Here is a 72,089-nt window from a genome sequence, read left to right on the forward strand (position 1 = left end):
GAAAAGGAGGGGGCGCCCCCCCCCAAATCCCAATCCGAATTAGGAAGGGGGCCGCCCCCCCCCCTTTCCTTCCTCCTTCCTCCCCCTTCCTTCCACTCCTAGTCCAACTAGGGAAGGGGCGGAATCCTACTCCCGGTGGGAGTAGGACTCCCCATGGGGCGCGCCATATAGGAGGGCCGGCCCTCCCCCTCCTCCACTCCTTTATATACGGGGGAGGGGGGCACCCCATAGACACACAAGTTGATCATTGATCTCTTAGCCGTGTGCGGTGTCCCCTCCACCATAATCCACCTCGGTCATATCGTCGTAGTGCTTAGGCGAAGCCCTGCGCCGGTAGCTTCATCATCACCGTCATCATGCCGTCGTGCTGACGAAGCTCTCCCTCGACACTCTACTAGATCGTGAGTTCGTGGGACGTCACTGAGCTGAAAGTGTGCAGATCATGGAGGTGTCATACGTTCGGTACTAGGATCAGTCGATCGTGAAGACGTACGACTACATCAACCACGTTGTCATGACGCTTCCGCTTACGGTCTACGAGGGTACATGGACAATACTCTCCCCTCTCGTTGCTATGCATCACCATGATCTTGCATGTGCGTAGGAATTTTTTTGAAATTACTACGTTCCCCAATAGTGGCATCTGAGCCAGGTTTATGCGTAGATGTTATATGCACGAGTAGCACACAAGTGAGTTGTGGGCGATACTAGTCATACTGCTTACCAGCATGTCATACTTTGATTCGGCGGTATTGTTGGATGAAGCGGCCCGGACCGACATTACGCGTATGCTTACGCGAGACTGGTTCTACCGACGTGCTTCGCACACAGGTGGCTGGCGGGTGTCAGTTTCTCCAACTTTAGTTGAATCGAGTGTGGCTACACCCGGTCCTTGTTGAAGGTTAAAACAGCACGTAGTTGATGAAATATCGTTGTGGTTTTGATGCATAGGTAAGAACGGTTCTTGCTCAGCCCGTAGCAGCCACGTAAAACTTGCAACAACAAAGTAGAGGACGTTTAACTTGTTTTTGCAGGGCATGTTGTGATGTGATATGGTCAAGACATGATGCTAAATTTTATTATATGAGATGATCATGTTTTGTAACGGAGTTATCGGCAACTGGCAGGAGCCATATGGTTGTCGCTTTATTGTATGAAATGCAATCGTCATGTAATTGCTTTACTTTATCACTAAGTGGTAGCGATAGTCGTAGAAGCAATAGTTGGCGAGACGACAACGATGCTACAATGGAGATCAAGGTGTCACGTCGGTGACGATGGTGATCATGACGGTGCTTCGGAGATGGAGATCAAAGGCACAAGATGATGATGGCCATATCATATCACTTATATTGATTGCATGTGATGTTTATCTTTTATGCATCTTATTTTGCTTAGTTCGGCGGTAGCATTATAAGATGATCTCTCACTAAATTTCAAGGTACAAGTGTTCTCCCTGAGTATGCACCATTGCGAAAGTTCGTCGTGCCGAGACACCATGTGATGATCGGGTGTGATAAGCTCTACGTTCACATACAACGGGTGCAAGCCAGTTTTGCACACGCAGAATACTCGTGTTAAACTTGACGAGCCTAGCATATGCAGATATGGCCTCAGAACACTGAGACTGAAAGGTCGAGCGTGAATCATATAGTAGATATGATCAACATAGTGATGTTCACCATTGAAAACTACTCCATCTCACGTGATGATCGGACATAGTTTAGTTGATATGGATCACGTGATCACTTAGATGATTAGAGGGATGTCTATCTAAGTGGGAGTTCTTAAGTAATTTGATTAATTGAACTTTAATTTATCATGAACTTAGTACCTGATAGTATTTTGCATGTCTATGTTGTTGTAGATAGATGGCCCGTGCTGTTGTTCCGTTGAATTTTAATGCGTTCCTAGAGAAAGCTAAGTTGAAAGATGATGGTAGAAACTACACGGACTGGGTCCATAACTTGAGGATTATCCTCATTGCTGCACAGAAGAATTATGTCCTGGAAGCACCGCTAGGTGCCAAACCCGCTGCAGGAGCAACGCCAGATGTTATGAACGTCTGGCAGAGCAAAGCTGATGACTACTCGATAGTTCAGTGTGCCATGCTTTACGGCTTAGAATCGGGACTTCAACGACGTTTTGAACGTCATGGAGCATATGAGATGTTTCAGGAGTTGAAGTTAATATTTCAAGCAAATGCCCGAATTGAGAGATATGAAGTCTCCAATAAGTTCTACAACTGCAAGATGGAGGATAATAGTTCTGTCAGTGAGCATATACTCAAAATGTATGGGTATAACAATCACTTGTTTCAACTGGGAGTTAATCTTCCGGATGATAGTGTCATTGACAGAATTCTTCAATCACTGCCACCAAGCTACAAGAGCTTCGTGATGAACTATAACATGCAAGGGATGGATAATACAATTCCCGAGCTCTTTGCGATGCTAAAGGCTGCGGAGGTAGAAATCAAGAAGGAGCATCAAGTGTTGATGGTCAACAAGATCACCAGTTTCAAGAAAAAGGGTAAAGGGAAGAAGGGGAACTTCAAGAACGGCAAGCAAGTTGCTGCTCAAGTGAAGAAACCCAAGTCTAGACCTAAGCCTGAGACTGAGTGCTTCTACTGCAAAGGGACTGGTCACTGGAAGCAGAACTGCCCCAAGTATGTGGCGGATAAGAAGGATGGCAAGGTGAACAAAGGTATATGTGATATACATGTTATTGATGTGTACCTTACTAATGCTCGCAGTAGCACCTGGGTATTTGATACTGGTTCTGTTGCTAATATTTGCAACTCGAAATAGGGACTGCGGATTAAGCGAAGATTGGCTAAGGACGAGGTGACGATGCGCGTGGGAAATGGTTCCAAAGTCGATGTGATCGCGGTCGGCACGCTACCTCTACATCTACCTTCGGGATTAGTTTTAGACCTGAATAATTGTTATTTGGTGCCAGCGTTGAGCATGAACATTATATCTGGATCTTGTTTGATGCGAGACGGTTATTCATTTAAATCAGAGAATAATGGCTGTTCTATTTATATGAGTAATATCTTTTATGGACATGCACCCTTGAAGATTGGTCTATTTATATTGAATCTCGATAGTAGTGATACACATATTCATAATATTGAAGCCAAAAGATGTAGAGTTGATAATGATAGTGTAACTTATTTGTGGCACTGCCGTTTAGGTCATATTGGTGTAAAGCGCATGAAGAAACTCCATTCTGATGGACTTTTGGAATCACTTGATTATGAATCACTTGGTACTTGCGAACCATGCCTCATGGGCAAGATGACTAAAACGCCGTTCTCCGGAACAATGAAGCGAGCAACAGATTTGTTGGAAATCATACATACTGATGTATGTGGTCCGATGAATGTTGAGGCTCGCAGCAGGTATCGTTATTTTCTCACCTTCACTGATGATTTGAGCAGATATGGGTATATCTACTTAATGAAACATAAGTCTGAAACATTTGAAAAGTTCAAAGAACCTCAGAGTGAAGTGGAAAATCATCGTAATAAGAAAATAAAGTTTCTACGATCTGATCATGGAGGAGAATATTTGAGTTACGAGTTTGGTCTTCATTTGAAACAATACAGAATAGTTTCGCAACTCACGCCACCCGGAACACCACGGCGTGATGGTGTGTCCGAACGTCGTAATCGTACTTTACTAGATATGGTGCGATCTATGATGTCTCTTACTGATTTACCGCTATCGTTTTGGGGTTATGCTTTAGAGACGGATGCATTCACGTTAAATAGGGCACCATCTAAATCCGTTGAGATGACACCTTATGAACTGTGGTTTGGCAAGAAACTAAAGTTGTCGTTTCTTAAAGTTTGGGGCTGCGATGCTTATGTGAAAAAGCTTCAACCTGATAAGCTCGAACCCAAATCGGAGAAATGTGTCTTCATAGGATACCCGAAGGAGACAGTTGGGACGCCTTCTATCACAGATCCGAAGGCAAGACATTCGTTGCTAAGAATGGATCCTTTCTAGAGAAGGAGTTTCTCTCGAAAGAAGTGCGTGGGAGGAAAGTAGAACTTGATGAGGTAACTGTAACTGCTCCCTTATTGGAAAGTAGTTCATCACAGAAATCTGTTCCTGTGACTCCTACACCAATTAGTGAGAAAGCTAATGATGATGATCATGTGACTTCAGATCAAGTTACTACTGAACCTCATAGGTCAACCAGAGTAAGATCCGCACCAGAGTGGTACGGTAATCCTGTTCTGGAGGTCATGTTACTTGACCATGACGAACCTACAAACTATGAGGAAGCGATGATGAGCCTAGATTCCGCAAAATGGCTTGAGGCCATGAAATCTGAGATACGATCCATGTATGAGAACAAAGTGTGGACTTTGGTTGACTTGCCCGATGATCGTCAAGCCATCGAGAATAAATGGATCTTCAAGAAGAAGACTGACACTGACGGTAATGTTACTGTCTACAAAGCTCGACTTGTTGCGAAAGGTTTTCGACAAGTTCAAGGAGTTGACTACGATGAGACCTTCTCACCTGTAGCGATGCTTAAGTCTGACCGAACCATGTTAGCAATTGCCGCATTTTATGATTATGAAATTTGGCAAATGGATGTAAAGACTGCATTCCCGAACGGATTTCTGGAAGAAGAGTTGTATATGATGCAACCTGAAGGTTTTATCGATCCAAAGGATGCTAACAAAGTGTGCAAGCTCCAGCAATCCATTTATGGACTGGTGCAAGCATCTCGGAGTTGGAATAAATGTTCTGATAGTGTGATCAAAGCATATGGTTTTATACAGACTTTTGGAGAAGCCTATATTTACAAGAAAGTGAGTGGGAGCTTTGTAGCATTTCTAATATTATATGTGGATGACATATTGTTGATTGGAAATGATATAGAATTTCTGGATAGCATAAAAGGATACTTGAATAAGAGTTTTTCAATGAAAGACCTCGGTGAAGCTGCTTATATATTGGGCATCAATATCTATAGAGATAGGTCGAGACACTTAATTGGACTTTCACAAAGCACATACCTTGATAAAGTTTTGAAGAAGTTCAAAATGGATCAAGCAAAGAAAGGGTTCTTGCCTGTGTTACAAGGTGTGAAATTGAGTCAGACTCAATGCCCGACCACTGCAGAAGATAGAGAGAAAATGAAAGGTGTTCCCTATGCTTCAGCCATAGGCTCTATCATGTATGCAATGCTGTGTACCAGACCTGATGTGTGCCCTGCTATTAGTTTAGCAGGGAGGTACCAAAGTAATCCAGGAGTGGATCACTAGACAGCGGTCAAGAACATCCTGAAATACCTAAAAGGACTAAGGATATGTTTCTCGTTTATGGAGGTGACAAAGAGCTCGACGTAAATGGTTACGTCGATGCAAGTTTTGACACTGATCCGGATGACTCTAAGTCACAAACCGGATACGTATTTATATTGAACGGTGGAGCTGCCAGTTGGTGCAGTTCTAAGCAAAGCGTCGTGGCGGGATCTATGTGTGAAGCGGAGTAGCTGCTTCGGAAGCAGCAAATGAAGGAGTCTGGATGAAGGAGTTCATATCCGGTCTAGGTGTCATACCTAGTGCATCGGGTCCAATGAAAATCTTTTGTGACAATACTGGTGCAATTGCCTTGGCAAAGGAATCCAAATTTCACAAGAGAACCAAGCACATCAAGAGACGCTTTAATTCCATCTGCGATCAAGTCAAGGAGGGAGACATAGAGATTTGCAAGATACATACGGATCTGAATGTTGCAGACCCGTTGACTAAGCCTCTCTCACGAGCAAAACATGATCAGCACCAAGACTCCATGGATGTTAGAATCATTACTGTGTAATCCAGATTATTGACTCTAGTGCAAGTGGGAGACTGAAGGAAATATGCCCTAGAGGCACTAATAAAGTTGTTATTTATATTTCCTTATATCATGATAAATGTTTATTATTCATGCTAGAATTGTATTAACCGGAAACTTAGTACATGTGTGAATACATAGACAAACATAGTGTCACTAGTTTGCCTCTACTTGACTAGCTCGTTGAATCAAAGATGGTTATGTTTCCTAGCCATAGACATGAGTTGTCATTTGATTAACGGGATCACATCATTAGAGAATGATGTGATTGACTTGACCCATTCCGTTAGCTTAGCACTTGATCGTTTAGTATATTGCTATTGCTTTCTTCATGACTTATACATGTTCCTATGACTATGAGATTATGCAACTCCCGAATACCGGAGGAACACTTTGTGTGCTACCAAACGTCACAACGTAACTGGGTGATTATAAAGGTGCTCTACAGGTGTCCCCGATGGTACTTGTTGAGTTGGCATAGATCAAGATTAGGATTTGTCACTCCGATTGTCGGAGAGGTATCTCTGGGCCCTCTCGGTAATGCACATCACTATAAGCCTTGCAAGCAATGTAACTAATGAGTTAGTTGTGGGATGATGCATTACAGAACGAGTAAAGAGACTTGTCGGTAACGAGATTGAACTAGGTATTGAGATACCGACGATCGAATCTCGGGCAAGTAACATACCGTTGACAAAGGGAACAACGTATGTTGTTATGCGGTTTGACCGATTAAGATCTTCGTGGAATGTGTAGGAACCAATATGAGCATCCAGGTTCCGCTATTGGTTATTGGCCGGAGATAAGTCTCGGTCATGTCTACATAGTTCTCAAACCCGTAGGGTCCGCACGCTTAAAGTTCGGTGACGATCGGTATTATGAGTTTATGTGTTTTGATGTACCGAAGGTAGTTCAGAGTCCCGGATATGATCACGGACATGACGAGGAGTCTCGAAATGGTCGATACATAAAGATCGATATATTGGACGACTATATTTGGACATCGGAATAGTTCCGGGTGAGATCGGGAATATACCGGAGTACCGGGAGGTTACCGGAACCCCCCTGGAGGTATATGGGCCTTATTGGGCCATAGTGGGAGAGAGGAGAAGGGAGCAAATGAGGGGGCGCCCCCCCCCCAAGCCCAATCCAAATTGGGAAGGGGGTTGGGCCCCCCTTTCCTTCCTCCTTCCTCCCCCTTCCTTCCACTCCTAGTCCAACTAGGGAGGGGGGGAATCCTACTCTCGGTGGGAGTAGGACTCCCCATGGGGCGCGCCATAGGAGGGTCGGCCCTCCCCCTCCTCCACTCCTTTATATACGGGGGAGGGGGCACCCCATAGACACACAAGTTGATCATTGATCTCTTAGCCGTGTGCGGTGCCCCCTCCACCATAATCCACCTCGGTCATATCGTCGTAGTGCTTAGGCGAAGCCCTGCGCCGGGAGCTTCATCATCACCGTCATCACGCCGTCGTGCTGACGAAGCTCTCCCTCGACACTCTGCTGGATCGTGAGTTCGTGGGACGTCACCGAGCTGAACGTGTGCAGATCGCGGAGGTGCCGTACATTAGGTACTAGGATCGGTCGATCGTGAAGACATACGACTACATCAACCGCGTTGTCATAACGCTTCCGCTTACGGTCTACGATGGTACGTGGACAATACTCTCCCCTCTCGTTGCTATGCATCACCATGATCTTGCGTGTGCGTAGGATTTTTTTTAAATTACTACGTTCCCCAACACAAAAATGGTATTGCAATGCTTGAAAACAAGGCCTAGGGTTCATACTTTCACTATTGCAATCTCTCAACAGTGCTAGCATAGTTGAATCATATAACAATACCTCAATGTGCGACAAAGAATCAGTCCAAAGTTCTTATCTAGCGGAGAACATAAGATGAAATTGTTGTAGGGTACCGAATCACCTCATAGTTATCCTTTCTCATCAATCTGTTGAGCCATCCCTATAAGTGTCACGAACAACCCTAGAGTTCGTACTAAAATAACACCATTTGAAAACACATCAATCAACCCTAATGTCACCTAGATACTCCAATATCACCACAAGTATCCGTTGGTCAATTATACGATATGCATCAAACAACTTCAAATTCATAATATTCAATCCAACACAAAGAACTTCAATGAGTGCCCCAAGATTTCTACTAGAGAAACAAGGACGAAAACATGCATCAACCCCTATGCATAGAATACCCCAGTGTCACTTCAGGAATCCACGGGTTGAGTGCCAAGATACATACATCAAGTGAATCAATAGAACACCCCATTGTCACCACGGGTATCCACATGCAAGACATACATCAAGTGTTCTCAAATCCATAAAAGTATTCAATCCGGTAAGAGTGAAACCTCAAAGGTAGAAACTCAATTCATCACAACAAGATAGAGAGGAGAAAAACACCATATGATACAACTATATTAACAAAGCTCACGGTACATCAAGATCGTGCCAAATCAAGAACACGAGAGAGAGAGAGAGATCAAACACATAGCTACTGGTACATACCCTCAGCCCCGAGGGTGAACTACTCCCTCCTCATCATGGTGGCCGCCGGGATGATGAAGATGGCCTCAGGTGATGATTTCCCCCTACAATAGGGTGCCAGAACGGGGTCCCGATTGGTTTTTCGTGGCTATAGAGGTTGCGGCGGAGGAACTTCTAATCTAGGGTTCTTTTTGGAGGTTACTGACATGACAAGTTGTAGCAACCTACACGCTATCCAGAGAACTTTATCACAACTTTGTCCAAAATATCTTGGCATCTTTTTTTTACCATTTTGCTGATGAGTTCAAAAGTAAAAAAGCTTATTTGGTAGCCTACAAAACAACACCCACACTTAGTGTTACATACATAGGTGGAAGTTTTTATATGGAAGCTGTTGACTGAACAAGTGTTCTAAAGATGGAATACTACAATGATGTGAGTATGTCTTTCTTTTTTGTTCTATCATATGTGCAGTGTACTTATGTGAAATTGTTTTGATATTTTTATCAGGGCATTGGTGAAGTAGTTTTTGATGATGTTATCTATAGAACTGCGAATGATAAAAGTTGGAATGGCATAGATCAATATGCACTGAGAAGATGCATTCACAATCTTAAACCTACTCGTCATGTAGCATGGGGCATAGAGAATGGTGGACATTGCTTCCTTGGTCGTCCTCTTCAGGTATTTACAAGTAATTATTGTAGACCAAATGTATCACTTTCATTTTCTTTTTGTTATGTAATACTAATTATTTGAGATGAAGGGTGAAGAATGTGCTTGGAGCTCTTGGGTAGACGAAGAACATAAACTACCTTTGAAAAGCTACCTCAAAAACTTAAATGATGACCTAGAGAACTGTTGGATAAAGATAGAAGATGCAACTTATGAATTAAAGCAAAAGGATGATCTTTTCAAGTGGAAGGATAAGAACCTGAAGGGAATGATATGTGATATTCATAATGATTGGAATAGAAAGGATATTATAATTATGTTATGTCTGATTGTTGTAATTTTCTTAGTATCTAAATATTATTATTATTTTGTTTAGTACTATTTGGTTAGGGTTTGAATCAGATATTATATTATCACATCTTATTCAATGTATAAGTATGATCCACTATATTGTATTCGAGAATCTAAATTATTTTTACAATCATTACTTTGAATACATCATTTGTACACACTAATTTGTTATAATTTGAATGGGAAAGTCTTTATTGAATGTACACGTATGATTCAACATATTGTAATAAGAAAAATGTATGTAATTTAGAATTAGTAGTTTGAATCACATTTTCAAGTATGATTCATTTTTCATAAAATAAATTTCAAAAATTTCACAAAAAAATCCATTTAAGTAATTTTTCACATACATTTTTTCCTAATTCAAACATTTGTTATATAAAAAATACTCGAAACATTGTATTCGATTACATATTTCACATAATTCATTACAAATCATGTTAGTAATATTTTATATAGAATTGTATAAACACATAAATTATCAGGATACATTTCACATAAGTCGTTATAAAATTTTGTACAAATGAATTCATGTGCTCCTAGATTCCTTTCTTTAATAGATACAAATATATAACACATATAACTTGGACATATGAAATTCAATTACTATATGTGAAATATGGCAATTTTAAATAAAACTGATAAGATCAGTAATACTAAACGTTGTATAATAGTAAAAATTTTAACGATGTATGTGCTCCTAGATAGAATTTTTTTAACATTGTATAATAAGGCAATTTTAATAAAACTGATAAGATCAGCAATACTAAACTTACTCTAATTATATGGCTGCATATTACACCAAAATACTCATATAGGCCACATTCACAATTATAGTATCCAATGCTTTCTTCTACCTTGATTATGTATCTTACTTTGCACCAAGCATCACGTGATTCAGCTTCAACATGCATGACCTCGAACATATTTTCCTCCGACCCTGGTACCAATATATATTTAGTTGATTTAACTAATTCATTTTGAACAACAAGTAGACTCTTGGTGTGTATATTGTAGAAGCATGTTTCTCAAGAAGATATCCAAACTGTAATTTAATAATTCTCTGCAAGAAAGTTACTATTGTTAATGCTTGGATATTGAATATAGGAATTTGTAATGCAGTTTACAACATTTTTATGTATTAAGTACTTGCATAAACTTACCTATTTTTAATTCTCCCCAGCCATAGCATAACAGCTTTCTCTATCATCTATTAGCTTTGTATATTGAGTAACAAACACATTAATAGAAGGTTTACAAACAGTGTATATCTTCAACATGTTGTTAGCACATTCACTCCTTTGAGTACTAGACATCCTTGCACAGAAAATCTTTTGAAAGTACGGTTTAGCCCACATTTCTCTGACCTCATAAGCTCTTGTCATGAAAGCGTCGTCCTTTAAACAATATTTTTCAATTATAATCTTCCAAGCCTTTTCAAATTCTTCAACCGTAAGCATATGGTTTACTAATTTGTGGAGATCATCTTCAAATGTCTTGTGCTTCTTGTATGTTTGACCGAGAAGTTGATGAGCTCTCTTTAGGACATGCCATTTACATCATCTATGAGTTTTCTTGGTAATTCTGCTTTTACTGCATTAGCAATTGCAAGTGCATGATCTGGGATTTAATTTCAATCTTAACAATATGAACTTAATAAAAACACACATACTAAATAAGAATTTAGTTAGAACATACCAGTAAGTATCGTAACAGGAGCTTTTCCACCCATCATTGCCACAAATTCCTTAAAAGCCCATTTGAAATTTTCAACCTTTTCATTTGTAAGCAATACTCCAGCAAAAATGACACTCTCAAAATGATTACTGACACCGACAAACATGTCAAATGGCATATTGTAAATGTTTGTACCATAATTTGTGTCAAATGTGATTGCGTCGCCAAAGTACTGATAAAATGCCCTACTTCTGCCACTGGTCCACATTATAGCCTTTAGCCTATTATCATCATCGACTTGTGCAGTAAATAAAAACCTATCATCTTGCACAATTTTCTATCTAAAAATTTCGAAGGTCTTAGCAATATCATTTTGTAGGTTCTCGCTTGCAATTTGAGAAAACACAGTTCTAAGTTCCCTTTTACTAAACAGAACTTTACTAGTTGAACCATAGATGTCTGATATGATAGAATTTACCCTTGTAAGTGAAACATTATTTTGTCTCAGATGCTTAATAAGTTCTCTAGCTGCTGGATTAATATGCTGATGAGAACACATGTGTTTCTTTTTCACCACAACTTTCAACAAGGTCATGGTTGTGTTCTTTGAAACTTTTGGCATACCATTCTCTAGAATCATTCAAATGCACCCTTAATTCCGCTTTGCAACCACGTCTAGTGGTTGATTTAATTGCATTCTTGTTTACACCCTATGCAATTAAATATATCTATTGAAATTAATACGTTACTCATTGATACCTTACAAAATAATTGTGCTAGTTATAAATTAAATAATACTCACACTGTGTAGACACTTGTACTCTTGCATTGTCTTAATATCTTTGATGTTTACAAAATTGTCTCCATTTCTGATGCTAAATCCAAGAACCCAAGAATATGTGTTGTAAGAGTCATATGCTTCAGGTAGAGATCCAAACTTCATACCAACATATGATTTGAACATATCCAAAGATTTATCTTGACAATATGATCTGATACCTTCTTTAATAGCTCCATTTAAAAATGAACTGAAGTAATAACAATTAGTTCTATCTATATTTTATATGTAAGGCAATATGAAAATTATACCTATTATCTTCCAGATTAGCAGTGCCTTCTTCATCACCAAGTTTATATGCTGAAAATAAATAATCTTCATCCAGAGAAGGATTTTTAGTGTTAGCAAGTTCTTCATGAACATGATTTCTTCCACCTTTTCCAAATTTCGATTGAACCTCTTCCTGTTCATCATTGTATTCGTCGACATTGATCCTTTAAAAAATCATGTATATCAGGTAAAAGGTTTTATAATAATTCAGATATGAATATTAATGTGAATTTAATATACTTGATTCATACCTAAGATTTGGTTGAGAGAGAACATCTCTTTCATCTGAAAAATCTTCAGATTGTTCATTTATGAAGCTTTCTTCAGCAACCTGCGTATCAACGATGCTAAATTTGGAATAATATAGAATTAGTATAGTGCGGTAATATCATCGTAATAAAGCTTGCTGAAAGCTTGATTCACTAATATAAAAAATAATCAGCTCTGCAAAATTATACCTTGATGTCAAATAAGTGTTTGGGTCTTGAACCATTGTTAAAAGATCCAAGAGTTTCCATTCATACATTGATTATCATAATACATCCTGATTAAATTGATTTTATAGTAAAATGAGTTACAGATGTAAAATCATACACATAGTACGGACTGATATGTGAAAAAAATTCTACAGAATGTGACATATGTGAAATATGATGAACTTCTTACTTAATGAAATGAAAAAAATTGTTAAAAAATAGAAGTAACAAATTTGTGACTTTTTTTTTGTTGGAGAAGCACTTTCATAAAGAATGTAATTGAAAAACATACATATAAGAACAAGATTTCACAAAAAAAACTAAGACAAATTATCCAGTAGCTGTAACTAGTTGCTGGATCTATAATTAAGTGGATCCATACCTGTCTGTAGTAGCTGTAACTGGTTGCTGGATCTATAACAAGGGAGAAATACTTGGAGGGATTAGATTTTAAAGCTGATCTATAAGCGGTTGGAGTAGCTCTAACTATGGAGAAATGAAGAAGAATGGAGAAGAAGGAGATGCAGTACAATGCTGAAATCTAGCAGAGGAAGAAGCAAAGGCATGGAGGCGAACTGAGAAAGAGAAGAGCGAGGAAGAAGGAATAGAAACCGCGTCATGAAGATATTTTCATCCTTGCTTTGAGTCAATAGGATGGGATCTACTCCCTCCATTCCAAAATAGATGACCCAATTTTATACTAACTTTATGCGTCAGATACAGCAGAATGTATGTCAGAACCGTCAGTGGTATTTTATATGTATAAGAACAGTGAATCGTTTTAAGCTTATACACGAATCTATTGCATCAATCTTGAAAACGCAACGGACGGCTGGAAACCACGCAATTTTACTTTTCGGTGCTGTTACTCCTTAGGCCTCGTTTGTTTCGCGTGGATTAGGGGGGTTTCGAGCCGATATTCCTCGCGTGGCCCAGAATCCTCGCAAATACCCGTTGGCCCATTTGGTACCCGGGGTTTCGACGGCCCAACCCACGCGATTCCCCGTCGATCCATCAGTTTCCACGCGCTTCAGAACCCTCGAGCCCCCCCTCGAGGATTTGCTCGCCCGACTCACGCCGCCGCCCGACCCGAGACGCCGCCGCCGCCTCCTCCCAAGACGCCGCCGCCGCCTCCTCCCCAAGACGCCGCGCTGCCTCGACGCCGGCAATCTCCTCCGGCATACTGGACTTCTCCCCGGTGGTTAGTAACCGCAGCCCCTCCCCTCCCCCTCCTCTCCATGGCTGCCACCTCCCGCACGCCCTCCGTCCGCCTCGTCCTCACCGGCAAGCACGCCAAGAACGGCGTCTCCTACCCCCAGCTCCACATGTACCCTAACCCTACCCAGCTAGCTTGCCAAGAACGCCGTCCTCTTCTACCCTAACCCTAGCTGTCGAGATTGCCATAAATTTGTGTGTTGAGGATAAATTGGCAGATTGTAAACCAACTTTTTCATTGTTGATTGTAATGGCAGTGTAGTGCAGATTAGATGTTGATATGTGTTGTGACCATGGAGCAAATTAGATGTTTGAACTGTTGTCTGTATGTGCTGTGACCATGGAGCAAATTTAATTGTAAACCAACTTTTCCTAGATGCTTGATGGTCATGGTTCTGTAAGCTTTGTGGTGAGGGGCTGTGTCCCCTTCGATTTTGGCAAGCTTACAGCATCGGTACCATGTGAAGCCCCCCTTTATTATCTGTTATCATGCTCTTTCACTGAACCTATGTATTAGTACTATCTAAGTAAGATGGATCCTTTTCAGTTATATCTCTTGGTGAGCAGTGCTGGAGTTTGTGATTTGCAGCTTTCTGATATGCCTGGTGCTTGCTTCTCTTTTGTATGGGTTGGTTGAATTTAACCGAAAGTTATCTGTTGTTGGATGATCTGTTGTATGTTGCATTTCCAGTGTGTAATTGGCAACTTGCAGTTGTTTAGCTGAATTTTGGAGTTACTATTGTTCTATATAATTCATTGGTCAAGTTTGACCGCTTGTTCTTTGCACTACTGCTGCTAAAGTTAGAAGTTACCTGTTCTCTGGGAGACTATTGAATTCTATTATTTTCAATTCTCTCAGAATTGTTTTGAATGGTTGAATAAGAGCTAAGTATGTGCTTTCTCGGGTGTCAGCCAGCCTAAACTTATCTTTGATTGACTGTTTTGCTAAATTTATCTACAGTTGAACAGAGCTTGCCTTTGTTCTCTTTTTAATTTTGTATTTTGTGCTCTTAATATTCCTTGAAATATACCTGATCGTTGTTATTTATGCAAGGGAAAAGTCTCTTTGTTTGCTGAGACAAATTTTGTTTTCCTCCAGGTCCCACTGAACCAGACGTTTGCAGGGTCCCTCGAAATCGTCTGTTTGAGAGTCTCCTCGGTTGCTTTTGTGTCTGCGCTATTGCTGACTTGTAGTTGGAATTTATGCTCCTGTCATGTACTCTCTTCCAACAATCGCTGTAGAACATCAAGTGATGCTTTTCTCTATGTTGCATAAATAGTTCAGCATGCTTATGTATTCTCAGCATCCTTGAATGTACGCATGTCTTGCCTGGGACTTGTGAATGCCGAGAACCTACGAGACATTTTTGGTTCTAAGTCATGCTGATGTGAGAGAATATGTTGCTGTTATGTGTATGTGATGATATATTGATTCCAAGTCAATAGAATTATGTTGTTCATGTGAAGAACTGTTGCAAGATTAGATTTTTAACTGTTTTACACCTTTTTAATTTAATATGGCAATCCCTTCCTATCAAACATTGTTTTGTACAGGGGGATTTGAAGGATGTGTGGCTAGAGGGAGATTTGAGGTTCCAAGAGAATTGGGTGGAAGAAGGGGATTCACCAAATCCCCTGGAATCCTCTCCTCCCACTCTCCTCCCAAAACCTCCACAATCCCTTGCTGTCAAACAAAGGCCTTAGAGCATTTCTAGTAGTACCCTCAAACCCTAAAAAATAACCGCTTTTTTACGGGTTGAGACGAAAAATTCCTAAAGAATAGAACCCCTTAACCCTTAAACCCTCAAAAAAATTTAGAGGCTCAAACCCTATTCTCATTCCCAGCCTGTAGAAACAGGGGTTGGCCAGCCCAACCCCTCCCCGACCCGGTTCCATCGCCAACGACGCGCGGGAGGGAATTTTCAGCTCCCCCTCCCCGGATCCGGCCGCCCTCCCGCCGCGCCGCGCCCCGGCGCTCCATCCCCGGCCGCCCCTCCGCCTCCCCGCCCCGCCGTGCGCCCTCCCCCCCGCCCCGGCCGCCCTTCCCGCCTCCCCTGCGCCGCCGCGGCCCGGCCGCCTCGCGCCTCCCCTCCCGCCCTGACCGGCCGCCCAGGAGCCGGCATCGAGGAGCCGCGCCGCCGCCCTGCCCTCCCGGCGGCCATCCCGGCCGCCCTCCCGCCGTCCAAGCCGCGCCCCGGCCGCCCTCCCGCCGGCCGCCTCTGCCGCCTCCTCTGAGGTGAGGTATGTGCTTTTTTTTTCATTTTGTTTCATTTTCTTTATTGTTTCATTTTTTAGCACTAATTAGTGACTGTCCTTTGCAGATGGAGATGAACAATGAGGAGATTGTCATGGACTCGATGTCCGATTCGTCGGATTGGTCGACATCCGACGATTCCGACATTGATGAGTTGTTGCAAGACGACGACGTCGAGATGATGAGCCTCCTCATCGACGTGCAATCGTTTGAAAACCGCGTGAAGCTGATGGATCAGAGGAGAGGGTCGAAGATGGGGCGAGTCACCATCTACCGGAACCGCACTCTCGGACACGAGCATTTGATGGAAGACTACTTCGCGGAGGTACCTACATACCCTCCTCGTCTCTTCCGTAGAAGGTACCGAATGCGGCGTAGTTTGTTTGTGAAGATTGTCACCGATTGTGAGGCCGCCTCCTATTACTTTAAACGTCGTAGATCCGCCGCCGGTATCATGGGGTTTAGTGCATATCAAAAGATATCGGCGGCAATGCGGGTACTCGCTTATGGCATACCCGCGGATTATACCGACGAGTATCTTCGCATTGGGCAAGATACAACTACGGAGTCAGTCCGTAGGTTTGCCAAGTTGGTCATCCGGTTGTACGGTGAGCAGTATCTTCGGGCACTAAACGAGGAAGATACAAAGAGATTAATGGAAATGAATGAAAAAAGGGGATGGCCGGGGATGCTTGGTAGTCTTGATTGCATGCATTGGAGGTGGAAAAATTGCCCAAAGGCATGGCACGGAATGTATTGCGGTAAAAGCCGTGATGCTACCATTGTGCTTGAGGCCGTAGCATCTCAGGACACATGGATTTGGCATGCATTCTTTGGGTTGCCGGGAACACTCAATGATATCAATATCCTCAATAGATCTCCTTTGTTCAAAAGATTAATTTCTGGGGATGCTCCAGCTTGCAACTACAAAATCATGGACAATGAGTACTCAATGGGATACTATCTCACCGATGGCATCTATCCCGAATGGGCAACTCTTGCGAAGTCCATCAAGGAGAAAAATGGGGTGCCCTTAACAAGAAAAGAGGCTCATTTCACCAAGGCACAAGAGGCAGCCCGCAAGGATATTGAGAGAGCTTTCGGTGTTTTGCAAGCAAGGTTTGCCATAGTTCGTGGTCCAGCTCGGTTTTGGGACAAAAAACCTTGGTGAACATCATGAAATGTTGTGTGATTCTACACAACATGATCCTAGAGGATGAGAGAGGGTTAAACCTCCCTTGTTTCTATGACAATGTTGGTACCCGTGTGCAACCGGAAAGAAACCCTTCTCGCATACACGCTTTTCTTCAAGCACATCGTGAGATTGAGGATGCAACCACTCATGGTCGGCTCCGGGATGATCTAGTAGAGCACCACTGGCAGTTGGATGGGCGGCGCATTGGCCCATGATGTATCTTTGTTTTACTTTTCTATGTCCTATTTGATTCGAACAATTAGTGTAATTTGCTCAAACATTGTTGTAATAATTTGAATGATTATTGTTTTATTCGGTGTTGTAGTAATAACTAGAATGATTATTGTTTTATGTCAAATGTGATGGAGTTTGTGATATGTCATATGATGAAATGTGTGATATATGAAATGACAGTTTTAAAGGTTGGGGTTGAGGCAAAGACTAGAACCCTCAAATCCAACCCTTAAAGCAGTTTAAAGGGTTGGGTTTGAGGGTTCTAGTCTTTGTCCATGTTTTTCAACCCTTAAAAGTGTCAAAAACTAGCACTTCTCAACCCTTAAAACTGCTATAAGGGTTTGAGGGTTCGGCCTTATTGGGGTCGGTGAGAATTGGCCGAAGTTATTCCCACGACCAGCCTTATCCCCTTTCGTCTCCCGCTGCCCCCGGCCTCGCGCTCTACGGCGCGCCATGGCCATGCCCTCCACTTCTTCCTCCTCGCGGCCGCCTATCCTGCACCCTAGCTCCAAAACCCCGAACACTCCACGCCTGCTGCCGCTCGTCTCCAGGGCTGCTGCCCCTCGCCCGCTGCTTCTCTCCTTCGCTCCGCCCGCGCCCGGGCGCGGGCTCCGGACCGCTGCCGCCCAACAACCCGCCTACGAAAATGGAGAGGAGGAAGAGGAAGGGGTGGAGGATGATGAGTATTACAGCGACGAGGAGGATGAAGGGGAGTTGGACGTGGAGGCGATGGAGGAAGAGGCGCGGCGCGCCGCCGCCGACCTCGCCGCGCGCCTCGACCGGGAGCTACGCGTCGGTGAGTGGGCATATTTATCATTTGATCTCCACATTTGTCGTGCGGTGTGGTCGTGGTCGCCGTTCGTATGCTGCTCTGGTCAGGCAAATTACTGGAGATCGCTGGTCTTTTCACTTTTGCTTCGTAATTCATTCCCTTGCATTTATAGACTATAGTGAAAACTTTGAAGCTTCCGGCAACAATGCCCAAAATACCCTTGTTACAATTATAGTACAGTACAATACAGTGTGGTCGGGTGTTGGCTCTGAACACCTAATGCTGTAGAGCAGCCCGACGAGGAATTTTGTGTCAATTGGTGGCTATATGGGTGGTGTTTAGGTTTCCTGTATTTAGAAATTTGAAGGCGTGGTTCAACTGTGTGGCACCTTTAACTTCGGTTCTTTTTTGGTCATAGCAATTAGTGAATATTATGATTGCCTATGGATCCTAGTCAAGTAGATGTTGGTAATTAGCAAGACTATTATAGACAGTTTAGCCTTTAGTTTCAAGTGTTGCAACAAAATAACATTGTTAACTATAAATATTGTGTTTTTCAAGAATAATATACTGATGTGCTGTTTTTTTCCCTCTAAAAGCTTACTTCATTCACTTCACTTGGTTCATAGACTACATGTCGACATTTTTCAGATGGTGATGTTCGGGAGAAAAGAAGAACCATGAGGGATAAGACATCAACATCTAAACATGTCGGTGTATCTTCATGTTCTAATAATGAGTCGTCTAGTTGACATGCTAATGAAGACACTGTTGTAATGTGGATTGTGGAAAACAAAGTTAACCAATTTACCGTTCAATTCATGACTCAGATCCCAGACAGTAAGCTTCCAAAGGTGGCTGTTATTGGTAGACCTAATGTGGGTAAATCTGCACTATTCAATCGGCTTGTCGGGGTATTCCACTTGCTTACACAAACATAATTTCAGTTTGTTTCTGCAATGTACACCACTGTATGTCTGATCCGAATGCAAAAATTGATATGTATTGTGTTCTGATATCTAACAGGGCAATAGGGCTATCGTTGTTGATGAACCTGGTGTAACAAGGGATCGTTTGTATGGACGATCTTATTGGGGTGATCAAGAGTTTATGGTTATTGATACTGGGGGTGTGATTACTCTATCGAAGTCTCAAGCAGGTGTAATGGAAGAACTTGCCATCACAACTACTGTTGGTATGGATGGGATTCCAATGGCCTCTCGAGAAGCTGCTATTGCTAGGATGCCATCTATGATTGAGAAGCAAGCTGTTGCTGCCGTTGAAGAAGCAGCTGTCCTTCTTTTCCTTGTGGATGGTCAGGCAGGTTTAGGCGATTATAGTTGTATCATCTTATATTTTGAGCAACTATTTTATCTGTTACTTTTGCTATTCGATCTTCTAATCGTACTAGCTCGGTTTAATATGAACAGTTCAATATTTACCTCGTAACGACTCAAGTTTTGTTTCCCTGGTGCCTTTTCTTGATTCATGCTCCTGAGAAGATTCTTCTTGACAAAAGCTGCATAACTTGCCAGTGATAGTATGCTATCATTTTTGAGTTACCCATTGTTACTATAAACTTCCAAAGCTTGTTTTCACTAACATGATGGTCTCAAATTCCTCCAGGCTGGTCTTGTGGCAGCTGATATAGAAATTGCTGATTGGTTACGTCGCAACTTCTCACACAAGTGCATCATACTTGCTGTAAACAAGTGTGAATCGCCACGGAAAGGGCAAATGCAAGCATTAGAATTTTGGTCATTAGGGTGAGCCTATAAAAGCACAACTTACACTATACCCACACGGTGATTACATTGATTCAGTTCATTTGCATTTCGAAAAGATTAGACAATGCTGGAATGATCTTTTAGGTTATATTTTGGACAATAGCGGCTAATGAGAACTTGATACTAGCACTGATATCTTTGTGATTGTGCTGCTATAATAAAAGAGACAAACAACATACTGTACTAGTCTTGTTTAAATTGTATATAGGCCTTAACAGCATAAAGTATCAGAATTTAATATCAATAACTTATGCCAGACCAGAATCAATTGTCTTCCAACTCTGGTTACACTCTTACCATAAAGTTTGATGTTTTTTTTTCTTTAGCTATGCAGTCGGCTGTATTTATATTTATTTGCTGCTCGGCTCATCTTTCCTCTATTCCTTTAGGTTTACACCTTTACCAATATCTGCTATCACCGGCACTGGAACTGGAGAGCTCCTGGATATGGTCTGTTCGGAACTGAAAAAGTTCGAGGTAATTTTTGTTCAGATAATGTTTGGCCTTACATGCATGCATGATGATACTCATCTCTTAATGATTGGGCACATTCACGAAGTTCTTTTTGATATAAAGTCGAGGCGTTACAGGGACTAGAAGGATTGGATGATGTTGAAGAAGACGAAAACCGCGTTCCTGCTATTTCTATTGTTGGAAGACCAAATGTTGGGAAAAGTAGCATTCTAAATGCTTTGGTTGGAGAAGATAGAACTATTGTGAGCCCAGTTAGTGGTACCACCCGTGATGCCATTGATACTGAGTTAACCACAGTGGATGGGCAGGTTTGTTCATAAGACTCTTGAGCATTTAAGCACCAGAGCTGCTTCATTGGTGCAGTACACTGCCAACACCGGTATGCTGATATCTCAAATGCCGCAGAAATACAAACTCATCGATACGGCTGGCATCCGACGGAGAGCAGCAGTTGCTTCTGCTGGCAGCACAACTGAAACACTTTCAGTAAAACGTGCATTTAGTGCAATTCGTCGATCTGATGTAGTTGCCCTTGTTATTGAAGCGATGGCCTGTGTCTCGGAGCAGGTATTTATCTCAACAATCCATTCACATGTGCACACAAACATTTCATGTAGATATATAGTTTATTCTAACACCGTGATTTTTTTTTTGCGGTATCAAGGATTATAAAATTGCAGAAAGGATTGAGAAAGAGGGAAAGGCATGTGTCATTGTTGTGAACAAATGGGACACAATCCCAAACAAGAACAATGAGAGTACTACACATTATGAACAAGATGTAAGAGAGAAGCTTCGTGTACTTGACTGGGCACCTATTGTTTACTGTTCTGCGATAAATGGGAACAGCGTTGAAAAGTAAAACCCTAATCTTAGTTTTAGAATCTCAGTCTTTTGATACTTCGTTATTCGTTCAAATATTAGCTGTATATACCCCCCTACAGGCTATAGTGTGTACATTTCACCCTTTTGGGTTATACCTCTGCAACGATTAATTTATGTGCTCTGCCTGCAGCGGCCAAGGCCAACCATTTCCATTCTTCTTCTAGAACATCATTTCCATATTTTGTTACATACTTCAAAGTCCCTACAGCAAGAATCTTATAGACTTGTAGATCTGTAATGCCAAGGGCTGGTGTAGTGGGTGACTGGGTGATGGTTACTGTAACTTTCTTGCTAACTGACATATGAAACATGTGTTTCCTCTATGAACTTATGTTTGCCAAAATTTTCTGTGCTTACTGGACATGCAAAATTTGCTGGATTCCCACTTTCCCCCCTTGATGAGTCGTCTATGCCAGTATTAGTATCCTCCTGCTACTTCTGTTCTAGACACCAGCACTGCATATAGAATATTGTCCTGTATTGACATTCTCTAATATATGCTGTATGGATTTGTTGTCAGGATTATTTCTGCTGCTTCTTTGGTTGAAAAGGAAAGGTCTAGAAGACTTGGCACCTCTATTCTTAACCAAGTGGTTAGAGAAGCTGTAGCATTCAAAGCACCACCACGAACAAGAGGTGGCAAAAGAGGCCGTGTTTATTACACAACACAGGTGACCTATTTGGGAAGAGATGATCCTCACTTCTTTCAGTCTGTACAGTTCTATCTCCAAACTACCTTGCAGCATTTTCATTCTTCAGAGCCAAAGGAATCTTGTTTTTCTGCAGGCTGCTGTTCGTCCACCAACGTTTGTCCTCTTCGTTAATGACGCAAAACTCTTCCCTGAGCCGTATCGGCGGTACATGCACAAGCAGCTCCGGTCTGACGCCGGATTCCCGGGCACGCCTATTCGCCTACTGTGGCGTAGCAGGAAGCGGACTGATAGGCAACAGAGGAGATCAAATACGGAGGCTCGTGGTGCGCTTGTAGCGGCGAGTTAGCATGTGAAGCAATGTTGCTACGTTCGAAAAGAAAAGGAAAATGTGGCGGAGTTAGCAGTACCACGGCATCCCTTTTCCTCCTTGTTCACGCGCTTTTCCTGGCTGCGAACGTGTGACTAGCAATGCGCCAATGAGGTTCATATTATTCAAATGAAAAAGGTTTTGTTTTTCTTCTTAGTCCTCAACTACTGCCAAAGTTGAAGTATGGTCACTATACTCTAATACTATAACTTTTTGGTCTCTCAAATGCTAGAACGTCTGAAATTTGATCTTTTGCTGCACTGAGTGGTTTTAAGAAGAGTGAATTACATTCTTTACCCCATAGGCCATAGTTTTACGTTTGTGACAACAATTACCCCATATAGCAGTTTTTTTTTCCACATTTTACACAATTTAAGCAAACTTGCGCCACAAATTACCTCATTTATGTTTTTCTTGTTTCGATGCTGACTGCACGCAACGTTGGCTGGTTTATTTTACTTTTTGGTTTTTCCTGGTTTGCTTTGATTTTTGGATGATCAAACCGAACTACCCGCGCGCTGCGCGAACCCCTCCTCCCCCATGGACCTCATGTTCGTGTGGGCTCAGGACCTCGACCGCCGATTAATTAGCCGCAAAGAATCAACGAATGAACTTAGCAGAGCGGTGTAATGGCGATCACTGTCGCCGCCAAAGCGCGCGGCCGGCCGGCCACCATACGTTCGGACACGGTTCCAAGCTAGCCAAGCTTGTGGCATGCATGCGGACAAATTTGACCTATAGACGAAATTAAATCACAGAATGAACTATTCGTGAAACTATTTCACGCGGCCGACCTTTTTGTGTGACGCCCGACGCGAAGGCGCCACACTACACTGTGCAACGCCTTACACATAGGCGCTACACGGCCAGCGTCGCACCCGTGTGATCAGAAAATTACTAAGTCAGTGTGCAGCGCCTGAGAGCTAGGCGCCACACCATACAGTGTAGCGCCTAGCTCCTAGGCGTTGCACTAGTGCAGCGCCTAGCTCCCAGGCGTTGCACTAGTGCAGCGCCTGAGAGCTAGGCGCCACGGGTCAGCCGCGTGAAATAGTTTCACGGACAGTTCATTCTGTGATTTGATTTCGTCTATAGGTCAAATTTGCCATGCATGCGCCATGCAGGCGGCTAGTCATGTCACTTCTTTTAAGAAACAGCTGGACTCTGCTACATATTTTTATTAATTTTCAAATAAATAGTACAGAGTTATTGTACAGAAAGAAAGAAAAAAAATGAAAGGAGCTATACAAAAAGCTAGGCTATAAAGGAAAAGGAAAGAATACAGCAAACAACAACTATACAAGAAAGAGCTTTTTTTTTTGCGAAAATATACAAGAAAGAGCTAGGACATAGTATTGTACAGAAAGAAAAACAAAAGGAGCTATACAAAAAGCTAGGCTAGAAAGGAAAATGAAACAACACAGCAGCAAACAACAACTATACAAGAAAGAGATAGTCATCTAAAAGCTCTAAGCCACTGTAATCTTTCCTCTGCTCCGAATGTGATCCACTGAATTTCTTCTTCGAATTTTCTCATGCAATGTATAAGCTAGGAATGGTGTGTTCGAATAGAAAGTTATTCCGAGTGGTCCAGATGGCCCAAGCAACCAAGCTGATAATCTCCAATGAAAAAGGGACATTTAGCAGCTGCTGCTGTAGATGATTAATCTCCTCTTGTAGGCCCAATCTGGTAGGTGCCCATGTAGGACAAATGTATGACCAGCATCATTGTGCAAATGGGCAAAGAAAGAAAAGGCGACCCCTTGTTTCTAGAACCTGCAAATTGCACAATGACAAGTATAGTCTTGTATTAAAAAATTCTTGCGCTGTAAAAGAGCTCTCGTGTTTAACATGTTGTTTGCAAGAAGCCAAAAAAATAATCTTGTGTTTGAGTTGGTAACATGTTTTCCACGGTGAAATAAACCATCCAACATTGCGTGCACAATCAACTTTGATTTTGGAGGCTTGAGAGAAAAGATTCATCAACTGCTGAAGTTGTTGTAACTTCTTGACATGCTTGCACGATTTCCGAAGTATCATCAGTATATTCTAAGATAGGGAAATCAGGACAAGAATGGATTGGGGGCTTGATGACTCCTCTCTGCATGGCATTATTTAAGATGGTATGTAGGAAATCAGAAATCAGCTGCTAACACAAAGAGGAAGGGGGAGAGAAGGTCTCCCTGCCTTACACCTCTTCTGCATTTGAAAGAATTACCAGGGACCCCATTTTGGAGAACAACAGAAGTCTCAGTGCTCAATAGCACCATCTCATTCCAAAACCTTTGTTTTGCAAAATATCCATAATCATTCCATGTTCCATCTTATCAAAGGCCTTCTCAAAATCTAGCTTTAACACCATTGTAGGTTGTTTGCTCTTATGTCATTGACATAAATAGTCATAAGCCCATGTAATGCGATCTTGAGTACATCAAGTTTTGATGATGACATATTGGTTGACATGAATTAAGTCTAGGACGATGGATTGTAATCTATTAGCAAGAAGCTTGGTGAGTAATTGATAGTGCAACTGAGAAAAGAAATTGGTCTATAATCATTAACACAGGAGACACCATTTTTCTTTTAGACGAGGGTGATGAAAGAGTTGTTAATATTTTGCAAACAAACTTCACCTCTATAAAATTGATGACAGAGATCATAAAAATCTTCTTTGATGATTGGCAAGTATTTCTTGATGAAGTCTGTATTGAAGCCATCAGGTCTTGGTGATTTGTTGGATGGGAGGTCCTTGATGGTGGCATCAATCTCCTCGAAGTAAAGGGCTCTTCCAAAAAGGAAAGATCATTGTAACCTGGCAGAAGATCAAGCAACTCTCGAGGGATAATGTAATGTTTTGAATTTCTGATTTACCCAATCTATCTTCAAAAGATTCATGTAAGAGTGATGCCGTGGCAGCATGATTTGTAACCTCAGTCCCGTCAGACCCAGTTGAAGAACTAATATAATTATGCCTATGTTGCATTGTGGCATAGGATGGAAACATTGTGAATTTTCACTTCCTAGAGTAACCCATTTAATTTTCCCTCTGTTGCCAATAAGCCTTTTGCTGCTATAATAATTTGTCCGATTGAATTTTGATATCTCTCCAAAGATCACATTCCATAGGTGTGAGAGGTCTGAAATTTTCAATGGCATCCAACATTTCATTCAGGGCATTGGCATCTGCAATATCTTCCTTTAAGTTAGAAAGTGCTTCAACCCAAGTATTTAAGCTTTTCCTTAATATTTTCAGGTTGGCATTGACCCTCTTGGCAACATCTGCATAATGGATACTTGATACGTCTTCATATATATAATTTTTTATTGTCTCATGCTATTATATTATCAATCTTGGATGCTTTATATGCATTTTATGCTATTTTATATCTTTTTTTGGGACTAACCTATTAACCCAGTGCCTAGTGCCAGTTCCTGTTTTTTTGCTTGTTTTTGGCTTTTTAGAAAAACAGTACCAAACGAAGTCCAAAAGCGATGAAACTTTACGATGATATTTTCTATACCAGAAGGGACCCTAGAAGGTTCGGTAGGAGGCTAGAAGACCTATGGGTGATCCACGAGCTCATAGAGCGCGCCCCCTTTGTGGGCCCCACATAGCTCCAGTTGACCTATTTTCAAGCCTATAAATTCACATATATTCCCAAACCAACACAGAGCCACCCAAAACACTTTTTCGCACCGCAAGCTTCTGTTCTTCCACGATCCCATCTGGAGGCCTTTTCCTATACTCTATCGAAGGGGAAATCGATCACGGATGGCTTCTACATCATTCTTGCTCCCTTCCGATGATGCGTGAGTAGTTCACCACAGACCTACGGGTACATAGCTAGTAGCTAGATGGCTTCACTCTCTCTCTTTGATCTTCAATACCGTGTTCTCCTCGATCTTCTTGGAGTTCTATCCGATGTAATCTTCTTTTGTGGTGTGTTTGTTGGGATCCGATGAATTATGGGTTTATGATCAGATTATTCATTGATAGTAATTTAGTCTTTCTGAACTTTATTCTGCATGATTATGCTAGCTTTGTATTTCTATCTGATCTATCCGTTTGCTTGGCCAACTAGATTGATGTATCTTTAGTGGGAGAGGTGCTTTGTAATGGGCTCAATCTTGTGGTGTCCTCACCCAGTGATAGAAGGGGTAGCGAAGCACGTATTTGTATTGTTGCCATTAAGGGTAAAACGACGGGGTTTATTCATATTGATTGGGTTTAGTTTGTCTATATCATGTCATCTTGCTTAAGGCGTTACTCTGTTTGTCATGAACTTACTACCATAGATGCATGCTGGATAGCGGTTGATTGGTGGAGTAGCAGTAGTAGATGCAAGCAGGAATCGGTCTACTTGTCATGGACGTGATGCCCATATGTGTGATCATTGCCATGAATACGTCATAACTATGCGCTTTTCTATCAATTGACCAACAATAATTTGTTTACCCGCCATATGATATGTGTTCGAGAGAGAAGCCTCTAGTCAAAACTATGGCCCCGGGTCTAATTTTATCATATTATAAAAAACAAAAATACCTCGCTACAATTTATTTACTTTTATTTTGTTTTGCAATTTATCTATCTAGCTATATAAGATTTGATCCTTGCAAGTAACGAGTTCAAGGGGATTGACAACCCTCTTGCCCGCGTTGGGTGCAAGTACTTGCTTTTGTGTGTGCAAGTGCTATTCACGAGGACTTGCGTGGTTCTCCTTTTGGTTTGATAAATCTTGGTTCTGAAAGTGATAGTTATCAACTAGAGGGGGTGAATAGGCGATTTTTATGAAAGTCTTCAAGACAAGCAATGTCTTCAAAGACGCGGAAGTGAAATAGTAACTAAACATGATACAGTGGAAGATAAACTACTCTAGGCATGCTGGAATGTAGAACAACAAATGACGTGAGGTGCAAAGACAAACAACAACTAGGTAGAACAGAGTAGTTACTGAAGATAGTGTGAAGACTAAGATGTAATCAGATGGAATGTCTTCACACAATGTCTTTGAATAGAAAAGGCAAGCAATGACTTCACAAAACTAAACTGCAAATAGAGGAGTGAAGTGATCGAACCAGTTGCTCGGAGAAGACACTTGATTTGTTGGACCAGTTCCAATTGCTGTGACAGTTGTACGTCTGGTTGGGGAGGCTGAGAGTGAACTCCGAAGACCACGTCTTCACCTTATTCCCTTGAGCTAAGACCCGCAGATCTCACCCAATCACTTAGGTAAGTCTTCAAGGTAGACTTCCAAACCTTCACAGACTTTTTTCACTGGCAATACACAATGACTCTCGGATGCTCAGAACATGACGCTTAACCAACTGGAAGATCACAGTCTTCAAGTGTAACAAGTCTTCAGTTCACGTAGAACAGAGCAACTTCACTGATGCTCAAAACACTTTGGGATCTAGGTGTTTCGGGTTTTGTCCTCGCAAGGATTCTCTCTCAAAGGCTTGGAGGTGAGATGCTCTCAAATGACAAAAGCCATGTACTAACTCGGAGCAGTCACAAACTTATGGGGAGGGGGTGGGCTATTTATAGCCAGGAGGCAACCCGACATGATTTGCCCTAAATAACCCTGGGTCCGTGACAACCGACATGTGTCCAACAGTCAGATTTCAAACACACGCGGCAGCTTGACTTGGGCTCCAAGTAAAGCCGACTCAACTATCTCTGGAAGAGCTTTTCTCTCATTGTCTTCGCTCGAAGACATAGGATGTTAGGTTGAGCATCACGTCAGTTTTCTGACATTGTCTACCTCGACCCCACTTAACAGTGCGGTGGTTCCTATGACTCGGGAAAGAAGAAAATGGAACTACCAAAAGACTACGTCTTCGCGCTCCATTGTGTTCAAGTGAAAGTCATCGCGTACCATTATCTTCAATGCGAATGTCTTTGCAAACCACCATTATCTTCAATGTCTTCATACATTTTTACGAGTCATATTTGATGGGTAAACCGAATCAATAAGGACTCCTATCTATGTTCTCCTACGAATGTCACAAACACATTAGTCCCACAACCAAGTTTGTCGTCAATACTCCAAAACAAACAAAGGGTGGTGAGGGAGTCCTGGACTAGGGGGTTCTCGGGAGGCTGACTCATCTCACGTGGGTCGGACTGTTGGGCCGCACCATATCTGGACCAAAGACTCTTGGTGCCTTGAAGTGTACCCCAAGACATTATGGAAGATCCAATGTTTCCTTGATATAACCGACTATTTGTAAACCTTAGTACCCCTGGTGTCTATATAAACCAGGGGGCTTTGTCTGTAGGCTAGAAGAACAACTCCCATCCTACTAGTTAGGGTTTGGTTCATCTGATCTCGTGGTAGATCTACTCTGTAACCCCCTTATACACAAGCAATATAATCAAGCAGGACGTAGGGTTTTACCTCTTAGAGAGGGCCCGAACCTGGGAAAACATCGCGTCCCTCGTCCACTATTCCCCATCGATCCAAGGTCCATAGTTCGGGACCCCCTACCTGAGATCCGCCGGTTTTGACACCGATATTGGTGCTTTCATTGAGAGTTCCACTGTCGGATCGCTGAAGGATCGATGGCTTGCCTGATCATCGGAGATGGCGTCAGCACCGGGGACATCTTTGTCCCCGGACAACTCTTGACGTTCGGCAACATTGTTCTGCACGCCGACTCGACCGGTCATCTTGGCCAGGTCGCCAGCGTTGCCCTTGAGCGTCAGATCAGATTTGGTAACTTGGAGTATATCGCCGACGCTCGGGGCGATCTGATCTTCGCTGGCTTCTCAGCCACTCCTGGAGCAACCTTGGCTCCCAAAGTTTTAGCTTCGGGGCCCTTTTCTGATCTGGCCTCTGGATTGGCCATCATCGCACCATCAACCTCAAGTCTGGGTGTCGCTCATGTGTCCGAAGAGCGGGAATCAACCCCGTACAGACCCTCCCTCCTCGTCGAGGATCTGGCTTCAAGCCCTAATGGGAGTTCGGCGTCCGAAGACCGGGAATCAACCCCGTCTGAACCCTCTCTCCTTGTGAAAGATCCGGCTTCAAGCCCTAACGGGAGTTCGGTGTTCGAAGAACAGGGTTCAGCCCCATCTGGACTTGCCCTCCCCACTATGCGTCGGGCGCTGAGCCTCGTCGCGAGCACGACATCCGAAAACCAGGATTCCACCCTGGCCGGACTAGCACCTCACCCTGCCGCAACAACAGAGGTCGGCTCTGAAGAATCTTCGTACAGCAATCTGACTGACCTAGCCCTATTAAATGAGGCGCTCGATCGGATTCATATGATGACCGTGGTCGATGGACCGCCCTCGGCTCATGCTCAAAAGAGCTTCGAGGCAAATCACAGGGAATTTTATGTCCCACCCACCACCCACTTGGTAGCCACTATCGAAGATTTAACCGATATGCTAGACTACGCCTTCGAGGAGGCAGCGGACATAGACGATGACATCGAATCGCCTGTCCACACCAACACCCCCGTCACCGGCCGATGGAGGGGCACTTCCACCTATGACATCTATATGGTGGACAACCCCAAGGACGGCGGCGACGACGCCAACGGGGATGGCACCCCCATAAGGGATAACAAGCTTGGCGATGATCCTCCCAAGCACCGGAAACAACGCCGACGTTCCAAAGGACGACGAAGCAGGGAAAGCAACACAGGCACCGAAGACGGTGAGACCCCGGACAATGCAGAAGACCTCGACGATCCCGGCCCCAAACACCAGCTGGATGGCTTAGAGGGGCAGGAAGAACAACGTAACACCGAGAATCTCGATGATTCCGAAGATAGCAATTACACGCCTCTCTCCGAAGAGGAAGTCAGCCTTGGCGTGGAGGACTTCATCGTCCCAAAAGATCCACTCAAACTGGAGCGGTTCAAGCGGCAGCTAATAGCCATCGCGCGAAGCCTGAAGAAGAAGCAGCAACAGATAAAGGCCGAACAAGACACCCTGAACGACAGATGGATGAAAGTCCTCGAAGCCAAAGAAGGGTATGGCTACGAGCGGCAAACAAAGAGCTATCCCAAGCGCAAGTTGCTGCCGCAATTCGATGACTAGGCTCTTGAGCCCACAACACCCAAACGAACTCAAGGTGATTGATAACCCACAAGTATAGGGGATCGCAATAGTTTTCGAGTGTAGAGTATTCAACCCAAATTTATAGATTCGACACAAGGGCAGCCAAAGAATATTTGCAAGTATTAGCAGCTGAGTTGTCAATTCAACCACACCTGGAGATTAATTATCTGCAACAAAGTGATCAGTAGCAAAGTAATATGATAGTTTTGATAGTAGTAGCGACAACAATAGTAACGGTAACAGTGATAGCAGTAGTTTTGTAGCAAGTGCAGCAGTAACGATATCAGTAGTAACTTAGCAAGAACAATAGATAAAAATTCTTAGGCATTGGATTGGTAATTCGTTGGATGATATTCATCATGTGATAGTCATAACCTAGGGCGATACGACACTAGCTCCAGTTCATAAATATAATGTAGGCATGTATTCCGTAAATAGTCATACATGCTTATGGTAAGAACTTGCATGACATCTTTTGTCCTACCCTCCTGTGGCAGAGGGGTCCAATTGGAAACTAAGGGATATTAAGGCCTCCTTTTAATAGAGAACCGGAACAAAGCATTAACACACAGTGAATACATGAACTCCTCAAACTACGGTCATCACCGGGAGTGGTCCCGACTATTGTCACTCCGGGGTTGCCGGATCATAACACATAGTAGGTGACTATAACTTGCAAGATCGGATCTAGAACATAGATATAATGGTGATAACATAAACGGTTCAGATCTGAAATCATGGCACCGGGGCCCAAAGTGACAAGCATTAAGCATGGCAAAGTCATAGCAACATCAATCTCAGAACATAGTGGATAGTAGGATAGGGCCCTAACATAACTAACTAGATTACATGATGAATCTCATCCAACTCCTCACCGACCAGCGAGCCTACGAAGGAATTAATCACTCCGGTGGGGAGCATCATGGAATTGGCGATGGAGAAGGGTTGGTGATGACGAAGATCGAAGATCCCCCTCTCCGGAGCCCCAAACGGACTCCAAATCTGGCCTCCCGATGAAGAACAGGAGGTGACGGCGGCTCCGTCTCATGGAACGCGATAATTCTTTCTCCCTGATTTTTTTCTGGAAAAATGTGATTTTATAGCGTCAGTTTCAGGATCTGCAGGGCCACCAGGCGGGGACATTGGTGGGTTGTGCCCACGCAAGTGCCCCCCTCCGGTGGTTCTCAGCTCCAGAAATTCCCTTTTATTGTATAAAAAATCCTGGCAAAGTTTCGTTCCATTCCGATAACTTTTATTTCTGCAAAAAACAACACCAATGTAGTTCTGCTGAAAACAACGTCAGTCCGGGGTTAGTTTCATTCAAATCATGCAAATTAGAGTCCAAAACAAGAGGAAAAGCGTTAGGAAAAGAAGATATGTTGGAGACGTATCAACTCCCCCAAGCTTAAAACTTTGCTTGTCCTCAAGCAATTCAGTTGATAAACTGAAAGTGAAAAAGAAAAAATTTTACGAACTCTTTGGCTCTTGTTTGCATAAATAAGCTTAAACAACACCCAGGTTTTCAGCCAACATTATAACCAACCATGCCGACAATAACTCTTAAAAATTATATTAACTCATATCAATGACATAATCAGCTAGCAAGCAATAATAAGATATCTCAAACAACAACATGTTACCAAAACAACCATGATATAATATGACAATAGTGGTATCTCGCTAGCCCTTTGAGACCGCAAAACATAAATGCAAAGCACCTCCAAAGTTCAAGCAGCGACTAAACATTGTAATTCATGGTAGAAAAGATCCAGTCATGATGCACCCAACATTAGCTACACACAATGCATCAGCATGACAACAGTGCTCTCAGGTTCTGGCGCTTATTTTAGAAGGTGATGACACAACATAAAAGTAAATAGATAGTCCATTCGCAGAGGGAAGCAGTGATTTGAAGCGGTGCAGAGCTCAAGCTTTTAAAATAGAGGTAAATGATATTTTGAGATATGCACCCTTCTTGTTTACTTCACGACCATCAGTTCTGAATATCTTCCATGCTAAGCACGCTAGTGGCGGTTCCCAAGTGATAAAGTAAAGGTTATGACTCTGTTTGGAGTTTTTGTTTGATTATTTGTAAGCTCTTTTCTGTTTGCAGTTTGGGACTGGGCAACCCTATTACCGCCCTTTTCTCGTGCGACGGTGAGTGAATCAACACTCATCCTGAGAATAACCCGCTTAGCATGGAAGATACCGACTACCTCCTGTCGTTTCATGAACGATCCAGGCACACAATAAGGATATTTATTTAAATTTTTTAGAGATGGCACATGCAAATTTACTTAGGACGGCAGGGAATACCGCATATAGGTAGGTATGGTGGACTCATCTGGAATAACTTGGGTTCAAAGTTTTTGATGTACAAGCAGAATTCCCACTTACTACAGGTGAAGGCTAGCAATTAGGTTGAGAAGCGGCCAGCTAGAGAGCAACAACGGTCATGAACATGCATTATGCATAAGTAACATTGGACACTAGCATGAGAAGGATATGAACACCATAAACATAAATATCATAGAGGCTATGTTGGTTTTGATTCAACTACATGCATGAACATGTGCCAAGTCAAGCCACTCGAACATTCAGAGGAGGATACCATATCATCATACTACATCACAGTCATTTTAACGCAATGTTGACATCCAAGATAAATCATTATCACTCCTAGCTACTTATGCATGGCCGGAGAAACTATAATCTCTAATTGTCATTGCAAACATGTTTAATCATAATGGGCTGAATCATGGATACTAGGTTAAACATATTTACAAAAACAGAACAAGTAGAGTTCATACCCGTTTCTCTCTACCACGGCCAGTTCATCAAATACCGTCATTATTGCCTTTCACTTGCACGACCGAACGATATAAAATAATAATAGTGCAAGAGTGCCGTGGACTAAGCTAGAATCTGCAAACATTTTATTCAACAGGAAAAGACAAGGTAAAATGGGCTCTTTATTAGATTAACAATTATGCATATGAGAGCCAGTCAACATTTTCATCGTGGTCTTCTCCTTGGTATGACTCAATAAAAAGAAAAGAAATCCGGAGGAACACACTGAAATATTTTTAGAGTTTTTGGTTTTCTTGAACAGGCAAATAAAAGGGAAAAGCAAAAACGAGGAAAACTATTTACACGGGAAAGCTCCCAACAAGCAAAAGAAGAACAAGGAAATCTTTTTGGGTTTTCTTTTTAGTGTTACAGCTAACTACTCTAGAAACAAAAATCAAAAAGAAGCAGGAAATATTTTTGGATTTTCTCAAAGTTTTTCAAACACACAAGAAGAAAGCGAGAAAATAAATTTAACATGGATAATACAATGAAAAAGTGTGGACACCGACAACTAATGAAATGTGTGAACATGAATGTAATGTCGGCGAAAAACACGTACTCCCCCAAGCTTAGGTGATGCGGAGCATCCCACATTCATCCCCATGTACACTCCGACTACTCTCCAAGCCCCAAGGATACATAAGATGAGACCTCGACTATACACCATTGGACACAAGGTGAAGTCGCTCCTCTTCGAACCATCACTTTCCACATGTGAGACATGGCTACTACCTCAAATATATGTGCTATGCATGACCAGAAACAAAGAGGAAGACCATGGGCAAGACGGCGAGGACACCAAGTACAAGGAACTACCGAAGAAGCTCCAGCGAGCGGACGTCCGGACGACCGGCCTCTCACAGCGAGCGGACGTCCGGCCCTTGGCGGACGCCCGGCGCCTGAAGACCAGCCTACGCCAGCTACAGACCTCCCAGCGAGCGGACGTCCGACCCCACACCGGACGTCTGACAATATTAACGGAAGCCCGAGACTTCCGGACGTCCGGTGTCCCGACCACAGAACACTTTCAGCGGACGTCCGGCGCTAGCGGACGACCGGTCCCCCTGGAACCACCGGACGTCCGGTGCCCAGCAGACGTCCGGTCCCTGGCTGTGTCCAGTTGCGGGCTGAGGCCCATGTACCCCTTCACTTCGCCCCCATTTGCACTATGACTATAAATAGGACACCCCCTCCTCCTAGTTAGGGTTAGCATTGGTTTAGCTCATATGTGAGATAGAGCTTTGCTCATCCATTACGGATCAATCCACGAGAGAGACCGCGGCCCCTCTACGGAGGAGATCCCCTTGGATACAAGACCCCCTCTTGGGTGGCCCCATCAAGACCTCACGGAGAAGAACCGGTTACCTTTGTATCGTCCTTTGTTGATCGTGGATCTTGTATCTCCTCTCGTGTTTCGAGGATCTAGCACATGTGTGATTGTTCTTGTTGGTTTGAGTGATTCTCTCGTGTTTTCCCTCGTGTTTCCCCTCGTGTTCTTCGTGTTCTTAGTTGGGATCCGCTCCTTTCGTGAAAGATCGACCATCCAGGGTTCCATCCTACATCATCTTGGTATCATGAGCAAGGTTGATCACGAATTTGGAGCCCCTACCCCTCTTTTTCTAGCTTGATTTTGTTGTGTTCTTCCCCAATTTCGAAAATCTCACCAAAAATAGCCCCAATTTTTTTTTGTGATTTGTTGGTTTGATGATGTTTTGTTGATTTTCATCCATGGATTTGCTTGGTTTCGAGTGGATCTAGCATTTCCCCAAGTTTTCCCTTCTTTCATCAACGAAATCTCCTCAATTTTTGACCCCAAAATCTGAAAATTCCACCCAAAATCGTGCCCCGGATATGAAATTTCGCGTTGACCCCGACCCACCGGACGACCGCCACTTTACCGGACGTCCGGAGCCCCTGGAACCACCGGACATCCGCCACCTACCGGACGACCGACACCACCCAATAGAATGAAATTAGCGGATTTTCGACCCGACCGCACGCCCGGCCATCGGACATCCGTTCTTTTCCGGACGTCCGCTACCTGTAGATATCAACTTCGGCTGATTTTTGTTTTGTCCGTAACTAATTCATCCGAACTCCGATTTTGACGTTCTTTAGCTCGTTTTGAAGCTATTGACATCCCCCTTCCCACAAAAATACCACCAACATCATTTGACTCCATCAATTTTTTGGAACTTTGGCATCTTTGCCTAGGGCTTCCACCACATCCTCCACATACCCACCACCGACTTCCGCAACCTAACCAATTTTGATCCATATAGCATTAGTGGTTGCTTGAGTAGTGATTCGAGTCTCCTAAGGTGTTTCGGCTACTTAGGGACGGTTGCTTCTTCATCAACCAACACCACCACTTGCGCATAGGCTTACCCACCATACACTTCCGCCACCCCAACTTAACCCAATTTTGTTTGAGCTTGTTTGAGTTGTGTCTTGTGCCTCCTAAGGTGTTTCGGCTACTTAGGGATGGCCACTTCAACATTGACTCACATAACCCATAATTGCATTCCCGCAATCCCATTGAGCTTCCGCAAAACCACCACCACATTCCCGCTACCACCTTTTGACATTTGCCTTTGAGATTTTGAGCTCGCGGTTTTTCCGTTTCCTAAGGTGTTTCGGCTACTTAGGGACGAGCCTCCATCATCTTGGTATCTACATCAAGAACACCGCCACTCATCATCGACTCGGATGGTAACCTCCATATCATCTTGGTATCGTGGTATCCCTCCTTTGTATATTCCCTTGCAATTGCATTGTTAACCCCTAGCCCATTTTGTGTCACTTGCCTATCGAGACTAGCCATTTGAGTATTGCCGGCAACATTACTTGTGGACATTAGTGATCATTGGTCTACACCTTCCATTACATACATACCATATCATATTGGTATCATCATATCATCTCTTGTGTCTCACAAGTTTGTTCCCGCATATATATAATTGCTATCTTGGTTTGTGCATTGTGCAAAAGTGGCCATACAAAAAAAAGAGAAAAAAAAGAATAAGCTTTTAAGCAAAAAGAGTGAGCAAAGAGCTTGTAAGCAAGTGCCATAGCATCATACCACATTGCATATAAGATTGTCATATCCGATCATCTTGGATCATCTTGAGAGAACACCGGGAACCATACATACATAGCATACTTCGGATAGAAAGTTTATCCATTTTGCATCTTATAGGTTGTGCACAAGTGTCGTATCCGCCTATAGAGCAATCGTGCTAGCATCTCTCTTGAGTTGTGCAACACGAGCGTTTTCCGTGGACTCCATATTTTGTGCTCATTCCTTGGTTGCACGACCCCATTTATCTATCCGTGTGTGTGTTTCCGTGTGCCATTCATTGCTATTGGTCTACTTGTTTCACTTGCAAATTTGTGAATCTCTTTCAACATTATTGACTCTTGCTAACATTTTGCATCAAATTTTTGTGCCACTATCCTCACCAAGCTCCACCATAAGCCTTACTTGTGTAGGTGTGAGAAACCGACAAGAATTGGTACCAATTGTGCTATTTCCTTGTTACGCATTGACTGATCATTGATCCATTTTCAACATCTGTCAAGGTACATTTGGTATAGTTCTTCTCTTTCTCCCACTCATATTTGCTCGAGTCTTGTGATGGATAGGCAAGGCATTTCATCTCCGGTCTTCGACAACAACGACGGCGCGAACAACTACATCACCAAAGCGTCCATCTTCGGACTACAACGACAAATGCAAGGTGCACAATCTACCTTGCGAGAGCGCCTCGACAACCTCACCATCAACATACGGCACTCCGAAGCAAGGAAAAGGGACTACATCGACACCAAGTTAGGCGAGCTAAATGATCAACTACGAGACATGGTGGCCAACTACAAGTCTTCTTCCCCTTCATCATCCTCAAGGCGACGGCGAGCAAGTCGATCATCTTCGGAGTGCCCAAGCGATGCAAGCGCAAGTCGTCCACGTCCACATCTCCATGACGACCACCATCACGTTCGTGATCCACATTGTCATGAAGGGCAAGTCACCTCCAAGCATCATGTGCAAGACGACGACGAACGACATCTACTACGAGCTCAAGCACGACAACGACATCACCATCAACATGAAGATGCTCCACAAGCGCAAATGCACAAGTCCCAACAAGCCCTACTTCACGCCAAGTCCAAGCTCCATGAGCATAAGACAAGACCGCGAGACGAGCACCACCAAGACGGATCTACGGCTACACCAACCACTTCGGCATCTTCGCCAAGTGCTATCAAGGCATCTTCGCCTTTGGACGTACGGCATCTTCGCCTACTTCCCATGAGTTCGCCTACATCGACTACTTCAACAACAAGGCGACAACCTACAAGCGAGGGTGACACTTCCATCTTCGGAAGCCCCTCCAGGAAGATGGCCGAGCATGGGAAATTCCCTTCGGTCATGGAGATGAGCTACGAGGTGCCACATCATATGGGCCTCCAACTACAAGACAGTGACAAAAAGGTCGAGCAAGGGCCATCCCCTTCGACCACGGCGACGAGCACGAACCTCTTCAACAACATGAAGACGCCGCACATATTGGACTCATACTCCGAGTCAAGCTACGCGAGCGCACATGAGACCTTATCTTTGGTCTTGGAGGAGAGTGATGATGTGCCATCTTCGGCCTTCATCCACGGCTACGACTACGACATGATTGAGCATGGAGACGTTTGCACCAACATCTCTCCGACACCCACATATAACGAGATGTCCCAATTTCCACGTGAGGAGAGCCACCAACACATGAGTGACATGTCACGCCCAAGATGCGACCCTATCCTAAAGGAACACGAAGGTCCCACCAAGGATAGAAGCGCATCTTGAAGACGCTTTTGCAAGGTGGATATCATTACATCAACATTACATAATATTTGGGGATACATACAAGGCATACAAATGCCGCAAGAATACATCAATACATCATACATAAGATCAACATCCGACTACGGATGAATCACAAACAGAAGCTCAAACGACATCCACCCTGCTAGCCCAGGCTGCCGACCTGGAACCTATCCCCTGATCGAAGAAGAAGCAGAAGAAGAACTCCAAAACAAGCAATCATCGCTCTCGCGTCATGATCATCGCAAAACCTGTACCTGCAACTGGTGTTGTAGTAATCTATGAGCCACGAGGACTCAGCAATCCCATTACCATGGGTATCAAGACTAGCAAAGCTTAATGGGAAAGGAAGGGGTAAAGTGGTGAGGATGCAGCAGCGACTAAGCATGTATGGTGGCTAACTTACGCAAAAGAGAGTGAGAAGAGAAGCAAAGGAACGGTCGTGAAACTAACAATGATCAAGAAGTGATCCTGAACTCCTACTTATGTCAAACATAACCCCAAAACCGTGTTCACTTCCCAGACTCCGCCGAGAAGAGACCATCATGGCTACACACGTGGTTGATGCATTTTAATTAAGGTCAAGTGTCAAGTTCTCTACAATCGGATATTAACAAATTCCCATCTGCCACATAACCGCGGGCACGGCTTTCGAAAGATAATACCCTGCAGGGGTGTCCCAACTTAGCCCATTATAAGCTCTCACGGTCAACGAAGGATATTCCTTCTCCCGGGAAGACCCGATCAGTCTCGGAATCCCGGTTACAAGATATTTCGACGATGGTAAAACAAAACTAGCAAGACCGCCCGATGCGCCGACATCCTGATAGGAGCTGCACATATCTCGTTCTCAGGGCAACACCGGATGAACACTACGTACAACTAAAACCAGCCCTCAAGTTTCCCCGAGGTGGCGCTGCAAGTGGCTCTGGTTCGGACCAACACTTAGACAAGCATTGGCCCAGGGGGGCTAAATAAAGATGACCCTCAAGAGAGCGACTCCCAAGGGAAAAGTAGGTGGTCGTGAGGCAAATGTAAAACCAAGGTTGGGCCTTGCTGGAAGAGTTTTATTCAAAGCGAACTGTCAAGGGGGTCCCATAAATCACCCAACCGCGTTAGGAACGCAAAATCAAGGAACATAACACCGGTATGACGGAAACTAGGGCGGCAAGAGTGGAACAAAACACCAGGTATAAAGCCGAGCCTTCCACCCTTTACCAAGTATATAGATGCATTAATAATATAAGAGATATTGTGATATCCCAACATAAACATAATCCAACATGGAGCAATCTTCATCTTCACCTGCAACTAACAACGCTATAAGAGGGGCTGAGCAAAGCGGTAACATAGCCAAACAACGGTTTGCTAGGAAGGGTGACAAAGGTTAGAGGTTCATGGCAATTTGGGAGGCTTGAAGAGCAAAAGAATAGGTAGCGCAGCATAGCGATAGAACGAAGCAACTAGCATAGCAATGATAGTAATGAGATCCAAGGTGACGGTCATCTTGCCTGAAATCCCGCTAGGAAGAAGAACGAGTCCATGAAGAAGATGAAGCCACGAAGACGAACGAATCCTCACGATCGCAACGACACGGGAACTATCGAGAAGAAGCACACAACAAGGTAAACACACCACACATGAACAAGGCATGATGCTCAACCAAGTATGATGCATCACAAGGCTATATGAAGCTACTCATGACGAGAGATTATGCATACAAGAACAACACATCAAGGCAAGTTTAAATGGGGCCGGAAACAACATATAACAATACCGGTAAGACCTCATATGCAAATTTCGAAATTGGTCCAGAACTGAAAACACCTTATGTTCAAGTTGTTAAACAGCAAGTTAAGATGCACCATAATGATCTACACCAAAATCTAGTCAAGTTCCATATAAAGTTCATTAGATTCGGAGCTACGGCCTAAAAGATATGAGCAAAACAAGTTAAACATGGCATTGATGCAAAATGCATACAACCATCAAGCAAACACCTCAAAACAAGGGTGCAACATGATAATACGAGATTACATGCAAAACTAAGCAAGTTTCATATAGAGCATGCTCGAAACGGAGCAACGGTGCAACACATACACTCCAAACAAGACATAGCAACAATCTGTCCAAAACAGCAACTAGGCAACTTTCAAGCATCAAAATAATATGCTACAGCAACTCAACATGAAAACAAAAGGCATGGACATGATGTACAGGTAAGGCACAACAAAACATGAACACTGAGCTATCTCCAGAAATCACTAGAACATGCTCAAAAGGACATGGCAAGATTGCAGATAATAACAGGTTCACAGACTTAGCAGAAATACTGGACATGACAGAAATAACATCAGGTAGCAATGTTCAGAGCACGAAATCAACATGCTACAGGAACTTAACATGGCAAAACAAGGCATGGAAGTATTATACTAAATGCATATGACAAAGGTCCCTTACTGACCATAAGCCAAAAAGGATCAGAATATATGGTGGCAACCATGTAAACATAGCAAATTTCGTTAACAGGCTTCAGACTTGGCAGAAAACAGAGCATGGCAGAAACAATAATATGAAGGCATCTTGGTGAGCTTGATTCACTCACCACAAAGCAACGCATGACAAAAAAAGCATACCTACAGAAATATGGCATGTTTATGAAGCTATCCAAGGCAAGAGAAAATACATAGCATGTATGAAACAACTACAACAAGCTTGGCAAAATTGAATAACACGTAAGCAATCTGCCAGGAACATTTTATAGCAATAGTAGAGCAAGATTGAGTCATGTTATGGCACTCCATAATTGCAAACAAGGACAGGAATGGACCAATTACAACAATATCTACAAAACATCCTTACTGAACATCTCCAAAATAAGCATGGATCTTTCTGTAGCATCAAGTTTACATGGCAACAAAATAACAGCAGACAAAGACTCGGAGAAATTACTAAGTCCCTGAAATCAGAAACATTACGAAGCCTAGTTTGCATGCTTGTGCTAGTCACCACAGAGATCACAAAAATATATGGCATACACCTATGTAAAGATGGCATGGCATACAACAAAACACATGTAGAGCTCATGCCCATATGATGCACAGATTAAATGATACAAAAATAACAAATCTCCAAGTTCTGATAACAGACAGCAGATAACAGCAACTAGCACTCTTGCAACGATGATTTGGGCATCAAGATGGACTCAAATGAACATGGTGCAATTGAACAAAATGTAGAGCATCACGAGACGAACAATTTGACATATTATATGCATGAATCAGAGCATTATGCATGGAGTTACGATGCAACGGACAGGGGCATATATCGTAAATATAACAAGACAGAGAAAAACGGGGGGGGGGGGAGAAGAGGTCAACCCTGGCCAGATTCCAATCGGGCTCGAGCTCGGGCCGGCTCGTCGCCGGAGCTGGAGAGGAGGAGGCCGGAGGGCCCGAGGGAGGCGCCGGAGGCGGCGGAGGAAGGCGAGGGGGAGCTCCCTCCGGCCGGATCTCGCCGGATCTGGACCGGAGCGGACGCGGGGCGTCGCGGCAGGGCGGGTCCGGCCAGCGCGGAGCCGGCGGCGCCATGGCCGGGGCGATGGGGCCATGCCAGCGGCTGAGCGGCAGAGGACGGTGGCGGCGCGGCGGCGAAGACCGGCGGGGAGGCGCGGGTCCTCTCGGGCGCGGGCGGAGGCGAGCGCCTCGGGGCGGCGGCGGCGGCTCGGGCTCCGCGGGCCGCGACGGCGGGGAGGAGAGAGAGAGGAGGCGCGGGTGACGTGGCGGCGGCGGATTGGTCAGAGGGCGGCGGCGGACGGCGTCCGACGGCGGGCGGACATGTCCGGTGCGGTGAGGGAGGAAATTTAGGGTTTCGTGTGCGATATTTCGGGGGAGAGGGCAAATATATAGGCAGAGGGAGCTAGGAGAGTCCAAACGGGGTGCGGTTTTGGCCCACGCGATCGTGATCGAACGGCCGAGAGCATGGCGGAGACTTAGAGGGGTTTTGGGGCTTTTTGAAAGGGGGTTTTGCTGCAACACACAAACGGACTTTGCGGTTACCCGGTTAACCGTTGGAGTACCAAACGACCTCCAAATGGAACGAAACTTGACCGGTGGTCTAACGGTGGTATACCAAGGCCACTTGACAAAACTCGGTCCATTCCGAGAACGTTCAACACCCGCTCACGAAAAGAAACAAGAGGGGTGCGCCGGAGGAGATGGGAGTGCCGGATTGCAAAACGGACAACGGGGAAAATGCTCGGATGCATGAGACGAACACGTATGCAAATGCAATGCACATGATGACATGATATGGGATGCATGACATGAATAAAACTGCAACACGCAAGCAGATGACAAGGCAAGGACGGCGAATAACTGGCAGACACCTGGCGCATCGGATCCGGGGCGTTACATGACATGAGCGACTCCACCATACGTGACATTGAGAGCATTTCCTATGAGAGGATGAGTGTGACCGCCACCAGCCCCACACATGAGAGCATGCCACACACCCTATGTGAGGTTGAGAGCCATTTGAGTGCCTCCACCAACAATATGAGTGAGAGCATCCTTGAGGGAGTGAGTGAGCCACAACACGTAGTGAGTGAGGTAGTTGACACGGCATGTAAGGCCACTATGATTTCTAACGACTTGCCCTCTACTCCGAGTGTGTTTTCTTCTTTGGTGCTAGGGCTCCTACATGATGACATGCCCATCCTCGACGAGTCCATTCCTCCAATGGAGACGACGATGGCCATGGTGGAAGAAGATGCACCCCCACATGGTACCATGAAGTTGCAACCTCACCTACAACACATGAGCGACGCTCCGAAGGTAACATAGGTGACGATGTTTCTCTTGTCCCACTAGTGGACTATCTCACCAATGATTGTTTGCATGATGTTGATCCACCTATGCCCATGCTTCATGCTAGTGCGACTTCCTCATGTCATGACTTACCATTTTATGATGAATATGATGATGAGCATGTTGCGTTGCCTAGTTGTGATGCTATGCTCCATAGGATATCATGTGAAAATTCTATTGGTCACGTCATGTTTGATAATCCTTTGAACTTGTCATATGCTATGAGTGAGATCTCCCATATTGCATCATTTCAATCTCAACATAGTAACTATGCATGCCCCATCAAGATAAATCCCATTTGCACTTATGGCATAGATGACGATATGATGGTCATTGGCTTTTGTTTTTCATGTGATGATATCGCCATGCTTCCTTTACATGATTTGCGCAATTCATCTACTTTATCATGCTAGATCACATAGAACCAAATATGCTTTGTTTTGGATGTTGTCAATATTCTCCATGTGATGTTTCTACAAATGCTCATGAGGAGACCCCCATAGTTTCCTCATACATATTAGGAGATCTTGATGCATTCCATACTTTGCATGCTTCCCATAATTGCTTGCACCATATGCATACCATTCATAACAACGCTCTAGATATCACTAGTGATGCATTACACAATTTGAGTCTCCATTATGCTATACATAATGACAAACCTATCATGGTGGATGACATGTTTCTATATCACGCATCTCATTTATTTGAGCATTGGATATTTTTTGCTAACCAACACAAGCACGTGCGCATCATGATGGATGATGTGTACATATATCACGCACACACAATTTTTCCTTTGTCTTTGTTTTGTGTAGGTACTCACGTATACTCGCCAACCTCTCAATCCCAAGAGTTGACGAAACGAGCTCTTGAGAGCAAAGATGACTTGGGATCCCATGGACTATCCTTACCACCGTTCCCTTCACGCAAGGACTACACGCATCTCTTTTACTTGTCTATCACACGGCTATGGGCTATTTACCACTTGTCATCTTATGCCCATACTATCGTGTTCACTTTGCATGTTATGCTTGCTTCTATGCCTTTGCCATGCAATTGTGACCCTTGCTTGCATCTACCCACGATTCACCATTATGCTACTTCTATGTGTATTTGCATGCTTGGTGGAGATCCTTGTTGCTATTGCCATGTTTATCATGTGCCTCATGCCATTGATGCTATTTTGCTCATATCTTGCTTCCATACTTGTGATATGTCATGTGCATTATTCATGCCCACCATTTGCACACATGACATGCTTGCCATGATTCCTCCTAGTACGTTGCATCTTCGCACTACTAGCTTGATTGAATTGATCACTATGATTACTTGCTTGGTTGCATCACCCATGTTCCATTCTTACTCGCTTTCTTGGGTTGATGACATATATGTTCATATCTCTCATATCCTCTTGTATTGAGTGCCAACTTGCTATGCTTATTGATCGTGGAGACTTGGACATATTACTTGTGATGCATGCTTGTTTGATTGAGCCTATTGTATTTGATTGTTCTCGCATCATATGCCTCCATACTATGAAATGCTCGCTTGTCCTTTCTTATGATGAGCATGATGCATACACTTGTTGGGTATCTTACCACATGAATGATAGGTTTTGCATTTCCGCTAACCTCATTTGTTTTTCCGAGTGTTTGTCATGTTCTTTCGTTTTGAAGGATTCACAAGGTGGTACCATCACGAGACAACTTGGTCATGTGAATGCGTACACGATGCGCGACACCAACCTTTTCGACACTCTCATAAAGGTGAACTCCTTCCCTTTGAGCCATCCTCAATTACGCATATTGGATGGGTCATTCTTTCATTGTTGTTTCCTTCTTGTTGCATACATGATACATCTCGCGAACGGAGGAGCAACATTGGAGATTGGCTCTATGGACCTTCACATTGAGGAGCGCTCGGACTTATTGGATGCACCTTCGAACCTCCACTCATGCCACGACATCGAGCTTTGGTACATCTACACCCCATATTTGTTGATTGTGCTCACACATGTCATGCTCATTGGACATATCACACTCATGACAAGTTTGCAGCCTATGCCTGGATTGACTTGCATTATGATTACCTTGGTGCATCTTGTATTTCTATTTCATCCATGATATATGAGCTTGAGCACTTTCTTAGCAAATTTGTTGTGATCTTCCTTGATGGCATATTCTCACATCATGATCATATTGCCCACCATCAATTGCATGATAACTTATTCATATTGAGCATCCATTACCATATTCATGCTATTGATAAACCGTCTCACTATGACATCATTTTGCACCGTGGTTGCATTGATCATATTCACAATACATTTGTGTGCACAATGAATGCTTTTGATCCCATGAATGCTTTGCATATCATTCTATATCATCTTGATAAGCTTCATGCGCTTTGTCATGAACAATCTTGCCTCGCGGACTCATACTTCCTTGATGGACACTTTGTGTGCGCTAACCATTGTATTTCCAAGTGTTGTTTGTGTTTGCTCTTTTTGCACGTATACCACTCCGGCGACACCTTGGAGTACTTGGATTGCGCAATGTGTTCGACTCCGTCCAACTACAAGTCTGTCCACGACAACCGTTTCCATGGTGATGAGGATCACGATCCGAGGTCGGATCTTTCCCAAGGGGGGGGGGGGGATGATGCGGAGCATCCCACGTTCATCTCCATGTACACTCCGACTACTCTCCAAGCCCCAAGGATACATAAGATGAGACCTCGACTATACACCATTGGACACAAGGTGAACTCGCTCCTCTTCGAACCATCACTTTCCACATGTGAGACATGGCTACTACCTCAAATAAATGTGCTATGCATGACCAGGAACAAAGAGGAAGACCATGGGCAAGACGGCGAAGACACCAAGTACAAGGAACTACCGAAGAAGCTCCAGCGAGCGGACGTCCGGACGAGACCAGACGACCGGCCTCTCACAGGGAGCGGACGTCCGGCCCTTGGCGGACGACCGGCGCCTGAAGACCAGCCTATGCCAGCTACAGAACTCCCATCGAGCGGACGTCCGACCCCACACCGGACGTCTGGCAGTACTAATGGAAGTCCGAGACTCCCGGATGTCCAGTGTCCCGACCACAGAACACTTTCAGCGGATGTCTGGCGCTAGCGGACGACCGGTCCCCCTGGAATCACCGGACGTCCGGTCCCTGGCTGTGTCCAGTTGCGGGCTGAGGCCCATGTACCCCTTCACTTCGCCCCCATTTGCACTATGACTATAAATAGGACACCCCCTCCTCCTAGTTAGGGTTAGCATTGGTTTAGCTCATATGTGAGATAGAGCTTTGCTCATCCATTACGGATCTACTCCACGAGAGAGACCACGGCCCCTCTACGGAGAAGATCCCCTTGGATTCAAGACCCCCTCTTGGGTGGCTCCATCAAGACCTCCTCACGGAGAAGAACCGGTTACCTTTGTATCATCCTTTGTTGATCGTGGATCTTGTATCTCCTCTCATGTTTCGAGGATCTAGCACATGTGTGATTGTTCTTGTTGGTTTGAGTGAGTCTCTCGTATTTTCCCTCATGTTTCCTCTCGTGTTCTTCGTGTTCTTAGTTGGGATCCGCTCCTTTCGTGAAAGATCGGCCATCTAGGGTTCCACCCTACATCATTAGGCTTTTGGCCTAACTTGGTAATCAGTCAGTAGCCTGGATAAAAGTCAGGGTGGTAGCTCACGGAGGCTCTCAGTGCAGATGCCTCGGCCTGCCGTGCAGCCACAACCACCGTGTTGTGAGCTCGGGCCTCGCTCTCAAGAACAAAACACGTTCCCTTGCTGTGATAATCAAAGAGAGCAGGCACATGCAAATATGTGTACACCACGGGTTCTTGGTTAAACAACAATTTATAGGTGAAGTTATGGATATCTCCTTTAAGGATCTTATGATGTTTCATAGCATCAAAGTCTAAATACTGCGTAGGTAAAATAGGGTCATAGGTCAGAGGCGAAACACCCAACTCTCTTGCTAAACGTGTGGCATAAATTCCACCATAGAAATAGCCACTATTAGCATTGTGTTGCAACCTGCGTGCAACAATCGCTCCAAGATTATAACTCCTATCACCGGTGAGAGCGGTGCGTATGAGGCTCAAGTCTGGAGCACAAAGTGTACTACAATCTTGTTTGCCTACTATACATTTTCCATTAAATAATGCAAAGTAATGAATTGCGGGAAAATGAATGCTCCTTATTCTACCTTGTGTCACTCCCCTCGTCTCACCATAGCAAAGGCTAGTAAAGAATGCTTGGAACTCAGACCTTGGTGGTTCGTCAAGCGAACCCCATAATGGGATTTTGCAGTGGTGAGTAAATCTCTCTAGTGAAATTGTAAATGAATTTTCATACAGTTTAAATGAAAACCTAGACTCACGGGGATGGAATTTAAATCCTTTGACAAATGATTCAGTGAGAGTGTGGTGTTGATTGCACTTATCTGAAATGTAGGGACCGAGACCGGAATTGTGAACATATTGCTCAAATTCCTCCTTAATGCCCACACGCACCATATAACTGTCGCATGGCCATAGGCATGTTTTGGTGGCGGCATCTCGTATGCAGCTTTCACTTGGTTCAACATAAGACCGGCGAATGGAACTGTCACTAGAAGATGCCTCCGAGGATCTCCTCTTCGAAGACCTCCTTCCGAAGAGGTTCATCATATTCGCGCACAATTTTTTGAAAATTTTTCGGTGACAAAAATTTATCAACAAAACTTTACAAGATTGATAGCAACTACTCATAGGGATACATAGAGGCCATAGCAAGCATTCAAACTACTTAGAACTCTAAGAATTCAACATGCAAGCTCATCTACAGCAGCACCAAGAGTAGCTAATTATTCAAAATATAAATCTCTAAAGCAAAAACTAACTGGACAAACGGAGGAGTCACATACCAAGCAACAATCCCGCGAAACAGTTTCGGAAACGGAGCTTCGAGCAAAGAGATTGAAATCCATGGGTTTGAGAGCAAGAACACAAGAGAGAGATCAATGGTGATTTTTTTCTGGAGGTAGGTGATGAAGTGGTACGAAGAGATAAGTAAGGGGGCCCACGTGGGGACCACAATCAACTAGGGCGCGCCTGGGGGTCCTGGCGCGCCCAGGTGGGTTGTGCCTACCTGGTGCACCTCCCTCTGATGTTATTTGCACCAAAAATTCTTAAATATTCAGAAAAATTTGTATTAAATTTTCAGGGCATTCTGAGAACTTTTATTTTTGGTCTTTTTTATTGCACGGGAAATTCAGAAAATAGACAAAACATGGCATTTTATTTTATTTAACTAATAAAAACAGAAAACAAAAGGTAGGGACAGAAGGTAGTGCTCACTAAATTCATCAACTTCATACCTCTTAAAATTGATCCATTAATAAGGTTGATCAAGTCTTATTAACAACCACTTTTGATTAGCATGAAACCGAAGAACTTCCGTAAATCACTAAGTTACCTCAACAGGGATATGAATGTCCCCAAAAATAAGCATTTCATATTTCTTTTTAACAGTAGGTAGAGGTAGTTGAAAACTTCCAATAGTGATTGTCAGAGATTTTTCAATAACATTAATACCATTCACTTGGAATTGTTTCTTCGGAAAATGCACCGAATGCTCATTACCATTGATATGAAAAGTGACCTTGCTTTTATTGCAATCAATAACAGCCCCTGCAGTATTCAAGAAGGGTCTACCAAGGATAATCGACATGTTGTCGTCCTCGGGCATCTCAAGTATAACAAAGTCAGTCAAAATAGTAACATTAGCAACAACAATGGGCACATCCTCACAAATACCGATAGATATGGCAGTTGATTTATCAGCCATTTGCAAAGATATTTCAGTAGGTGTGAGTTTATTCAAATCAAGTCTTTTATATAAAGAGAAAGGCATAACACTAACACCAGCTCCTAAATCACATAAAGCAGTTTTCACATAATTACTTTTGATGGAGCAAGGTATAGTTGGTATTCCCGGATCTCCAAGTTTTTTAGGTACTTCATCTTTAAAAGTATAATTAGCAAGCATGGTGGAGATTTTAGCTTCCAGTATTTTTCTCTTATTGGTGATGATGTCTTTCATGTACTTTGCATAAGGAGGCATTTTCAAGATATCAGTCAAGCGAGTACGCAAAAAGACTGGCCTCAGCATTTCAGCAAAGCGTTCAAACTCTTCATCATCTTTCTTTTTAGTTGACTTAGGTGGAAAGGGCATAGGTTTTTGAAACCACGGTTCTCTTTCTTTACCGTGTTTTCTAGCAACAAAGTCTCTTTTATCATATCGTGTATTCTTGGATTGTGGGTTATCAAGATCAACTGACGGTTCTATCTCAACATCATTGTCTGGTTCCTTATTATTTGTTTGAGTATTTTCATGAACCTCAAAATTATCCTTTTCATTATCAGAAGGTGAGTGTTCATTACCAGACCGAGTTTCATCATCAGAGATAGAAGTTTCATTATCATTATCAGGAGGTTTTTCTACTTCAGGTTCACTAGAAGCATGCAAAGTCCTATCATTTTTCTTCTTCTTTTTCTTTTTAGAAGGACTACGTGCATCAGTGTTAACTCTTTGAGAGTCTTGTTCAATTCTTTTTGGGTGTCCCTCAGGATAAAGTGGTTCCTGAGTCATTTTACCTCCTTTAGTTGCTACTCTAACAGCAAGTCATGTATGTTATTATTCATTTCATCTAGCAACTCTCTTTGAGATTTAGCAACTTATTCTAACTAAGTTTGAACCATAGAAGCATGCTTTCCCACACCTCTAACATCGTTTGAGATTCCAAATAACAAGTCACTCAAGCGAGCAATCATATCAGAATTGTATTTCAATTGTTTCATAACATTTGCATTGAAGTGATCTTGTTTTCTAATGTAGTTTTCAAACTCATAAAGGCATTGGCTAGGTTGCATATTGTGAGGATTATCATTATCATTGATTTTCATTAGAGAATTTACCTCTACCACCTTAGGTGGTGGTGTATCAAGCCCATGTATTTCTTCAATAGGGGGTAAATTTTTGACATCCTCAGCTTTAATACCTTTTTCTTTCATAGATTTCTTTGCCTCTTGCATATCTTCAGGACTGAGATATAATATACCCCTCTTCTTTGGAGTGGGTTTAGGCGGTGGTTCAGGAAGAGTCCAATCATCATAATTTTTCAATATGTTATTCAATAATTCTTTAGCTTGCCCAATAGTTTGTTCCCTGAAAACACAACCAGCACAATTATCTAGGAAATCCCTAGAAGCATCGGCTAGTCCACTATAGAAGATATCAAGTATTTCTTTTTTCTTAAGAGGATGATCAGGCAAAGCATTAAGCAATTCGCAAAGCCTCCTCCAAGCTTGTGGGAGACTCTCTTCTTTAATTTGCACAAAGTTAAATATTTCCTGTAAGTGTCGGGTGGTAGGTGCGACATATGCCAACGGGTGGCTTATCATTGTGGGAGCCAGTAAGACGTCGCTGGTGCTTGGAAACGGGATGAGGCGAAGACATGCTCGCCGGCGAATCTTACCCAGGTTCGGGGCTCTCCGTGGAGATAACACCCCTAGTCCTGCTCTGCGGGGTCTCCGCATGATCACTAGATCAGAAAGAGTAGCTACAAGTGCTCCTTGAGCTGTTGGGTTTAAGGGAGGAGAAGAGCAAGTCTAGCTCTCGCTTCCCTCTCTATATGGTGTGTGTGTAACTCTAAGAAGCCAACCCTTTGCATGGGTGCCCCGGGGGGTTTATATAGGCCTACCCCCCGGGGTACAATTGTAATCCGGCTGGGCGTGGGTCCCAGTCGTCAGCGTCTGCGCTCGCCGGCTTCTCCGCCGGCCATTGGGGCCCGCCGACTGGTGGGTCCCGCCGGCTGCCGGCCTCTTGGTCGACAGGCCGGCCCCACCGCCTGGGGGTCTTGTCGGCGGCTGTTTACTGTAGCCTCGCCCCTGATGACGAGGGCTTTGTCGAGGTAAGCGTGGCTACAGTGTGCCGCCTTGAGGGCTCTCACTGTAGCCTTGCCTCGTCTTGTCTCCTTAATGTGGCACATGTTTCGAGGGAAGGGGGTAGCCGGCTTCTGGGGGCCGGCTACGACCCTGGCCGACTGGGGGAGGCCGAGCCGCCTTCGTGCCTCTCTCTGGCTAAAGGGGCCCGCCGCCCGTGGGCCATATTGGCGTCTGTCATGGATGACGTTGAGGCCAGCATGGCTACAGTGCCGAGCCGGACGGGAGATGGCCGACCCGTACGGCGTCCTGTGGCCATGCCTGCTTGGGGATTCGGGGGTAGTGGGCCGCACTGTGGCCATACCCCGTCTTGTCACCATTATGTGGGCGTAGTTTTGGTGGGTGCGGTCTTGGCCGGCTTCTTGGAGTCGGCGCCCTTCATGGCCGGCTCTTGGGAGTCGGCGTTCTCCGTGGCCGGCTTCCTGGAGTCGGCCATCTCGTAGTTATCTTGGGGGAGGTTTCTGAGGCTGGGTCGCCTTCTCAGAGTCGACTCCGGGGGTTGCCGGCCGGGGGAAGGCGGCCCAATGCCTTGAATGCTTGAAGGCTCAAATGGCCTGATAATTTTTGAAGAGCCAGGGGTAGTCGGTTAGGCTACCCGTGGCCATTTACTCCGACAGTAAGGCAGCTTGTTTCTTATGAGCAGGGAAATATTTTTCAGAGAAGTAATAAATCATATCCTGGGGACTACGCACACAACCAGGAGCAAGACTATTGTACCAAGCTTTAGCATCACCCTTTAATGAGAACGGAAATGTCGGTGTACAAAAGGAGGGGCACACTTTTGTACCCCTTTACCTATGCACGGACAGTCGGAGCCGCGCCCACGGTCACACCAAGCAGAACAGGGGAGGTGAGCCAAGGTAAGACCGAAGCCCAAGATAACCAGAGCAACGCCAAGGCCAAGACCACAAAGAGCAGAGGGACGAAGCAGGTTCCCCCGGCAAGACCCTTGCTGGGGCAGCTCGGCCCACACCAACAGAGCGAGCCACCATTGAGCCCACGGTCTCCAATATCACGTTGGGCCAGGGCTCGGGAGGCACCTCCATGGTGGCATGCAGATCTTTGTGAAGACAAGGAACACTCAAGATCAGATGAGGATTAGAAGACGACGATCCTCGGCAGGATCCTTGCCGAGGAAGGCCACCAGACCCCCGGCAAGGCCCTTGCCGGGGACGACAGTGTTGTCGGTGTCAAAACCGGCGGATCTCGGGTAGGGGGTCCCGAACTGTGCGTCTAAGGCGGATGGTAACTGGAGGCGGGGGACACAATGTTTACCCAGGTTCATGCCCTCTCGGTGGAGGTAATACCCTACTTCCTGCTTGATTGATCTTGATGATATGAGTATTACAAGAGTTGATCTACCACGAGATCGTAGAGGCTAAACCCTAGAAGCTAGCCTATGATTATGATTGTTGTTGTCCTACAGACTAAACCCTCCGGTTTATATAGACACCGGAGGGGGCTAGGGTTACACAGAGTCGGTTACAAGGGAGGAGATCTACATATCCAAACGGCCAAGCATGCCTTCCACGCCAAGGAGAGTTCCATCCGGACACGGGACAAAGTCTTCAATCTTGTATCTTCATAGTCCAACAGTCCGGCCAAAGTATATAGTCCGGCAGTCCGAGGACCCCCTAATCCAGGACTCCCTCAGTAGCCCCTGAACTAGGCTTTAATGACGATGAGTCCGGCGCGCAGATTGTCTTCGGCATTGCAAGGCGGGTTCTTCCTCCGAATACTCCATAGAAGATTTTGAACACAAGGATAGTGTCCGGCTCTGCAAAACAAATTCCACATACCACCGTAGAGAGTATAATATTTCCACAAATCTAATCTGCTGACAACTTTTCATAACGTGACGTTCTGCCGTGGTCTGGTCATGACGAACCGTTTTTCCCAGCCTGCCACTGCACGTGTTGCGAGGCGGTTTTATTGGCACATCTTGTCGAAGCAGAGATCGTGTCCCTCTTATCACGGGATTCTCATCAATACGGGTGTGGGTAACCCAATCGTGCCCGCTGGTATGACTCCTCGATTTTAGGCAAGTTCCAGACGGTCGCGCGGAGGGCGCTTGATATTCACCCTCTTTATAAAGGGGCCAAGGCCTGTCCTTTTCTTCTCGCGCTCGATCCTTCCCTTCCCCCACCTCGAATCCCAACACCCAAGGCGGAGGCTAAGCGCTTCAGACCTTCAATCATGTCCGGATCCAACCTTCAAGGCCGGTGGGTGGCCTCCTCCGTCACAGAGGAGGACATCAAGAAGCTAAGAGAAGCCAGGTATCTGACCGCCGAAATCTCGCACAGGCTGCCTGCTCAAGGGTAGGTCATCCCCACTCCCGAACCCAAAGAGAGTGTCGTATTTGTTTCCCACTTCCTCCGAGGGCTAGGCTTTAGTCTTGATCCCTTTGTTAGAGGGCTTATGTTCTACTACGGGCTCGATTTCCATGATCTGGCTCCGGATTCCATCCTTCACATCTCGTCGTTCATCGTCGTGTGTGAAGCCTTACTCCGCATCACCCCACACTTCGGTTTATGGCTCAAGACCTTCAATGTGAAGCCGAGGATGATCGATGGGCGACACGCAGAGTGCGGAGGTGCCATAATAAGCAAAGGTACCGATGCTCCATGGACAGAGGGTTCCTTCCTGGAGATGTCCAACTTATGGCAGCGGGAGTGGTTTTACATCACGGCTCCCCGAAGTACTAAGTGGGAAGCTGCCCCCGCCTTCCGTTCGGACCCCCACCACAACTGGCGTCGTGGGTCAACAAGGGGCTGGACTGGGGGCCAGTTAATGACGTGCCGACACTGCAGAATCGCATCCGAGATCTCCTTGAGAGAGATGTCAGCCTTGTCAAAGTAATGCAGGTCATGCCAGTTCGTCGGGTCCTGCCATGCCAACGTCGACCTCTCCATATGTGGGAGTTCAACCCGGAAGGACCGCGAACTATTCAGCAATTCTTCGGTGTGACGCTCGAAGGGATGTATGGATTGTTCTTCGGACCACGAATAAAGTGTCCGGACACCACCGAGGATGCGGGTCTAAACTGCAATCGTCCAGATACCCAGGTAAGTAGTTCTGCGGCCGAACATGCTGTGTTTTTGTTTATCACAACATCATTCTGAAAAGTCGCTTTTTGACCAGGACTGGATAAAAAAGGCGAAGATGATCAGGTGTTCGGCCCCCCTTCTCGAAGGCTCACCGGATCCTGTACTAGCCAGAATGCTAGAGCTTGCGCCTTATCAAGCGCCATCAGGGGAAGATAAAGGGGAGAATAAAGAAGCCGAAAGCGGGCCTCACTCATTATTCATCCAAACCGGGGGAATTAGTGCCTCCGCGAAGGAGTATAACCGAGGAGAAGAACCCAAAATTCCCCCTCCCCGAGGAAGGAAGAGGACCGCCTCTGAAGACGTGGAAACAATGGTTTCCAAACGAGGGAAGAAACCTTCGCCAGGGAGCCCTGCCCCGGAGGGCATCTTTACTGCCCAGCGCCCGCAAGGGGCTCAGCCCTCCACCGAGCTGTAAGTAAACAAAAGTACTTTATAGTAAATATATCCTGCTTCATCTCTGAGGACAATAACCGAGATGCATGTCTTGCAGTTCGGACCATAGCCCTTCTCAACAGAGTTCGTCTTCGGGGATCTTCTTCCGGAGATGATGGAGAGTGAAACGCCTCCCCGTGCCTCCCCGCCTCATGAGGCGGACGACCCTGAGGTGTCGTCACGGAGGATTTCTCCTGATCCACCAAGGCCAGAAGGTAACCCTTCGGCCACCCGAAGTCCGCAGTATTCGGGTCCTAAGGAGAACAACAGAAAGAGTCTGGGACTGTCTGGTGCGCGACCGGACGCACTGATGGGTCTTCTGGAGCAAGCGGCTATTTCAGAGGCGCATCGTACTTTAATGGGTACGGTGGTTGAGAGGATTTCATCTGCCGAAAGTGGGTTGCATGAAGCTTTTATGAGCCTGCTGAGAGGCTTTGAGGTACGCAAAGTAACATATATATTTTTGACGATACCGCACACGCTAGGTGCGCCCTATGCAGATAGTAGCCCCCGAGACTCTGGTTTCCGTTGAAAAGGCGGCAAACAGAGGATCATAGTCCCAGGTAATGATCAAGCCGCTGTCATGTGCAGGCGGCTGAGGGTCCGGTGGCTAGCCGGACTGGTGAGTTTGCCGAACTGAAGCGGCAACTTGATGCGACAGATGCCGACATCGTGCTTGTAAACAACCGGCTTGACGAGGCACAGGGTATGTGTTCTTCGGTGGTCAACATATATTAAGAGGAGCATGATGCTAGTATCTATAATATGATGTGACTGCAGATGGAGCTGCCGCCATGGAGACCCTTCGGGCGGAACTTGCCCGAGCCAAGGAACAAGCCAGGAGGAGTGATGCAGCCGCCCTAAAGGCGGTCGAAGAGTTAAGAGCCGAACAGGCTGCGCATCGCCAGAGCAAAGATAAAATAGCCAAGATGGCTGTTGAGTTGAAAGATGCCGCCGACCGTTATGAGCTTCTTGAAAGGGAAAACCAAACGAAGACGGCGGACCTGGAGAAAGCCATGGTAGCAGCCAAGGAAACCCGCTCTAAAATTAGAGCGGCGAAGGAGGAACTACGTCAAGCCAGAGATATCACGGCTGGGAAGCCCTTTTTGTTGCGGACGAAGTTCGGAGATCCTAAGTATGCCCTTTTGGATCAATTATGGAGTTCTGCGGATGCGTACTTCGATTTGGCAGCGAGTGCTGCTGATGCGACCGAGTTTTTCAAAGATCAAAAAGATCACGAAGTGGAAAAGTTGTTCTGGTCGCAGTTCAGTGCTCCAACGCGTCCGCTGCTGTTAGATGAGCAAATGGCCGAGTGGGCTGAGCTCCATCCATTGTCCGGGCTTTCCATGAGGTCTGTTGTGGATCATCTTTGGCCGGAAGGACCAAGGCCGACCAGTTATTTTGGTTTAGTGCAACAATTTCTTGGTGCTGTGCCGCATATCGACGCTGTAAAGAGGTCGGCGTGCATAGAGGGTGCGTGGATGGCTCTTGGCCGTGTCAAGACATACTGGGCAGAGATGAAGGCCACCGCTATTGCGACCCAGAATCCGGCCATGGGCCAGGTTTCGGCCGAGCACTATTTTGAAGAAGTCTTAGAAGGTGCTCGTTTAATAGAGGCTCAGTGCTCGAAGAGTATCATGTTCTAGTGACATGTATCCCAATTGTAAAAACAATGCTATTATGATTATAAAGGCTGTTGTCGGGGATATACCCCGCGGTATGACCCGGCCGGAGGTGTGACCCGGTCGGACTTGGCGCTTCACCGTGACCCGCCGGAGGACTGGCAACTCACGGGTCTGGCGGCTCACTGTCAGACGACTCACGAGCCTGACGACTCACGGATGACCCCTACGGCGGGTCAGATAGAAGATTAGGCCCAAGGCCCAGAAGGCCGGCTCATGTGATGATGGGCCGGCTTAAGAAGAAAGGGATGACGAATATTTCCTTTACGAGGAAGCAAAACCCGAACTTGTAATTAACTTGTAAGAGAAGATAGACTAGTCCTAGTCCTACTAGGACTCCACATGTAACCCGCCCCTCTAACTTATATAAAGAGGGGCAGGGCTCCCCAAGAGGGACAAGGAACAAGAATCAATCTCTAGGGCTAGACACTGAAAGCCGGTTCCCGGCGACTCTCTCATGAGCATAATGAGACTTAGCCTCAAATAGCACGTAGGGTTGTTATCGGATGATGTTTCCCGGGGCCCGAAGCTGTCTAAACCCTTGTCTTGTGCGTTGATCCGCCCTGCGTCTCTCATCCCAATCAACCCCTCTCAAGCTACTACATAGATGCGCTGGCCTCACGACTAAGTCCTTACACCTAGGACATCTGACGTGTTAATTCCACGACAGTTGGCGCCCACCGTGGGGCTTCACGCACGGTGGTGTTGAGTTCTTGGAGGGATCTTTCACAGGGATCAAGAAGCTCGCGATTCGTTGGATGAAAGAAGAGCCGGCAATATTCATTGTTAAGTGATTGGAGTCATGATTGGCTTCGAAGCGGCAGATACAAAATTTAAGTTCAGAAGAAATTAGGGTTACGGCTGGTGCGCTGCCATAGGCATCTCTGACGATCTGTCAATCCGAGGACATATCAAAATTTTCTGCTACAGCGCACCGACGCGATACATCAAGACGGGCAGGAGCTGTCCTCTCGAGGAGATATTGGCTACATGGCTGTTTGCATCAGACCTAAAGATTACTAGTACTACTAGTACTAGATCCCATACGAAAGCCTCAAGTTTGCTCAAGCGAAAGGTGCTAGTTTTGGCAAAGTTCCCTATAGATGATGGATTAATTAAGTGTTATGCATCCTCACGTAAGGAACAAAGGCAACTGGCCGGTCGAATCTGGGGCAGATATGATTCGAAATCGGATAGCTGCATATGGGAGAAAATTCAGTCTATCCCTTGGACGTACTGAGAAAAAAAAAACTCTACGACGGAAGGGGATAAGGTCATGGAATCTTCGTCTCCGTCGTCATCTCGGAGCCGCCACTGTCGGGCGCGAATCCGACTGTAGCTCGGCCACAGCCCTGCCGAGCCGGCGCCTCTCTCACCCGCGGCCGTGGACTCGACCCGGTCCCGTCTGTCCGCCCCGGCCTGCTCTCCGGCGCTCCGAGCTACCTCTTCACCGCGACTGCGCCAAGCCAGTCCCGCGGCTGCGATCAAACCGCCCCCGCGATAAACCGTTGGTCGCCTCTGCGCCGGTCACTCACCGCCGCAGCTTCAGGACACGGATATGACCCGGAGAAGGACTCGGGCCGCGTCTCCGAGACCGCCCGCTAACACCTCGGCTGTGGAAGCCATCGTCCCCACAGCCGTCGAGCCGCCGCCTCGCGCTTGAGCCGCCGAACTCGCCCCCCTGGCCGCCGCCTGAGACGCCCCGTTGAGCCGTCCTGCGCCGTGAGCCTCCACCACTGTTGAGTCGCCTTCGGGTCTCGCCGCTGTTGAATCATCTTCGCGCTTGCCCTCGTCCGAGTCGTCTTCGGGCCTCGCCGTTGCTGAGTCGCCATCGCGCTCGCCCCCCTTCCAAGTCGCCTTCGGGACCAGATGTTGCTGAGTCGCCTCCCGTCTGAATCATCGTCAGACCTCGCCGCCCCTGAGCCCTCCCTGAGCCGTGAACAGCCCGGCCTCGTAGCCGCCTCTGGCCGCGGCTGGCCTCGCGCCCCTGTGCTAAGTCGCCGGCACTTCTCCGCCCCCGCGGCCGAACACAGAGCCGCCAGCCACTGCCCACCGCGTGAGTCGCTGTGGCTCAGCACGCTTCTGCCTGTTACAGCCGTCTCCACTTCGAGCAAGCTCTCCGCGTTTCTGTACTATGGCTGAGCAGAGGATGCGGCCGACCTGCTCAACTCACTGCAAAATACATATTATTGGGATTGAATAGTAAAAGAAAGAAGCAAACAACTTGTTCCTCAGGAAGGAGCAAAGCTCATGACATGATACATCCATCATTATTGAGATCACGCAGTGGAGAAATCAACGCTACAGACTCATCAGATATCAGACCAGACGGAGTGCTAGATTCGCAGACTAAAAAACTAGCACGTTCACGTTGCTGCTGGGCCTCCGTATCCCAGTTAAACTATGGACGCGCAAAGATCATCTGTTATCCCAATGCCCCAGGTGATATCCGTCCAATCTATTTGTTACGACATATTTATTCTTTCCTAGAACAATACTTTGGCATGTATATTTTAACGTGCAGGGCAATTATTCATGACAAAAAGTGGTATTATACCGAGGAGATGGAGGCACGCCAACATTTTTTGGCACGGGTGGTCGTCGTTACTCAACGGACTCCCGGACCGGCTTACAGCGCCGTGGCCGTCTCTCGCGACCACACCGGTTTACAACGAGGAGGACAATTTGCCCGTTTGCACCGGCTTACAACGCCACGGACGACTCGCCCATCCGCCCTCGCGGCCGGTTCACGTGTCTGCGCCAGCTTACAACGCCGTGGCCGACTCGCTGTCCGCGCCGGCTTACAAAAGTCACGGCCGACTCACCCGTCCACACAGGTTTACCACGCCGTGGCCGGTTCACCCGAGAGCGACTTCAACTTCACCTAGCGATCATCAATTTCATGGCGGATTATTTCCGGCCTGGCACATTAGGTGATATCCATCTAAAATATATTTTATTGGTACATATTATTTTGTCAAAGAGCAGTTTATCTTTGTCTTGGTCTGCGATATTGTTGATGCAGGACAATTGTTCACTACATCGAAACGACGTGGTTAACTCGCCCGACCGCACCGGTTTACAACACCGCGGCCGGTTCAACTTTCTATGCCGCCTCTGATGCTGAGGTCGTCTTTTCCGTCCGCCTCTCGCGGCCTGGTCTATATCAACATACCGGGCCACACCCGTCTGCGTGAGTTGATTATTGAGTATGAGTAAGTCACTACTTGGGAAGACCGGTTTTCTTTCAACAAAATGGAGGTAATTATCATATACTATCAACCGCCGTCTGCACCGGATGGCTCAATGGACATGCACACAAGTCGCCGTCACTACAGTTTGGTCAAACTTCAAACAGCCAGTTGGAAGGAACCGTTGGTCGAGTTGCTGACACGGCTCATACGGGATCATTTATAACCCGCCGCAGTCACCTCAACCTTCTGTGGATACACATCGTGTTATCAACACCAATGATATACAAGTTATGCCGGCTTATATCACGGTTAAATATGGAGAATCTCAAGCCAACTCCTCGAGTCATCTTGAGACTCGGGGGCTACAGTGACATGACTCAGGAACCTCGGGTCGTTGGAGGGAATGATAACCCGGTTCCGGAGGCTGCTACCATATTGATGAAAATTTAAAGGCCGTCAGAAAATTGCCGGTTCAAAATAAAGATTCCGGTTTAAAATCCAGTTCAAGAGATATCTCTCCCCCGCAAGGTTTTTGAAGCTTTCATATCCGGTTCAAACATCCGGCTCAGGGTAAATTTATATCTTATAAAGCTTTGAAGCTCTCAATATCCGGTTTACAAATTTCCGGTTCAAAAAGAGGTTGTCTCTTGCAAAGTTTGAGTTCTCAGTAAAAATTAAAGGGACCAAAGAGAGTCTATTACAAAGCACAACTCAAATATAGGTACCCTGCTTTAATGACCATTGGGAGCTGATCGTATTCGAATTTAGCTTAACCCTTTTGGTGTGACCCTGATCGTATTCGAATCAGAGTCGTTAAATATTCTCATGATTACTAGGGGGCTTCCTGTTCAAACATAGGTCGTATTCGAACCAAAGAGAACATAGCTGTCGGTACCCTTTTGATCGGCACACTGCCAAGCTCATTGGGGAGTTTCTTGGTCATATTTGAACCATAGCTCAACCCCCTTTGGGAACCGACGTGGATCATATTCGAATCAGCGTCGTGAAACAACTCTCAAGGTCATTTGGGGGCTTCCTGTTCAAACATAGGTCGTATTCGAACCAAAGAGAACATAGCTGTCGGTACCCTCTTGATCGGCAAGGCCAAAGCCACTGGGGGCTATATGATCGTATTCGAATCTTAGCTTAACCCCTTTGGGACGGTTTTCTGATCGTATTCGAATCAGAAGCCTCAAAAATTTTGAAGTCTCTTTTTGCAAACAGTTTTCAGATTTTATTTGAAGCTCTTTTGATCATATCTAAAGTGTATATGAGTGGTTGCTATTTAACCCGGTTTGACTTTGGATAATAAGTCGCCATCATATGACAATCATAAACATTTGGAAGTCTTGATTCCTAAAGATTGGGTCATCACCCTTACTGCACAGGTCACATAAACCGGCAGTGCAAATTCAATATCATAGTGGTTATATGTGAGATATTATGACCCGCCCTGCGGTAAACCGCCAAGGGATCTTGTGATCTACTTGTGTGCAGGATAAGACTACATTTGGGTGATTACCCGCCCTGGCTTTTAACGTTAAGTCGCCAGGGCATATGTTGTTTAAACTCTGTGCAGGATTTACAGGGCTATGACTTACATAAATGATTAAGTTCAAGCCCATCATCAAAGATTGAAATTGGTGTCTCAAAAGGGTTGTCAATTCTTGGTTTTCTCAAAGGCTATAAGCCGCCGGGTTATAAAATTTCCGGCTTACAATGGAGGCGTAATAAATCGCCATCGGCCAAGAGTCGCCGGGTATTTAAACTCCGGATTTACTTGTCAACAGATAAGGTATTTGAATCTTTAAATAGCCAAACTTGGCTGGATTTTCACTATAATATTATGATTGAGGTTTTCAAAGTCGCTTTGGCGCAATGGCTATTATTTTATCAATGGATATGATTTATTCTACAATGAAAGGAATAGTCCCGAGTCGCTGCAGGCTTACAACCCGGCACTTGGGGGCTACATTATTCAAGTTGAGATTACATCAAATATGCAAGTCCGATGTCACTGCGAGCATGCACCATGGCACTTGGGGGCTAATGCAAAGTCATTTTTTGCTTACTTCATTGAAGACCCGAATCATCACATCGTAATGAGCCGGCCCTTAGGGGCTACCAATTGCTCCTGTCGAAAATTCAAGACAATTCTAGGATGACCCGGCTACACTACTATGACTATAGCCGACTCATGGGGGCTACACAACTGGATTTTATTTAAAGCCATGGTGATAAGTCCCGGCTTATTCATGCTGATTAAACCGGCCCTTGGGGGCTACGGGTAATATGGATATAAGGGAGAAAAATCTTCAAATTCTCAGTTTTGAGTAAATCAGATTGACCTGGTGTCTGCAAAAATCATAAACCGGAGTCGGCGACAATTATGACTTGGCATCATCTATTTATAACCCGGCAATTTTGGTACTCATAAACCGGCAAGTTTTATATCTTTAAGCCGGCTGAATATAAGTTGAATATTTGAAGACCAATATTTTTGTCAAGTCAGAGCATTGAAAGCCGACTCAAGTGGATTATCTCTTACAATATTTCTCAACAAGAGACCAATGTCAGCAAATTGACACTGAAGCTGGCCTGTTGACCCGGATTTTTCAAAGGAAGTATCTGGATTTTTTGCATTGGCAAAATTTGAACATATCTGCTAAAGAGATTTGCTATGAGATTATGGATACATATCAAGAAGGAAGATGACAAGGACTTAAGGATGATCAAGTGCCGGCTTACAAAGAATATTTAACCCGGAACACAACCTGTCAAATTTGTTCTTATGTTTATATTGCAGATTAGTTTAACATGGATAAATCCAAATTAAACTGGGGGCTAATGTCAGGGATATACCCCGCGGTATGACCCGGCCGGAGGTGTGACCCGGTCGGACTTGGCGCTTCACCGTGACCCGCCGGAGGACTGGCAACTCACGGGTCTGACGGCTCACTGTCAGACGACTCACGAGCCTGACGACTCACAGATGACCCCTACGGCGGGTCAGATAGAAGACTAGGCCCAAGGCCCAGAAGGCCGGCTCATGTGATGATGGGCCGGCTTAAGAAGAAAGGGATGACGAATATTTCCTTTACGAGGAAGCAAAACCCGGACTTGTAATTAACTTGTAAGAGAAGGTAGACTAGTCCTAGTCCTACTAGGACTCCACATGTAACCCGCCCCTCTAACTTATATAAAGAGGGGCAGGGCTCCCCAAGAGGGACAAGGAACAAGAATCAATCTCTAGGGCTAGACACCGAAAGCCGGTTCCCGGCGACTCTCTCATGAGCATAATGAGACTTAGCCTCAAACAGCACGTAGGGTTGTTACCGGATGATGTTTCCAGGGGCCCGAAGCTGTCTAAACCCTTGTCTTGTGCGTTGATCCGCCCTGCGTCTCTCATCCCAATCAACCCCTCTCAAGCTACTACATAGATGCGCTGGCCTCACGACTAAGTCCTTACACCTAGGACATCTGACGTGTTAATTCCACGACAGCTGTGTTTATACTTTTGCCCGAAAGTATTATGATACCTCCTGTGCGGCCGTTTATGTATGTATATAACCTGAAAGTTTGCAGTCATCGGCTTCAGCCCCCACGCATATAATGCGGGGGTGTTCGGAAAAGCGCGTGTTCACACTTGATCCAACGTCTTGGTCCATTAAGGAGGTGATAGCGCGGTGAACAAGGCAATCAGACTATATTGCTTTAACACTTTCACTTAGCCATAGGAGTTTGACAGTGGGGCTACTATATAGCCCCTGGAACTTCTGCGCTCGTCCGCGTACGCGGTGCATACATACATGACCGGGAAAACCGGCCCTTCGTTAATGCGGAGGAATCGCAAAGATTCCGATGAGTTATCGAGTGGTTGACTAGTCTCGCGCTTTATCATGACAGTCAGTTTTCGACTTTCTCTACTAAGGTGCTCGTCCGGATGAACCAGGGCACAATCGCAGTAGTTCTCCCGGTTCCACCTTAGCCGATAGAGCGGAACGTAAGGTAGCAAAACACGGGAGCCGGGCAAACCCAACTATTGACCAAAGACATGATTCGGAGCTGACGCATATAAGGCCAAACTCGCGACGCCGAACACTCCCTAAGGTATTCGGTCTTTACAACATATACCGGGCTGAGTAACGCCCTTGATAATGAACCCTGAATTTCCAGGTACGTGCATTAGTCTGACGTGGTGAAATTCCAATAACGCCAGCATCCTTCTCGGTTGTGTTGAGTATCCGGAGGGTGTGAAGCAACAAGAGACAGTAAGAAAGGTTTACACAGGGTCTTAATCTAAAAAGAAACCTTTAAGCGGGGCCCTGCTGCACGTCTGCGCCTGTGTCTCCGTTGTGCCGTATCTTGGAAGGGTGTAGCACGATTATCATCTGTAAAAGAGAAGAACTTAGGTGAAAGTTGTCGTGCGAAAAATTGGTTATTCTTAATAGACCATTGAAATTCAATATAAATAAGGTCGAGCCGAACTGTAGCCTTTTTTACATGCGGGAAGCCCCTAGCACCACCTATGGGGGATATTCATCAACCCAATCTCAGGTTTATCTAAGCTGTTACAGCTGGTTGTTCGCCGGACTCGTCTAGCCCTGTCTGCGGTCTTGACGACCGATCGTCTATGCTAGTTGGAGAAGCCGTTTAGTGTTCGGCTGCTAAAGCCGCCGCACATTCTTCCGCGCGTAAGGAACGCTCAGTGTTTCCGCTAACTATGATGATGCCGCGTGGACCGAGCATCTTAAGCTTAAGATAAGCGTAATGCGGTACTGCATTAAAACGAGCAAAGGTCGTTCTTCCGAGTAGTGTTTGATAGCCGCTTCGGAATGGAGCGATGTCGAAGGTTAACTTTTCACTTCGGAAGTTGTCGAGAGAACCGAATGCAACCTCTAGTACGAGAGATGTCATGGTATTCTCACGGGGGCTTGCGAGTCGACAGATGCCACAAGGGCTTAGTGTGAGGGTAAGACTGCTGCTGATAGGCCCGGGAGCGGGTATGCGAGTAGCACGCGCTAGTTTACCCAGGTTCGAGGCTCTCCGGAGAGATAATACCCCTATTCCTGCATGTCTAAGTATATATATCTGGGGTGTACATCGGGCGGTACAAAGTGCTCCTGGAGCTGTATCTGGGATCAGTGCCACGGGCATCTGACTCTGTATATGTGTATGGCCGGAGTGAGCATGCATGCTCTTGTGGCCAGGCATGGCCGTGGTGGAGTGTGTGGCCGTGCGAGTCCATGCGTGAGTGCATGTGTGTGTGCATGGGAGTCCATCCTCCCTGGATGGATGGATGTGTGCCCATATATATAGGCATGGCTAGCTTAGGAAGTAAGCTAAGTGGTGGCATGGGCAAGGCATGGTGGGGTGTCATGCTTGTTCCCTGGGTCACTTCATAAATAGTGCCAGGGGACAAGTGACATGACACGTGAATAGTGCTCGGGTACGACCGTCTCGTCGGTGTCTTGTCGGTGTCGGGTCGGGCTGCAGTCGGCAGCCGGCTGGTTGGCGCAGTCGGCAGCCGGCAGCTGGCCGCGTGGAGCAGCCGGACGGGGAGCCGGCCGGAGCGGCCGAGCAGTTGGACTGAGGGGCTTTGCTAGCCCCGATGTCTTGAAATGTTATCTCGCCGTCTTCGGGGTACCCGTGGTCAATTACTCCGTTAGTAGCCTCCAAGACTCCGGGCAACTTGGCAAAGTTGGGCGGAGGTTTTTTGGCGGGTGTTGATGTAGAAAATGTTGATGACGGCCGGCTGCAGGCCGCAGCCGGCATAGCTTGCTTCGGGCCGGGGCGCGCCAGCGCACCCACTGGGTGTAGCCTCCGAGCCTCCGGGCAATTTGGAAAAGTTGGGCGGAGGCTTTTCACATTTGTTGGTGCAGACGATGGCGTCGACGGTGCCGAGTGCAGACACGAAGTCCGCCGGCTGGTGCTGTCGGGCGCGGATGTGGGGTCCGCCGACTGATGCTGTGCTGACAGCCGGCTGCGGGCTGCACCCGGCGCGGTTTGCTTCCAGTGGGGGCGCGCCAGCTTACCCACTGGGCGTAGCCTCCGAGCCTCCGAGTGAGGAGGCGGGTTTCCCACGGAAATGATCATGCAAAAAACAAAGTTAGTCCGCGCAGATATATCAAATGTTTGCTTTTAGCATTGAAAATTTTATGCGGAGGGTGCCGACTCGGTTTCGTCCGAGCCCCCTTCAATCTCTTTCATGTTCCCTCCGCTCTTTGGCTTGTGCTCTCACTTGCCGGACAGCCGCTCTGCGGTCTGTGGCTGAGAGTGGGCCGCGGAGTGGAGTGTACAATACTCAGACTCTGGGAGCGAATTTAACCGAGCAGATACTCATAAAGGAAACGACCGGGTCGCCCGAACCGTTTTTCTTCCCGGACGTTTTTCACGTGGGTGGCCTCCAGCGTTTGCTCTTGCTAGCCGGATAGCCGCTCTGCGGTCTGTGACTAAGAGTGGGCCTTTGGTACCACGCACGCTACTAAGCCGTCTGCGGGAACTAACGTCTCAGGCCAAGCGGCCAGCCTCCGGGCCAACCTTGCTGGCGCCGGGGCGAACAGTGGTGCAACTGTAATAAAAACGGAGGTGGTCCCCGAGCGTCGCTCGAGATTATCCGTGTTTGCGTGGTGCAAAAATAAGCGGGTGAGGAGCTCACATTGCTTTTGGCGCAGATGAAGCGGAGGTTGACGAAGACAGCCGGCGCAGTCTTGCACTCGCGGAGCGCGTGAGCGCACCCGCTGGGTGTAGCCTTCGAGCCTCCGGGTGCTCGAAGGGAGGCCCTGGCCGGTCAGGCTCGACCGGCCAGATGGCGGAGCGGGACGCGGCCGAGCCGGCCTGGCACAGTCGGCTAGGCGTTGGGGCAGGAGGCGGTCTAGCCGGCTAGGCGGCGAAGCGGGCAGACGAGCCAGTCGGCCGAGTGGCGACGCGGGCGGTTGACCAGAGCAGTCGGCGGAACTGTTGTCTCTGCAGTCGGCCACGCACGCACGTACATACTCTTCTTCTTCTTTTTTTTGGGCGGCCGGCTGGGCACCCGGCCAGTTCTCTCTTTTCTCCCAGCCGGCTTTGAGCAGTTGGACACAACTCTTCATATATTTTTTCTCTTTTGGGCTAGCAACCAACTTGCCGTGGAATTGTCACGGCAGATGTCCTCGAGCTAGGACTTAGTCGTGGAGCCATTGCAACTAGGAAGCTTGAAGGGGTTAAGTGGGACAAGGAACACGAGGGTTTATACTAGTTCGGCCCCTTACGGTGAAGGTAAAAGCCTACGTCCAGTTGAGATGGTATTGATTAGGGTTACGATCACAAGGGAGCTAAACTTGCTATCCCGGCTCTCGATGAGATTGTTCTCGCCCCTAAACCGCTGCCGGGTCGTCCCTTTATATAGGGAGGCTGACGCCCAGCAGCCCTCAGAGTCCCGGCCGGCTCATAAGAGTGACCGGCTCGGACTCTCAACTATACTTGTCTTACACTACAAGTTCTACCATAACAATGATTTCAACTACGGGCTTTAAGCCATATTTGGGTCTCAGCCAATCTCTGGCCCATCGTCTTCAAACTTGGCTCCGGGCTTCTGGCAACGACCGTACGAGTAACCCGGCCCCTCCTGGCGGGTGACTCTAAGGTCTATATCCTCAACATTAGGCCCCAGATTGATTTGAGCCGGCTCACGTCAATCTTCAACTCTTCTGACAGAAAAAATCTCCGGCTTACCATTCATGTGAAGGCCATAACCCGGAGTGACGTCATCCTCTGAGCTCCGGATAATCCGCCATGACGTCATCCTCCATTAAGTCCGTTTTTTACTCCTCCAGATCCACAACGGATCTTTGCTTTTACTGTCATTCCGAAAATCAAGGCGTCGTGGGGGGAGATAACCACGCCGTGGTCTCCTTGAATCTCGCGCCCACTTATGACCTTGCCTTATAAATAGGCCGGCCCGACAGGCTCTTCTCACGCTCTCTTCTTCCTCCTCGCGCCGAGCTCTGCCACTGCCGCCGCCGTCGCGCCCCTGGTCTTCATCAACTCGGCCGCTGCATCACCCTGACTCGGACCAGATAAACGGCGGCGACTTCCGCTCTTCTCCAACTCCGGTGAGTCTCTTCTGCCCTGTCAGATAGATCTACCGTAGGGTTCATCTGTGTTCTTCGCGTTCATCGCCATTGCCACAAGCCTCGGTAGTTCTCGTAGTCACTGCACTTGTTTGATCTTTAGCCTTGTATAAAACTAGTGCGGTAGTTGTTTAGGCCTCATTTCAAGTGCCAGTAGATCTCTTTCCACTGTATGATGATTCGTTCGAGCTCAAGAACATCCGCTCGTCTGTTTCTAGGTCTAGAAATTTTTCATTTCACCCGACCATTTTGATCCAAAAAAGTTACTGCAAGATGTGAAACCTGTTTTACCACACTTAGTAAAAACTGCAGCCATTGAATCTTGGCGGCTTACGATTCCGGGTTAAAGAAACCACACGCTGCCGAATCCTCCGACTTAAAGAAAACCATGCTTCGTAGAATCCTCCGACTTAAAGAAGACCACCATATTTGAGTATATACCATTAGTCCCCTTCATAAACCGCCACCATAGTTTGGAACTGTAAATCTCCGGTTTATAATTAACCCGGACACTTTTCCTTTTTGTCATAGACCACCAATTTTCACCATGCCTCCCAAGGCTCCCATCACTTGCAACTGGATGAGGTCCAACGTCACCAACGAGACCCTGGCCAATTTTGTTAAGTCCGGATATTTGCCTAAGAAGGAAATCATGTCCTACCGTGCCCCAGACCCATCGGAAGAGAGACCACAGCCAAGGGACGGGGAGGTAGTGATCTTCGCAGATCATATGAGCCGGGGCTTCGCACCGCCCGACTCAAAGTTTTTCAGGGACGTGCTCAACTTCTTTGACCTGCGGCCTCAAGATATAGGACCCAACTCCGTGTCCAACATCTGCAATTTCCAAGTCTTTTGCGAAGTGTACCTTGGAGAAGAGCCTAGTCTGCTGCTCTTCAGAGAGCTGTTTTACTTAAACCGCCAAAATGAGTGCGCCAACGGGCCAAGTCTGGAGTTAGGTGGCATCTCCATCCAGCGGCGTAGGGACTGTCTTTTCCCTTACGCAGAGCCGCCAAGCCACCCCAAGGACTGGAATATGACTTGGTTCTACTGCGAAGATACGTCCCCGGCTGACGAGAACCCGCTGCCCGGCTTTCGCCCAACACGTCTAGAGCCGACTCACCCGCTGTCGGACAAGCTGACTGCAGCGGAGTGCCAGCCTCTGCTTCCGACTATCAATAAAATCAAGGCCCTCCTAGGCAACGGCCTGAACGGAATCGATGTGTGAGTACATCGGGTGAAAGGACGGCCCTCAGAGGCACAGTCGCAATGATCTTCCAGAAGATGTTGCTGAGGAAGAGACCAAGGCTCTGTTAAACGAGAGTCTGGCAGACTGTGGAAGGACCGGGTTAGCCCCCTTCTGCAAGACCAACCCGGCCCCAGCGGTAAGCCACTGACTTTAATATTTTATCTCCTTCTGCATATAACCTGCATCTGAACCGTTTTGAAAATTCATCCTTGTATTTTTCAGGCTGATGATAAGTTCTGGCGGGTCAAATATGACCATGAGGCAGCCAAGAAGGCCAGGAAGGCGAAGAAAGCCGCCAAGAAAGCCGCCCCTCGTAAAAAAGGAAGCAGACCTACTGCTTCGGAGCTGATGCAACTAAGCGACAGCTCCGAGTCAGAGGTAACCCCTAAGCCTTTAAACTCTTGCTGTACTTGTGGTTTGTTGCTGTCCGCTTTATCAACACTTGCTCATTGACAGGATGACACCGGCGCCAGTAACCCGGTGGTTGAAGAGGTAATGTCACTTTCCTCCGACTCGGAGCCCTTGCCACAGCTGAAAGTCCGAAGGGTAACCCGGAAAGTAAGCTTTTCACATCCTTTAGCTCATCAAGACCCTCAATTTCTTTTGAAGCGACAGGTTCACGAAAGCCGGCGTCACACCCGGACCAACAAGGACACTGATCTCTCCGCCGGGTTACCCGACGCAACAAGGAAGCGTCGCACTGAGGTTTTTTCTCACTTGTACCCTTTTCATCCGTTGGCGGGTGTTATCCGTCAGCCACTCAACTCTTCTGACTCCAATTATCAGGAGACCTCCCCCTCTTCGGGTGACTCCATGCAGTCAAATCTGCCGGCCTTCAAGACTGCACCCGGGTAACAACAATCATCTTACAGTATCTTTGTCTGTACTTACTCTTTGTGTGCCTAACACTTCTGTCTTTTCAGTGCCCAGGCAAAGCTCACCAAAAGAGCGAAGAAGACCAGGTCAGCCGGAGTGCCGGACGTACCTGAACCGGAGGTGACAGCTCAAGAGCCGCCAGCTGCCTCCGCCCCCGAAGCCACCACTCCAATGGACACGGCACCTGAGGCCTCTGCCCCGACTACCAAGGCAACGACCGAAACTTCGGTTAACCCGGAGGCCTCCGGCTCAGCTCCACCAGCAGACGACCCGGACGTGGTTATCACCCGGACGAAGTTCGTTGAGCCGGGGAGACCGACCGTGTTGGCCAAATGCTCCGCGAAGGGGGAGTTGCTGCAGCCCCACCGGGTGAACCTGGACCTCTCCGGCTACACCGACTTGAGCATTGGAGAGCTTGTCTCTGGCTACATCAGCCAAGTACACAAGAGCCGGGACGCCGAGGTCGCCATGGTCAACCAGATCCAACAAAAATCTGAGGTATCCTTCTGCTGTCTTCTTATTTACTGCATAGTTACCTTTTCCATGCTAGCCCCCAAGTCGATGACTTATGCTTGAATATGTTGTAGACTTAGGTTCCGGCTTACTCAACTGAGCCGACAGTATGTAGATAGATACATTCAATATGCATTAGCCCCCAAGTGCCAAGTGTCTTTGCTTGGAAAACGCTTGGGACTTATATAATGACTGTTAATAAACCGGAAATATATGCAGGCTGTTGGCAAGAAACTAGAGGCGGACCTTGCGGATCTCAAGAGCCGGCTGAAGATGCAGGAGATGGAGACCCGGAAGGCAAATGCCAAGTTTGTATCCAGCATCGCCACTCAAGAAAAATTGAAGACCGAGTTTGATGCTGAGAGAAAAGCCTGGGTCGAAGAGAAGGCCGCACTGGTGACCCGGGCGGAACAGGCGGAGAAGGCTCTCACTGAGAAGACCGCCGAGCTCTCCGGCTTAAAGCGCCAGGTTTCCCAAATGGTGGCCGCTATCTTCGGTAAGTCGCCTCACCGGCTTTCATCAAGTTTGTATATGTCATGAGTCATCCTTGTCACCGGCTTATCTGATTATGTTAAACAGGTCCCAGGAGTGCCAACCTCAACCAGAGCGTGGTCACCAAGTTAAAGGCCGTGTACACCCTGGTGGAACAGCTCTACACCGGGTCACAGCGTGCCTTAGCTGTGGTGGCCCTATCCAACGAGGTGCCAACTCATCTGGCCGAAGTCCTGCGCCGGCTCGCCGTTCTGCCTCAGCGGATCCAAGAGCTGCGACGGGCCTCCGCGAGAGCCGGCGCAATCGCCGCGCTGAGCCGGGCCAAGGCATTTCTGCCGGAACTAGACCCGGCAGACATCGCCCTGGGTTATCCAAGCCTGAAGGAAGACGGCTCAGCTTTCGACCAGAAGGACTTCGCAGCGTGCGTGAAAGCTGTACGCCCGGTGGCCACCCTCATCGGGAATGACACAGATCTGACCAAGTACCAGCCGGGTTATGACGCGGAGAATCAGAGGATTCCGACCCCTCGCTATGAAGCCCTCAACCTGATCCCGCTGGCTCGTCAGCACACCTTCGCCCCGGAGATTGACCCGGCCGGGTTAATTGATGAAGAAGCCCAATTCGGAGCTCTCAGCGGCATCAACTGGAAGTCATCAACCTTCGAGGTCTTGGGATCAGCCGGAGGAGGAGATAGGAATGAGCCGGGGACCTCAACTCAGCAAGCATCATAATTTGGCTGGCGGTTTATCAAACAATGTTCCACCTTTTAGACTTGAAGAGTTTTTGTAATAGAGTAGGTGGAACAGTCTATCTCTGCCGTGCCATCGTGCACGTATTGAATGCCAAGGTCTTTTGAAGTTGTCTCCTTAATATTTCTCCGGGTCATAATCATCCTTTTGTTTTTCTCGACCTCAAAGAGGTACCTTTAAGTATTCTGCATAAAAAGGCAAATCACAAGTCTCAAGGCGGCTTACCGCCCGGAGAATCAGGTGTCTTGGATAGATAACCCGGAATATGAATCAAAAAGAGACTGGTCCTCAATTATCTGCTTGACATAGCCGTAATAACACTGAGCGGCCAGTAAGCATACTTCCGGTTTAAATAACCCGGGTAACAAGGTTGGTATCCTAATTCCGCCTTATCTGTCATAATGATACCCATGGCGTTCAACGAACACTGTAAACCAAAGTTAAGCCGGTAAAGTGAGACCCGGCCGTACACACCTTGACATGATCAGAGTAAACTTGTGATAAAGCAAAGGAACTTTT

At 46.0% G+C, this 72,089-nt stretch overlaps 1 protein-coding gene and 1 long non-coding RNA gene across 2 annotated transcripts; both read left to right on the top strand.

The window, feature by feature from the left end:
• Positions 1–13,676: 13,676 nt before the first annotated feature.
• On the top strand, positions 13,677–15,271 carry LOC123099614 (uncharacterized). The gene is made up of 2 exons (XR_006448198.1): positions 13,677–13,860; positions 14,974–15,271. It is a non-coding gene; the product is annotated as an uncharacterized lncRNA (long non-coding RNA).
• A 2,644-nt stretch (positions 15,272–17,915) lies between these two features.
• LOC123096204 (GTPase Der) lies at positions 17,916–22,748 on the top strand. The gene is made up of 11 exons (XM_044517850.1): positions 17,916–18,353; positions 18,981–19,039; positions 19,160–19,243; positions 19,356–19,649; positions 19,956–20,095; positions 20,506–20,593; positions 20,707–20,898; positions 20,996–21,157; positions 21,255–21,448; positions 21,996–22,146; positions 22,262–22,748. The coding sequence occupies exons 1-11, from the start codon at positions 18,011–18,013 to the stop codon at positions 22,472–22,474; spliced, it is 1,920 nt and encodes a 639-aa protein (XP_044373785.1). The 5' UTR covers positions 17,916–18,010; the 3' UTR covers positions 22,475–22,748.
• The last annotated feature ends 49,341 nt before the right edge of the window (positions 22,749–72,089 follow it).

Source organism: Triticum aestivum, chromosome 4D, assembly GCF_018294505.1.
Source record: "Triticum aestivum cultivar Chinese Spring chromosome 4D, IWGSC CS RefSeq v2.1, whole genome shotgun sequence".
NCBI classification, from domain to species: Eukaryota; Viridiplantae; Streptophyta; class Magnoliopsida; order Poales; family Poaceae; genus Triticum; species Triticum aestivum.

Bases quoted from the DNA above. Each gene is read 5' to 3' on its own strand.
- LOC123096204 (XM_044517850.1), top strand. From the start codon at position 18,011: ATGGCCATGCCCTCCACTTCTTCCTCCTCGCGGCCGCCTATCCTGCAC. The intron at 20,096-20,505 runs GTGAGCCTATAA...CTATTCCTTTAG, and splicing joins TTAGAATTTTGGTCATTAGG to GTTTACACCTTTACCAATAT. The intron at 21,449-21,995 runs GTAAAACCCTAA...ATTTGTTGTCAG, and splicing joins AATGGGAACAGCGTTGAAAA to GATTATTTCTGCTGCTTCTT.